Source organism: Lolium perenne, chromosome 1 (genome assembly GCF_019359855.2).
Source record: "Lolium perenne isolate Kyuss_39 chromosome 1, Kyuss_2.0, whole genome shotgun sequence".
Taxonomy (NCBI): Eukaryota; Viridiplantae; Streptophyta; class Magnoliopsida; order Poales; family Poaceae; genus Lolium; species Lolium perenne.
Window position 1 is genome coordinate 195256403 of NC_067244.2, and position 72089 is coordinate 195328491.

General features: G+C 43.6%; 2 protein-coding genes and 1 long non-coding RNA gene across 4 annotated transcripts in view; all 3 read left to right on the forward strand.

Moving 5' to 3' along the window:
• The first annotated feature begins 23011 nt into the window (after positions 1 to 23011).
• Positions 23012 to 24871, forward strand: LOC139833660 (uncharacterized). The gene is made up of 4 exons (XM_071823997.1): positions 23012 to 23521; positions 23600 to 23825; positions 23898 to 24178; positions 24305 to 24871. The coding sequence occupies exons 1-4, from the start codon at positions 23012 to 23014 to the stop codon at positions 24869 to 24871; spliced, it is 1584 nt and encodes a 527-aa protein (XP_071680098.1).
• A 781-nt stretch (positions 24872 to 25652) lies between these two features.
• On the forward strand, positions 25653 to 37128 carry LOC127317492 (phospholipase D zeta 1). 2 transcript variants are annotated; one of them, XM_051348051.2, is made up of 20 exons: positions 25653 to 26179; positions 27604 to 27705; positions 28984 to 29102; positions 29247 to 29388; positions 29516 to 29683; positions 29771 to 29944; positions 30538 to 30777; positions 30865 to 30981; positions 31727 to 31866; positions 31952 to 32101; positions 32204 to 32360; positions 32439 to 32972; positions 33103 to 33213; positions 33604 to 33750; positions 33816 to 34013; positions 34227 to 34328; positions 34565 to 34696; positions 36046 to 36111; positions 36312 to 36373; positions 36462 to 37128. In XM_051348051.2, the coding sequence occupies exons 1-20, from the start codon at positions 25898 to 25900 to the stop codon at positions 36709 to 36711; spliced, it is 3393 nt and encodes a 1130-aa protein (XP_051204011.1). In that variant the 5' UTR covers positions 25653 to 25897; the 3' UTR covers positions 36712 to 37128. The 2 variants fall into 2 exon arrangements, with proteins under 2 accessions (XP_051204011.1, XP_051204018.1); XM_051348058.1 differs by lacking the exons at positions 25653 to 26179; positions 27604 to 27705 and having other exon boundaries at positions 29218 to 29388.
• A 34516-nt stretch (positions 37129 to 71644) lies between these two features.
• The window catches only part of LOC139832013 (uncharacterized), a 1684-nt gene continuing 1239 nt past the window's right edge, over positions 71645 to 72089 (forward strand). Inside the window, exon 1 of the long non-coding RNA XR_011746468.1 lies at positions 71645 to 72089. This exon is cut by the window's right edge and continues 251 nt beyond it. This is a non-coding gene — a long non-coding RNA (uncharacterized lncRNA).

Consider the following 72089-nt stretch of genomic DNA (forward strand, 5'->3'; position numbering starts at 1 on the left):
TATTCAACGATGACTTTAGTGATCAAATGAACCATTCACATATATTACCAATTCCCTTTGTCTCGCGATATTTTACTTGTCCGAGGTTTGATCTTCGGTATCACTCTATACCTTGTTCAACCTCGTCTCCTGACAAGTACTCTTTACTAAATACCGTGGTATGTGGTCTCTTATGAACTCATTCATATGCTTGCAAGACATTTAGACGACATTCCACCGAGAGGGCCCAGAGTATATCTATCCGTCATCGGGATGGACAAATCCCACTGTTGATCCATATGCCTCAACTCATACTTTCCGGATACTTAATCCCACCTTTATAGCCACCCATTTACGCAGTGGTGTTTGGTGTAATCAAAGTACCTTTCCGGTATAAGTGATTTACATGATCTCATGGTCATAAGGACTAGGTAACTATGTATCAAAAGCTTATAGCAAATAACTTAATGACGAGATCTTATGCTACGCTTAATTGGGTGTGTCCATTACATCATTCACACAATGACATAACCTTGTTATTAATAACATCCAATGTTCATGATTATGAAACTAATCATCCATTAATCAACAAGCTAGTTTAAGAGGCATACTAGGGACTTCTTGTTTGTCTACATATCACACATGTACTAATGTTTCGGTTAATACAATTCTAGCATGATATATAAACATTTATCATAAACATTAAGATATAAATAATAACCACTTTATTATTGCCTCTAGGGCATATCTCCTTCAGTCTCCCACTTGCACTAGAGTCAATAATCTAGATTACATTGTAATATACCTAACACCCATGGCATACTGGTGTTGGTCATGCTTTGCCCTAGGGAGAGCTTTAGTCAACGGATCTGCTACATTCAGATCAGTGTGTACTTTGCAAATCTTTACTTCTCCATCTTCGATGTACTCGCGAATCGAGTGGTAACGCAGCTTGATATGCTTCAGCCTCTTGTGTGACCTTGGCTCTTGTGCATTGGCGATGGCACCCATGTTATCACAGTAAATGATTAATGGGTCCAATGCACTAGGAACCACACCGAGCTCTACAATGAACCTCTTCATCCATACCGCTTCGATGAAGCCTCTGAAGCCGCTATGTACTACGATTCTCGTTGAAGACTTCGCCACCGTGCAATCGCTTCGAGCTTGCCCAGCTTACTGCAGCACCATTCAATATAAACACGTACCCAGTTGTGACTTAGAGTCATCAGGATCAGTGTTCCAACTTGCATCGGTGTAACCGTTTACAACGAGCTCTTGGTCACCTCCATAACAAAGAAACATATCCTTAGTTGTTTTCAAGTACTTCAGGATATTCTTGACCGCTGTCCAGTGTTCCATTCCTGGATCACTTTGATATCTGCTAGTCAAACTAACAGCATGTGCTATATCCGGTCTAGTACATAGCATGGCATACATGATAGATCCTCCTGCGAGGCATAGGGGATGTTACTCATCCTTTCTCTTTCTTCTGCCGTAGCCGGTCCTTGAGTCTTACTCAATACCTTGCACAGTAACATAGGTAAGAACCCTTTCTTACTTTCGTCCATTCTAAACTTCTTTAGAATCTTGTCCAGATATGTACTCTGTGATAGCCCTATTAGGCGTCTTGATCTATCTCTATAAATCTTGATGCCTAATATATATGATGCTTCACCAAGGTCTTTCATTGAAAAACTATTATTCAAATAACCCTTAACACTGCTTAATAGTTCTATATCATTCCCGATCAATAATATGTCATCTACATATAATATCGGGAATGCTCTGAGCTCCCACTCACTTTCTTGTAAATACGAGGCCTCTCCATGACCTTGTATAAACCCGAAGTCTTTGATCACCTTATCAAAGCGTCGGTTCCAACTTCTTGATGCTTGCTTCAGTCCATAGATTGAACGCTGAAGTTTGCATACTTTGTCAGCATTTTTAGGATCGACAAAACCTTTGGGTTGTACCATATACAACTCTTCCTCAATGTCTCCATTAAGGAACGCCGTTTTGACATCCATCTCGCCAAATCTCATAATCGAAAAATGCAGCTATTGCTAACAAAATCCTCACAGATTTTAGCTTCGCTACAGTGAGAAAGTCTCATCGTAGTCAACTCCTTGAATTTGTCGAAAACCCTTTGCGACAAGTCGAGCTTTATAGACAGTAATATTACCATCGGCATCTGTTTTTCTCTTGAAGATCCATTTATTCTCGATGACCTTTCGGCTATCGGGTAAGTCTACCAAAGTCCATACTTTGTTATCATACATGGATCCCATTTCGGATTTCATGGCTTCTTGCCATTTGTTGGAATCTGGGCTCATCATCGCTTCTTCATACGTCGCAGGATCCTCATCATTGTTATCCACAATCATGACATTTAGACAAGGATCATACCAATCAGGAGTGGCACGTTCCCTTGTCGATCTGCGAGGTTCGATAGTTTCCTCGTTCGAAGTTTCATGATCATTATCATTAGCTTCCTCTGTTGCCGGTGTAGGCGGTACAGGTACAACTTCCGATCTGCGCTACTCGATCAACGAGTATAGATTCATCAATCTCATCGAGTTCTACTTTTCTTCAGTCACTTCTTTAGTGAGAAATTCTTTCTCAAGAAAGGTTCCGTTCTTAGCAACAAAGATTTTGCCTTCGGATCTGTGATAGAAAGTGTACCCTATAGTTTCCTTAGGGTATCCTATGAAGACGCATTTCTCCGCTTTGGGTTCTAGCTTGTCCGGTTGTAACTTCTTTACATAGGCTTCGCAACCCCAAACTTTCGAGAACGACAGCTTAGGTTTCTTATTAAACCATAATTCAGACGGTGTCGTTTCTACGGATTTTGATGGTGCTCTATTTAAAGTGAATGCGGCTGTCTCTAATGCATAACTCCAAAATGATAACGGCAAATCAGTAAGAGACATCATAGAACGAACCATATCTAAGAGAGTTCGATTACGACGTTCGGACACACCGTTACGTTGAGGTGTTCCCCGGTGTCAATTGTGAAAGTATTCCGAATTTCTTTAAATGCATGCCAAACTCATAACTCAGATATTCACCTCCACGATCAGATCGTAGAAATTTAATCTTCTTGTTACGTTGATTTTCTACTTCACTTTGAAATTCCTTAAACTTCTCAAAAGTTTCGGATTTATGTTTCATGAAATAGATATACCCATATCTACTCGGATCATCTGTGAAGGTTAGAACATAACGAGAACCACCGCGCGATGCTACGCTCATTGGTCCACATACATCGGTATGTATGATTTCCAATAAGTCAGCTCGCTCCATTTTACCAGAAAATGGAGTCTTTGTCATTTTCCCATTAGACATGCTTCGCATCTATCAAGTGACTCAAAGTCAAGTGATTCAAGTAATCCATCGGTATGGAGTTTCTTCATGCGTTTCACTCCAATATGACCAAGACGACGATTACCACATATAAGTAGAATTATCATTAAGTTTAATTCGCTTAGCATCAATGTTATGTATATGCGTATCACTACTATCGAGATCTAACAGAAATAAGCCATTCTTTTGTGGTGCTCGACCATAAAAGATATTATTCATAAAAATAGAACAACCATTATTCTCGAGACTTGAATGAATAACCGTCTTGCATTAAACAAGATCCAGATATAATGTTCATGCTCAACGCAGTACATAATAGCAATTATTTAGGCTTAAAACTAATCCCGAAGGTAGATGTAGAGGAAGTGTGCATTGCGATCACATTGACCTTGGATCCGTTTCCAACGCGCATCGTCACTTCATCTTTCAGCGGTTGTCGTTTATTCTTTAGTTCTGTTTCGAGTTACAAATATGAGCAACCGAACCGGTATCAAATACCCGGGTACTAGAACGAGAACCGTTGAAATGAACATCTATAACATGTATATCAGATATACCTTCTTTCTTCTTCTTGACAAGGCCGCTCTTCGGATCAGCCGAGATACTTGGAGCAATTACGCTTCCGGTGTCCCTTCTCCTTGCGGTAATAGCACTCGGCATCGGGCTTAGGGCCGTTCTTAGGTTTCATAGGAGGCGTGGCAGCTTTCTTGCCACCCTTCTTGAATTTTCCCTTAGACTTGCCTGTTTCTTGAAAGCGGTGGTCTTGTTGACCATCAACACTTGGTGCTCTTTCTTGATCTCAATCTCAAGAGCTTTTAGCATGCCAAAGAGTTCAGGTAACTCCTTGTTCATGTTACGCATATTGTAGTTCATCACAAAGTTCTTGTAACTTGGTGGCGGTGATTGAAGGACACGATTAATCCCGATCTGTTAGGAATCACTATTCCCAAGTCTTTGAGTTTCTTCGCATGCCGGTCATGGCGAGCATGTGCTCACTAACGGAGCTGCCTTCTTCCATCATGCAAGCGAAGAATTGTTTCGATGCTTCATAGCATTCCACGGCCGCATGAGTCTCAAAAATAGCTTTCAGCTCTTTCATCAACTCATGAGGATCGTGGTGCTCAAAACGTTTTTGAAGATCGGATTCAGTGCATAGGATGGCACACCGAACTTCAGAGTACCTAATTTTCCGAGTCTCGTAAACAGCTTTTACTTCATCGGTTTCGGTTTCTGCGGGAGGGTCACCTAGCGGTGCATCAAGCACATATTGCAGATTTCCGCCAGAGAGGAAGATCCTCACATGACGGAACCAGTCGGTGAAGTTGCTACCGTTGCTCTTAAGTTTCTCTTTCTCTAGGAACTGATTAAAATTGATTGGGGACGCCATCTCTACAACATATATTTGCAATAGTTTAGACTAAGTTTATGACAAATTGAGTTCAAATTTTAATTCAACATAATTAAAAACCTAAGTGAATTCCCACTCAAAACAATATCCCTCGCATTGTCTTAGTGATCACACGAACCAAATCCACCGCACCTAAACCCGATCATCACGAGAAAAGGTGTGATTTCAATGGCGAACACTCAAAATGTTCATCATATCAACCATATGATTCATGCTCTACCTTTCGGTATCTCGTGTTCCGAGACCATGTCTGTACATGCTAGGCTCGTCAAGGCCACCTTAGTATCCGCATGTGCAAAGCTGTCTTGCACCCGTCATATGTACTTATTGAATCTATCACACCCGATCATCACGAGGTGCTTCGAAACGACAAGACTTGGTAACGGTGCTACTAAGGTTGAACACTTTATTATCTTGAGATTTTAGTGAGGGATCATCTTATAATGCTACCGTCGCGATCTAAGCAAAATAAGATGCATAAAAAGGATTAACATCACATGCAGTTCATATGTGATATGATATGGCCCTTTTGTTCTTGCGCCTTTGATCTTCATCTCCAAAGCACGGACATGATCTCCATCATCTTCGGGCATGATCTCCATCATCGTCGGCGTAGCGTCAAGGTCAATGGCGCCGTCTTCATGATTGTCCTCCATGTAGCAACTATTACAACTACTTTGAAATACTACTCAACATGAAATTTAAAGACAACCATAAGGCTCCTGCCGGTTGCCACAATACAATAATGATCATCTCATACATATTCATCATCACATTATGGCCATATCACATCACCAAACCCTGCAAAAACAAGTTAGACGTCTCTAATTTGGTTTGCATATTTTACGTGGTTTAGGGTTTTCGAGAGAGATCTAATCTACCTACGAACATGAACCACAACGTTGATACTAATGTTTTCAATAGAAGAGTAAATTGAATCTTCACTATAGTAGGAGAGACAGACACCCGCAAAGCCTCTTATGCAATACATGTTGCATGTCGAACGAGGAACAAGTCTCATGAACGCGGTCATGTAAAGTTAGTCCGAGCCGCTTCATCCCACTATGCCACAAAGATGCAAAGTACTCAAACTAAAGATAACAAGAGCATCAACGCCCACAAACCATTGTGTACTACTCGTGCAACCATCTATGCATAGACACGGCTCTGATACCACTGTAGGATAACGTTGCATAGAAAACAAAAAATTTCCTACCGCGAACACGTAATCCAAGCCAAGATGCAATCTAGAAGATGGTAGCAACGAGGGGGTATCGAGTCTCACCCTTGAAGAGATTCCAAAGCCTACAAGATGAGGCTCTTGTTGCTGCGGTAGACGATCACTTGCCGCTTGCAAAAGCGCGTAGAAGATCTTGATCACGATCGGTTCCGAGGCGCCACGAGCAGGCAGCACCTCCGTACTCGGTCACACGTTCGGTTGTTGATGAAGACGACGTCCACCTCCCCGTTCCAGCGGGCAGCGGAAGTAGTAGCTCCTCTTGAATCCGACAGCACGACGGCGTGGTGTCGGTGGCGGTGAAGAAGTCCGGCGGAGCTTCGCTAAGCTACGCGGGCAATATGGAGGAGAGGGGGGCGGCTAGGGTTTGGGAGGGGTGGCCGGCCACTCTATGGGGGGCGGCCAGCTTGTGGTCTTGGGGTGGCCGGCCCCCTCCCTTGGCCCCTCATTATATAGGTGGATCCCAAGTGTTGGTGTCCAAGTCTTCGAATAAGACCCGAAACCAAAACCTTCCATAAGAGGGGGAAACCTAGCCCAACTAGGACTCCCACCCAAAGGTGGGATTTCCACCTCCCATGTGGGGGGGTGGCCGGCCCCCTATGGTGGAGTCCACTTGGGACTCCACCCCATCTAGGGCTGGCCGGCCATGGAGGTGGAGTCCCATGTGGACTCCACCTTCCTTGGTGGTTTCTTCCGGACTTTTCTAGAACCTTCTAGAACCTTCCATAGAACCTTCCGCGACATTTTATTTCACATAAAATGACATCCTATCTATGAATCTTATTCTCAGGCCCATTCGGAACTCCTCGTGATGTCCGGGATCTCATCCGGACTCAGAACAAATATTCGAACTCCATTCCATATTCAAGTACTACCATTTCAACATCCAACTTTAAGTGTGTCACCCTACGGTTCGTGAACTATGCGGACATGGTTGAGTACTCACTCAGACCAATAACCAATAGCGGGATGCGGAGATCCATAATGGCTCCCACATATTCAACGATGACTTTAGTGATCGAATGAACCATTCACATATATTACCAATTCCCTTTGTCTCGCGATATTTTACTTGTCCGAGGTTTGATCTTCGGTATCACTCTATACCTTGTTCAACCTCGTCTCCTGACAAGTACTCTTTACTCGTACCGTGGTATGTGGTCTCTTATGAACTCATTCATATGCTTGCAAGACATTTAGACGACATTCCACCGAGAGGGCCCAGAGTATATCTATCCGTCATCGGGATGGACAAATCCTTTGTTGATCCATATGCCTCAACTCATACTTTCCGGATACTTAATCCCACCTTTATAGCCACCCATTTACGCAGTGGTGTTTGGTGTAATCAAAGTACCTTTCCGGTATAAGTGATTTACATGATCTCATGGTCATAAGGACTAGGTAACTATGTATCAAAAGCTTATAGCAAATAACTTAATGACGAGATCTTATGCTACGCTTAATTGGGTGTGTCCATTACATCATTCACACAATGACATAACCTTGTTATTAATAACATCCAATGTTCATGATTATGAAACTAATCATCCATTAATCAACAAGCTAGTTTAAGAGGCATACTAGGGACTTCTTGTTTGTCTACATATCACACATGTACTAATGTTTCGGTTAATACAATTCTAGCATGATATATAAACATTTATCATAAACATTAAGATATAAATAATAACCACTTTATTATTGCCTCTAGGGCATATCTCCTTCAGTGCTACATAGTGGTTCATCTCCGAGTGCGGGGCCATGGTCATCGGTCCTCCCATGGGGTCATGTCTTGGGTAGTAGATGAAGCGAGTGTTCTTGATCTTGTTCTCATTTTGTCCACACAGACGGGAAATTGCTTCTTGCATTGCTCGGACTAGTCCTTCCTTCCAGGTGTTTCCCGTTACCGAAAACCATATGGTTTCCCATACCGGGGCTCCAAGCTTTCTTCGTAGATCTGCAGAGAATTCCCACCGAGGTGGTCCTCCGGAGTGATGGTTGAGGGGTGTTCCGAAGAACTCGGGATACGGGCGTCCTAGATATTCCACTAGTTGCTTCAAGTCTTTCTCGAACATCAGGTTTCCTCCGTGGCCAAGCTGATAAAATTCCCATTTGTACTCCATCTGTGAGCAATTAGGATGAGTAAGTTAAAGAAGTGGTCAAGTGTGTAAAGTTTTATGTAGTTCTCAAAGGAAAAAGTAGAGCATGAAATTCTTATTTTGAAAAAGATCTCAAGGATAAGAGTGAGAATAAGTTTTTCACAAATATTCACTTATTTGTTTTTGAAACTAAATTTTTCAGACGTCCATTCTAACTAGGGTCTCCTAAGGTCAAACAATGGCTCTGATACCAACTTGTCAACACCCGGATTTTGAAGTCCAGGTGCCTGTTATGCCATACATCGCAATCCCAGGAATATTGTTGTTGCGATACATAACAGTTGGATATCATAAGTCATCATTCATTACATACCATAGTCGTCTTACACATAGGGATCACATGATCCAATATTACACAAATAGTTGATCTATTGACCAACGGACACAAAGTTCATAGTTTCATAGCGGAAGCGTAAGTAGAAGGGACTCTCTAGTCCACAGGCCAACGTCTGACGTCAGAAGATTCCCTAGTTGTCGTAGACATCTTGGTTGCTATCATCTTGATAGTTCTGCTCCTCTTCATAGTCTGGCCATTTGAATAGCCAGGGACACAGCCGTGAGTACTTTAAAGTACTCGCAAACTAATACTAATGTAAGTACTAACAATTCTAGTAAGGGGGTGCTAAGCTCTAGTTTATTTTGCATAAAGCCAATTTTAGTTCACAAGTATTTGAGAAAATCTTAGTCAAGTGCTAACTAACTCAAGTGGGAACATTAGTGTCATTCCCACCATTCAAATGGTGATTTAAATTCAATTCACCACAAGTCATTTCACCATCTCAATTCAACATCATTTACAAAGATATGACATCGGAAACTGTATGGCCTTTCCAACCGTCCGTAACCGTGGACGCGGCTATTCGAATAGGTTTACACTCTGCAGAGGTTGCACACTTGTGCCACAACATTTGATTTCATCCGTCGGGATTACCCCGAATCATCGTAACACAGTACGCGGATCATCAACCATAACCTTTCACTTACAAATCCTAGTATGAGCACCTCTCCCCATGAGCTTGGCCTCCCAGTGAAGACCAACTGTCAACCTAGGAACTGCACAGGGCTTGGCCGTACAATTCACCTCAATTTCACATCATTTCTCAACAACGGAGGCAGCCTCAAGCGTAACCCCTATGACGTGTGTTCAGAGGGAACCCATACTAAGATGCATAAACTTCCAGTTAAGCCCTACCCATAATCAGGTATTGTGGGGGTACTTAATATTGGAAAGGTATCGCATTCAAACCAATATCATGTTTATCAAAAATCACTATCTTCTCTTGGTCATATTCCCCTTCAAAAATCATTCAATGGAATGCTTCATCATTCCAAGGTTTCAAATTCATTTCAATTCACATTGTTCCCATCTAGAGTAGTCAAATTTTATTCATTAGCACTAGCTCTAAATCATGAGGGGTGCTATCTTGCTTTGCTTGATTGAGCATAACTTCACTACTCTAGTAACCATCCTTTACTTTGACCAAAGTTAACTATAAAAGTAACTCTTGGAAAACAACAAGTAAAACTTGTAAAGTATAAACTTGGGATAGGCTTATGTAAGAAAAGATAAGAATTATGGTGCCTTGCCCCAAGGGCTTTGCACTTTGCAAGAATATTAGCTTGCATTGGTGTTAGCTTGCCTTGGTTGTTGAGGTGATCAAAGTGCTCTTCTTCTTCGGGGTAGAATCCTTCCTCTTCCTGGTATTCTCCGGTACTAGCGTCTATATACGAATACGAGGATACAATCACCAAACAATACTTAAGTACCCTTAGTTAGCCTTAATGGCTCACTCCTAATGATCTAGCATCATTACTTAACATTTCTACTTAAAATTAATCTAGGGTTTTGGTAGAGACTAACTTTTCTTCTTATATATGTAAATGATAGTTTTCATATAGTTTTTGAGAAATAATTTCCTCTCATTGAATCTTCTTAAGATTTAATTTCCTCAATCATACATGAAATCATGTTGACATAAGTCAACCATTCATCATCATCATTTGAGGAATTGACTTAAATGAGGTAGAATACTGATACGCGTACAGCACGCGTCCGTTGGGAACCCCAAGAGGAAGGTGTGATGCGTACAGCGGCAAGTTTTCCCTCAGTAAGAAACCAAGGTTTATCAAACCAGTAGGAGCCAAGAAGCACGTTGAAGGTTGATGGCGGCGAGATGTAGTGCGGCGCAACACCAGGGATTCCGGCGCCAACGTGGAACCTGCACAACACAACCAAAGTACTTTGCCCCAACGAAACAGTGAGGTTGTCAATCTCACCGGCTTGCTGTAACAAAGGATTAGATGTATAGTGTGGATGATGATTGTTTGCAGAGAACAGTAGAACAAGTATTGCAGTAGATTGTATTCGATGTACCGGGGTCCACAGTTCACTAGTGGTGTCTCTCCCATAAGATAAATAGCATGTTGGGTGAACAAATTACAGTTGGGCAATTGACAAATAGAGAGGGCATGACCATGCACATACATGATATGATGAGTATTGTGAGATTTAATTGGGCATTACGACAAAGTACATAGACCGCTATCCAGCATGCATCTATGCCTAAAAAGTCCACCTTCAGGTTATGATCCGAACCCCTTCCAGTATTAAGTTGCAAACAACAGACAATTGCATTAAGTATGGTGCGTAATGTAATCAATAACTACATCCTCGGACATAGCATCAATGTTTTATCCCTAGTGGCAACAACACATCCATAACCTTAGAGGTTTCTCTCACTCCCCCAGATTCACGGAGACATGAACCCACTAGCGAGCATAAATACTCCCTCTTGGAGTTACAAGCATCAACTTGGCCAAAGCATCTACTAGTAACGGAGAGCATGCAAGATCATAAACAACACATAGATTGATAATCAACATAACATAGTATTCTCTATCCATCGGATCCCAACAAACACAACATATAGCATTACAGATAGATGATCTTGATCATGTTAGGCAGCTCACAAGATCCGACAATGAAGCACATAAGGAGAAGACAACCATCTAGCTACTGCTATGGACCCATAGTCCAGGGGTGAACTACTCACTCATCACTCCGGAGGCGACCATGGCGATGTAGAGTCCTCCGGGAGATGAATCCCCTCTCCGGCAGGGTGCCGGAGGCGATCTCCTGAATCCCCCGAGATGGGATTGGCGGCGGCGGCGTCTCTGGAAGGTTTTCCGTATCGTGGCTCTCGGTACTGGGGGTTTCGCGACGAAGGCTATTTGTAGGCGGAAGGGCAGAGTCGGGAGAGTCACGAGGGGCCCACACGCTAGGGTGGCGCGGCCAGGGCTTGGGCCGCGCCGCCCTACTGTGGCGCCGCCTCGTGGCCCCACTTCGTCTTCTCTTCGGTCTTCTGGAAGCTTCGTGTGAAAATAGGCCCCTGGGCGTTGATTTCGTCCAATTCCGAGAATATTTCCTTACTAGGATTTCTGAAACCAAAAACAGCAGAAAACAGCAACTGGCTCTTCGGCATCTCGTTAATAGGTTAGTGCCGGAAAATGCATAAATATGACATAAAGTATGCATAAAACATGTAGATATCATCAATAATGTGGCATGGAACATAAGAAATTATCGATACGTCGGAGACGTATCAGCATCCCCAAGCTTAGTATCTGCTCGTCCCGAGCAGGTAAACGATAACAAAGATAATTTCTGCAGTGACATGCCATCATAACCTTGATCATACTATTGTAAGCATATGTAATGAATGGAGCAATCAAAACAATGTAAATGACATGAGTAAACAAATGAATCATATAGCAAAGACTTTTCATGAATAGTACTTCAAGACAAGCATCAATAAGTCTTGCATAAGAGTTAACTCATAAAGCAATAATTCATAGTAGAGGTATTGAAGCAACACAAAGGAAGATGAAGTTTCAGCGGTTGCTTTCAACTTATAACATGTATATCTCATGGATAGTTGTCAATGTAAAGTAATATAACAAGTGCAATATGCAAGTATGTAGGAATCAATGCACAGTTCACACAAGTGTTTGCTTCTTGAGGTGGAGAGAGATAGGTGAACTGACTCAACAATAAAAGTAAAAGAAAGGTCCTTCAAAGAGGAAAGCATCGATTTCTATATTTATGCTAGAGCTTTGATTTTGAAAACAAGAAACAATTTTGTCAACGGTAGTAATAAAGCATATGTGTTATGTAAATTATATCCTACAAGTTGCAAGCCTCATGCATAGTATACTAATAGTGCCCGCACCTTGTCCTAATTAGCTCGGATTACCTGGATTATCATCGCAATGCACATGTTTTAACCAAGTGTCACAAAGGGGTACCTCTATGCCGCCTGTACAAAGGTCTAAGGAGAAAGCTCGCATCGGATTTCTCGCTATTGATTATTCTCAACTTAGACAACCATACCGGGACAACATAGACAACAGATAATGGACTCCTCTTATATGCATAAGCATGTAGCAACAATTAATTTTCTCATATGAGATTGAGAATATTTGTCCAAAACTGAAACTTCCACCATGGATCATGGCTTTAGTTAGCGGCCCAATGTTCTTCTCTAACATTATGCAATGCTCTAACCACTCTAGCGGTAAATCTCCCTTACTTCAGACAAGACGAACATGCATAGCAACTCACATGATATTCAACAAAGAGTAGTTGATGGCGTCCCCAGGAACATTGTTATCGCACAACAAGCAACTTAATAAGAGATAAAGTGCATAAGTACATATTCAATACCACAATAGTTTTTAGGCTATTTGTCCCATGAGCTATATATTGTAAAGGTAGAGGATAGAAATTTTAAAGGTAGCACTCAAGCAATTTACTTTGGAATGGCGGAGAAATACCATGTAGTAGGTAGGTATGGTGGACACAAATGGCATAGTGGTTGGCTCAAGGATTTTGGATGCATGAGAAGTATTCCCTCTCGATACAAGGTTTAGGCTAGCAAGGTTATTTGAAACAAACACAAGGATGAAGCGGTGCAGCGAAACTCACATAAAATACATATTGTAAACATTATAAGACTCTACACCGTCTTCCTTATTGTTCAAACTCAATACTAGAAATTATCTAGACCTTAGAGAGACCAATTATGCAAACCAAATTTTAGCATGCTCTATGTATTTATTCATTAATGGGTGCAAAGTATATGATGCAAGAGCTTAAACATGAGCACAACAATTGCCAAGTATCACATTATCCAAGACATTATAGCAATTACTACATGTATCATTTTCCAATTCCAACCATATAACAATTTAACGAAGAAGAAACTTCGCCATGAATACTATGAGTAAAGCCTAAGGATATATTTGTCCATATGCAACAGCGGAGCGTGTCTCTATCCCACACAAAGAATGCTAGGATCCATTTTATTCAAACAAAACAAAAACAAAAACAAACCGACGCTCCAAGCAAAGTACATAAGATGTGATGGAATAAAAATATAGTTTCAGGGGAGGAACCTGATAATGTTGTCCATGAAGAAGGGGATGCCTTGGGCATCCCCAAGCTTAGACGCTTGAGTCTTCTTGATATATGCAGGGGTGAACCACCGGGGCATCCCCAAGCTTAGAGCTTTCACTCTCCTTGATCATGTTGTATCATCTCCCTCTCTTGATCCTTGAAAACTTCCTCCACACCAAACTCAAAACAACTCATTAGAGGGTTAGTGCACAATTAAAATTTACATGTTCAGAGGTTACATAATCATTCTTAACACTTCTGGATATTGCACAAAGCTACTGAAAGTCAATGGAATCGAAAAATCCATCAAGCATAGCAAAACAGGCAATGCGAAATAAAAGGCAGAATCTGTCAAAACAGAACAGTTCGTAAAGACGAATTTTATTGAGGCACCAGACTTGCTCAAATGAAAATGCTCAAATTTAATGAAAGTTGCGTACATATCTGAGGATCACTCACGTAAATTGGCATAATTTTCTGAGTTACCTACAGAGAATTAGGCCCAGATTCGTGACAAAAAAGAAATCTGTTTCTGCGCAGTAATCCAAATCTAGTATGAACCTTACTATCAACGACTTTACTTAGCACAACAATGCACAAAACTAAGATAAGGAGAGGTTTCTACAGTAGTAACAACTTCCAAGACTCAAATATAAAATAAAAGTACTGTAGTAAAAACATGGGTTGTCTCCCATAAGCGCTTTTCTTTAACGCCTTTCAGCTAGGCGCAGAATGTGTATCAAGTATTATCAAAAGATGATGCGTTGACATTCTTACCAGGGGCGTTGCTCTTACCCTTCTTACTCTTATCTCTACTCTTTGGTCTAGGGAATACATGACCGCATCCGGGTGTAGAAGTAAAATTTAGAGTGCCTTTCCCCACATCTATGATTGCTCCCAGGAGTTCCAGCAGGGATCTTCCAAGCGTGATTTGTCCTGTCCCTACACATTCAATAACGAGATAATCAGTGGATACCGTCCTTCCAAGAAAGGTTGTGAAAACACCTTCAGCTATACCCTTAGGAATTATAACAGAGTTATCAGTAAGAGTTATTTCTTCTCCCCCTTTAGTGAGTTCCCAAAGTGTCAAAGATTCATAAATACTTTTAGGCATAAGGCAAAACTCAGACATAATATCACAACGAGCAGGAAAAGTTTCACCACCAATAGTAACTTTAACGGTAGGCACCCACATTGAAGGTTCGAAGCTTAATGGAACATAATCATAGAATTCGCGAATTTGGTTGTACACTTCTTTCAAACAGGATATATTTGTTTCGAGAGTGTTTAATCTATTATGCATGCTAGCATGAGATGGATCAAAATTATTATCGGAGCTAAATGATGTAATCAATTTCCTTATGGCATTAAAAGCTTGATCCCCATCACAGTGAAGGAAATCTCCTCCCACTACAGCATCTAAGGCATATCTATAGCGAAGAATAAGCCCAAAATAAAAGTTACTAAGAAGCAAACTTAGGGTCATTTTAGGTTCAGTTTTACTATAAGAATCAAAAATTCTAGACCAAGCTTCTTTAAAATTCTCTTCACCACCTTGTTTAAAAGTGAAGATTGATTCCTCTGGTGATAGAGTGACAACTGCGGGACTAGTCATGATAATAAAAAATAAAGTAAATGCGAGTAACTAATTTTTTGTGTGTTTTTAATATGGAGTGCAAACAAGATAGCAAGTAAAGTAAAACTAGCAACTAATTTTTTTGTGTTTTGATTTAGTGCAGCAAACAAAGTAGTAAATAAAATAAAGCAAGACAAAAACAAAGTAAAGAGATTGGATTGTGGAGACTCCCCTTGTAGCGTGTCTTGATCTCCCCGGCAACGGCGCCAGAAAAAGAGCTTGATATGCGTACAGCATGCGTCCGTTGGGAACCCCAAGAGGAAGGTGTGATGCGTACAGCGGCAAGTTTTCCCTCAGTAAGAAACCAAGGTTTATCAAACCAGTAGGAGCCAAGAAGCACGTTGAAGGTTGATGGCGGCGAGATGTAGTGCGGCGCAATACCAGGGATTCCGGTGCCAACATGGAACCTTCACAACACAACCAAAGTACTTTGCCCCAATGAAACAGTGAGGTTGTCAATCTCACCGGCTTGCTGTAACAAAGGATTAGATGTATAGTGTGGATGATGATTGTTTGCAGAGAACAGTAGAACAAGTATTGCAGTAGATTGTATTCGATGTAAAGAATGGACCGGGGTCCACAGTTCACTAGTGGTGTCTCTCCCATAAGATAAATAGCATGTTGGGTGAACAAATTACAGTTGGGAAATTGACAAATAGAGAGGGCATGACCATGCACATACATGATATGATGAGTATTGTGAGATTTAATTGGGCATTACGACAAAGTACATAGACCGCTATCCAGCATGCATCTATGCCTAAAAAGTCCACCTTCAGGTTATCATCCGAACCCCTTCCAGTATTAAGTTGCAAACAACAGACAATTGCATTAAGTATGGTGCGTAATGTAATCAATAACTACATCCTCGGACATAGCATCAATGTTTTATCCCTAGTGGCAACATCACATCCATAACCTTAGAGGTTTCTCTCACTCCCCCAGATTCACGGAGACATGAACCCACTATCGAGCATAAATACTCCCTCTTGGAGTTACAAGCATCAACTTGGCCAAAGCATCTACTAGTAACGGAGAGCATGCAAGATCATAAACAACACATAGATTGATAATCAACATAACATAGTATTCTCTATCCATCGGATCCCGACAAACACAACATATAGCATTACAGATAGATGATCTTGATCATGTTAGGCAGCTCACAAGATCCGACAATGAAGCACATAAGGAGAAGACAACCATCTAGCTACTGCTATGGACCCATAGTCCAGGGGTGAACTACTCACTCATCACTCCGGAGGCGACCATGGCGATGTAGAGTCCTCCGGGAGATGAATCCCCTCTCCGGCAGGGTGCCGGAGGCGATCTCCTGAATCCCCCGAGATGGGATTGGCGGCGGCGGCGTCTCTGGAAGGTTTTCCGTATCGTGGCTCTCGGTACTGGGGGTTTCGCGACGAAGGCTATTTGTAGGCGGAAGGGCAGAGTCGGGAGAGTCACGAGGGGCCCACACGCTAGGGTGGCGCGGCCAGGGCTTGGGCCGCGCCGCCCTACTGTGGCGCCGCCTCGTGGCCCCACTTCGTCTTCTCTTCGGTCTTCTGGAAGCTTCGTGTGAAAATAGGCCCCTGGGCATTAATTTCGTCCAATTCCGAGAATATTTCCTTACTAGGATTTCTGAAACCAAAAACAGCAGAAAACAGCAACTGGCTCTTCGGCATCTCGTTAATAGGTTAGTGCCGGAAAATGCATAAATATGACATAAAGTATGCATAAAACATGTAGATATCATCAATAATGTGGCATGGAACATAAGAAATTATCGATACGTCGGAGACGTATCAAATACCTCATACCATTTAATAATGCTACACATGATTTAAATCTCATATAAGAGAGTTTGGCCAGAGGTCCAAACATCACATGAATTCATTTGAGACAAGATTTAAATGAAGTATAATACTTCATATGATTTACATAATAGTTTTGGACAATATCAATTCCATAAACTAGCCATATTGTCCATTAATTAAACTAAGGCATGATCATGCAAAGTGACCACACTATTTTCTTGCATAAACAATTAGTGTAAGTCAAATGTGAGCTATTGGAGTTGGAATTAACATAATGTCTATTTTGGTTGATTTTTAAGAATTATTTGAATGTGCAAAAGTCCCTGACTTGTTCTTTTTGTCAGATTAATTCTACAAATAGTTTTGAGATGGGACCAGTGGCATAATGTAGATCTTTTTCATAGCTTTCTATCAATATAAAATTTGTTAAATTTGGCCAAGCCAAACAGATTATATTGAATTTCAAAGTGGGGTTCAGTATTGCAAATTGTTTGAATTGAGTTTAAATCAAATTTGACTAAGCGGGCTGGCAGGAAAGAAACTGGGCCGAATCGGTTTGAAACGCGGCAAAGCAGAGTTGGGCCGGCCCAGCTAGCGCTGCGGGCCAGCTGACAGGGGGACCCACCCGTCAGTGAGCCATACTCACCGAATCGGTACGCTGCAAGGCGCACCGTTGGATCAGAAGAGGATCGAGTGGCTGGGGTTCGTCATCTCCGTCGAGGGAAGGGGCTTGCTGCCGCGGCGGAGGTAGGGGGTCGGCGGCGAGCAGGGACTCCGGCGAGCGGCGGCGTTGACACGAGGCGAGGTTGTCATCGACGACGAGTGCGCTGGTACCGGTGGCTACTCCGATGGTGGCCGAAATCGACGGCGCCTTCTGCAGCTCTGCCGCGGACTTGAGCGAGCAATTGAGGAGCTACCGGCGATGATGCGGCGAGCTAAGGGGTGGAGGAGGATCAGAGAGAGGATCGAGGTCGATTGGTGTGAGAAATGGAGGCGGGATCGTCCTCCTTTTATAGCGCGCAAGGTGGCCGTGAGGTGTGTGGCGAGGGCGACAGCATCGCGGTGGCTCCGGCGAGGGATAGGGCTAGGCGACGGCAGGGCGAGCTAGGCGGCGTCCAGGCGATGCTAGGAAGCTAGACGGCGAGGTGGGGGACGGTCTGGCGAGCGCGCGAGAGGGCGAGGTGCTGGCGGCAGGATCACGGGATTCCGGCGAGGTGGTCGTCGGCGACACGTCTCGCGCGAGCAGGGAGCGTGTCCTGCGGAATCCTGGCGTGGTGGCGGAGCTCAACGCGTAGCAGGGGGGTCCAGGGGAGGCTTGCTTCGGCGGCTATGCACGTGGCCAGAGCTCGCCGTGGCGTGCATGCTGTGCGACGCGAGCGGCATGCTCGACAGATTTGGGCGCGCGAAATCGGGCGAGTGTCGTCGTCCTCCTCGACAAGCAACGGTGCTAGGTGGTGTAGAGGGATGCTGTGGAGCCAGAAGACATGGTGGCCAGGGTGGTGAGTGAAGGGGAGAAGAAGGAGAGGGACATGGCCGGCATGGCCATGTCATGCTAGCTTGGCTAGCCCTCCTAGGGTTTCTGTGGGTTGGCTAGGGTGAGAATGGTCAAGGGAACAATGTGGAGAGATTTGGGGCAGGATAGGGTTAGATAGGACACTATTTCCAATAGTGTTGCATTGTTCCATAATTGAAATTTGAGGTAATTTACCAAATTTGGTTTGATTCAAAAGGTGGCAAGATTTGGAAATGTGGTATTTATTTAAGTTGTTTTTGACCAGAGAAAATGAGGTGTGGTGGTGGAAATTTCTAATTCACAATATTGCAAAAATTGCTAAGTGTGAGATTGTTGAATATGATAAAATGTTCCAACTTTGGAGGAGCATAGTATTTGATCTAAAAAGAATTTGGCATGGTGGTCTTTACAAAAAAGTGTTCACCTTGATATGCTCTTGGATGAGGTGCAAAGAATTGGCAAGGTTTAGTTTGAAAAATTTGAAATAGAGAGGCTCAAAGTAGTGATCAGACTATAATTGGCAGTTTTGACCATTATCACATGTGAGCACAATTTGAGTTTGAAAATCATTTAATTTGTGTTTCTTTGATTCCAAAAGTTGTAATAAGTGTTTAGTAACATTATTCAACTAATGTTGAAGACCAAAATGGTCTAGGGTCAAAATTTATAAAAATGGCATAAGCCATATGTGAGGGTTTTGTGAATTTCTAACTTTTATTCTTTTATTTTTCTTTGCTTCATTTTGACAAGAGTGAGGTTTATTTGGTGTTAGATTGAGTTAGGTGAAAGGTTCAAACCATTTTGAGGCAATGGAAGTGGCTAGGTCAAGATTTGATAATTTAGCTAAGTGCCACATATGCCTCTATGCATATGTTGGATTTTATTTTGTTTCTCACTTGAATTGGTTGATAGGTGCTTTGTTGAGTGTGTTGAGGTATTTCAATTCATCTACCCAAGGTAGACAAAGCAAAGCTCATCATTTTCCAAAAAGTAGTCATAGGCTTGCATATGCCTTTTTCTTAAATAAGATCTTTTCTTTTTATTTTATTTTTTTCAAAGATTGATGACAAGAGGGGTGAGGTTTAGGGTTTAGTAAGTTTTGCAATGGTTCACCACCATTTATCAAAGTAAGAAGAGGTAGGGTTCAAGATTTACATATTAAGGCTATAAGTCCACATATGTCTTTTCTTTTATTTTGGGTTTCTCAAAATAGATCTACATGATTTTTGAGAAGGTTAGGGTTTAGGGTTTTTCTTATTTGATTTCCTTTTTTTAATTTTATTTGGTTTGTGATCTTCATTTGATCACTTTAGGGTTTTAGGGTTTATCACATAAGCATAATAACACTCATCATAGCAAAAACACAAGTAATAGGTATAAGGACTAAGCATAGCCTCTATTTAAGAAAAGTTTTTGTTGGTTCTCATTTTTGAAAAAAAGAAATTCATTTTCTCTTTGTTTTAAAATTTGGGGTGTTACAACAGAAAACCGACATTTTGAGTATCATATGTAAAAAAGACAAATTTTGTTGTAAAAAAAGGTTGTGTACGAGACGTTTTGTTTGTCTTTTTTACACAAGTCACAACAAATGTCGGTTTTTCGCAAGACTTGATGTGCGCACGTAAAATGTTGATACGTAAGCGAGAAATTTTTTGTTCGAAATTTTTTAACATTTCAAAATGTTTTTCCGGTAGCAGGAGCATATGCTCCCATGTGCCGAATTGAATTTCTCACAAATCTATTGCTATCTTACAGTACAGAAGTAGGGTCGTTGGATATAGTGAGAAAATGATCAATAATACTCTATACCTAAGCTGAAATATTATCTAATTTTTTCTGATAACTACAATATGCATTTTCTCTCAAGGTAAACATGAATTCAGTCTATTGTTTAAGGGGAAGGTACACTATACCACAAAAGTTAACCATGCAAAAAAGCAAATCATTTTTCATTCTCTTGGATTCAGTTGGCATGTAGGTGCATGCTAACAATCTGAATTCTCCATCACTCATACCTCATAAATATACATACTTTCGAAATGCAACATGTGCATAATGACAACTCCCATGCTTAACAATCTCCATCTCTGCCATAATTTAAATGGCTCTTCCCCATGTAGAACATATGAAATCCTAGAACTGCAGAATGCAAGGCAAATAAACACCCCCAAAAAAATGTGTATATCTATTCCTCGACGTTGACATGATCTTGACATAAAGCAGAACTATACTCTGGGAAGAAATTTGTACAACAACGCAGAATTTGTAGAGTTTACTCTTCATTGAAGGGGATGCCAATAAATTCCTTATGGTTGAGCAGCTCATCTCAGGAAATTTCCAACCACAATTGAAACTGCAGGAACTTGCGACTTTCCTATCACCATTTTGCACTCTTTCACTCCGTCAAAAGAGCAGGTCATCTATCCATAAGTGATCATTGAAGGGGATGCCAATAAATTCCTTATGGTTGAGCACCTCATCTCAGGAAATTTCGAACCACAATTGAAACTGCAGGAACTTAAGTATCACCATTTTGCACTCTTTCACTCCGTCGAAAGAGCAAGTCATCTATCCATAAGTGAACTGATTTGGATTTGAAGCAAGTTGTAGATATCCCAGTAGAACCTGTAATAATTGAATAAATTATTGATAGGCTAGAACCGAAATGGAGAGATGGAAGAGAGCTGACAAATCCTAAGTCATGCAATTTGGACGGGCATTAAAACTGTCAAAGAAGGCAAGCTCAAGGAATTGGCTAGCTGTTTTTTATTCCACCAAAGAGTAGGCACACCATGGAACCGGAAGAACTGCTAGATTAATAACAGTATATGTCATGGGAGAAAGCTCTTAATTATTTGGCCTCATGGCAATGGAGAACCCCACTTCTCTACAAAAAAAATTAGAAGATACGTTCTGGCTTGTTGCCTGCAACAGTAAAAGGTGAGCATTAGCCAGAGATGTCAATCACTAAAATAAAGGAAAAAGAAGATTAGAGCAACCACTTTCGTTGCACCTTGGGGTAGATATCCGGTTGTTCGACCATGCGTGCAATGACGAACCAGCAAAGGATAAACCGATGGATTCTGCTGTGGTCTTGAGCACACCGTGCGGGTCCAAATAGAGACATCATGATAAAGCACACACCCGATCAGGGAAGAACGGAAAGCACAAGCAGCATCAGCTGCAACGAAGCACCTTGGTAGCATTGAGCCATGAGATGGGTGGCGTTTTGGGAGAATAGGAGCGGAGGGAACATTAAAATGTGAAGGGGAGTGGAGCAGTAAATAGGAAGAGGAAGATGAAGTGTAGCAGACCACACATGATTTCAAGCATCTCTCGGTAAAAAATAAATTGGTATAGCTCTAGAAAAGAAATTAACTGCCAATCTTTTTAAATAGAAAAGTGTGGCAAACATGATGACATGGAAGGACGGGATTGGTCAAAGATGCTTGTTGAAGTGGATGGCTTGCATGCTGAGATAAATTAAGGGTGTGTTTGTTAGCCTGAGCCAACTCAGAAAATCTGTCCTCATCCCACTTTTCTCACCACAGACCGTGTTTGTTAGGTTGGATGAACTCACAGGGCTAAGCCCACTTCATACGGAAAATGGCTCCGGGCCTGGCCAGGTTGAGAAGTAGAAAACGAGCTTCGCATGTGAGCCTGGCCGAGTTGACCCGAAAAATTGCGTCGCGCGCGTCCGCGAAAGACCTCCCGCTCGGCCCCGCGTTAGGGAAACTTCCACGCCCTGGTTCTTTTCCTCCCCTTTCCTCCCACCGAGCCGCCACTCCTCCTTGACGCCGCCTCTCTGCAATCCAACCGCCGGCAAGCATGGGGGCCAGGGCGTGGTCGTGAGCAGCAGCCGCCTCTCTGCTTCTCGTTCGACGCCCCGCCGGCCAGCAGCCCCGCCGCCCCGCCGCTCCTCGTTGACGCCGCCGACGGCCAGCAGCCCCGCCGCTCGTCGTTGACGCCGCCGACGGCCAGCCGCCCCACCGGACCAGGTCGACCACCGCCCGTCCCGCCGGCAGCAAGCCATCCCGCCGGCAGCAAGCCGTCCCGCCGGCAGCAAGCCATCCCGTTCTCTTCTACCGCCGGCACCACCCCGTCCCCTTCTCCAACCGAGGGATCTGAGGTAGTTCTCTCCCTCTGTTTCTTTGCAAAAAAAACTGTGGATTACATTGATATGTTCAGATTTTAATGTTGTGGAATACATGCTATGTGCTGTTTGTTTCATTCCAGTATGCAATTGTATGATGATGAATACATGCTATGTGCTGTTTGTTTCATTCCAGTATGTGAAAATACATGCTATGATGATGAATACATGCTATGAGCTGACCCTAGCCAGTAGGGGTAAGGTTGTATGCAATTGTATGATGATGAATACATGCTATGTGCTGTTTGTTTCATTCCAGTATGTGAAAATGAGTTGTTTTTGTTTCTTTAGATGGATGATTTGGCAAAAAAACGACGTCAACTAATCGTGCAAGCAGCCGGCCTTGCAGCTGCATTGGGAGCTTACATGATTTTTATCTCAAGGAGAGCTAGAAACCAAACTCCAATGTTATTAGGTCGTAGGATTGATATGGATATAGCTAGGGAATCAAACTTGAGATATATCTATCATTCTACCGACATAAATTGCTCAAATCAGCTTAGAATGAAAAGAGCTCCCTTTTTTCGCTTGTGCAATTTGTTTAGAGAGAGAGAATTATTGAAAGATAGTATTCATACTTCCATTGAGGAACAAGTAGCCATGTTTCTCATGGTAGTTGGCCACAACACAAGGTTTCGAGCTCTTCAACCGATTTTTAGAAGATCTATTGAAGTAATAAGTAGGTATTTTAAGGCTGTGTTGTATGCTGTTGGAGAGTTGCGAGGTGAGATGATCCGTCCCCCCTCCAGTAATATACACCCTAAAATTCAGGAAAACGCCCGCTTCAATCCTTACTTCAAGGTAATCTACTTTTATTTGGAAAACTCTATATATTCATCTCGTCCTCCCTCCACTCATACTTACATATTTATGAACTAGGATTGTATTGGAGCAATTGATGGAACACATGTCATGGCTAGAGTCCCAACAAATATCTCGGCCGCCTTTAGGGGTAGAAAAGATGGTACTACCCAAAATGTTATGGCTGCGGTAGACTTCGATTTAAGATTTACCTATATACTTGCTGGTTGGGAGGGGTCAGCCCATGATGCTCTCATACTTGCGGATGCTGTGGAGAGGGATGATGGGTTGTCATTACCTCCAGGTAACAATTTAAACCAAGCAGCCACACATTTTTAAATAGTTTTTAATGTACCTAATAGTTGGAATTTCGTAGGAAAATTCTATCTTGTTGACGCTGGGTATGCCGTGAGACCGGGTTTCCTTCCACCATACCGTAGGACAAGGTACCACTTGAAGGAGTATGGTGTAGGGAATCATCCTGAAAACTATAAAGAATTGTTCAACTTGAGACACTCTTCTCTAAGGATAACAGTTGAAAGAGCTTTTGCTGCGTATAAGAATCGGTGGAAATTTGTTTACAATAAGCCATACCATCCTTACAAGACCCAAGTTAAAGTAGTAATAGCTTGTGCCATTCTCCATAATTGGAAATTTGTTTAAAGACCAACATTACTTGGGACATACCCAGGTATGTCCAAAAAACCATTGTTTCATTGCCGAAATCTGTTGGTGCTATGTTTTTATAGTGCTGAAATGTATTTTTATTGATGATATATGTAGGATACTCCTAAAGATGCTGAATTTTTAAACACACCACTTGTGAACTATGAATACATGGAAGCTTGCTTTGCCAATAAGCTAGCCACAGGAAGGTTTGCAATGGGATCTAATGAGCCTTTGGGGAAACCCATTGACGTCGAGGGTCTAGAAAAAACTATTGATTTGGAGGGTGGAGAAACCAATGGTGAAGGTTCTGCGCAAGGAGAAATCCCCTCCGACTTTGGAGCTCAAGGCCTCGGAGCAACTACTCCTTCACCTTCTGCCTCAACAAATAGTAAAAAGAGGAAGCGGGTTTTACATGACGAAGATGCAATTCAGGTAACCAACATGTCTGATGCATTGCGTGATGTTGCTGGTGCTATCAATAACACTTGCCATAGTGAAACACACCCTGATTTGTGCAAAACGGTTATGGACCTTACCAATTTCGACTTGGATGAACGGTTGGCTGTTTTGGATTATTTGACGGAGCATAAGGGTAAAGGCCTTAATTTCATCAAAATGGAAGCTGCTGTTCGTGAAGCCTCGTTCAAGCGTATCATAGCGAAAAATCCGGATCTAGTTTGAGATGGTGTGAGTTGATGCAACATCAAAATCTATATCTTTTGTAATGCCTAGTATATTATATGATGCAGACTTGGTAATATTTGGATGTATTTTCTATGTTAGCTTTTGCTGTTGCAGACATGTTGAATTATGTACTGAAGTGAGCCTTGGTAATATATGGACGTATTTTCGTGTTGCATACTTGCTCCTGTTTTGAATTTATGAGTAATGGATGAAATTTGACAACGTTTGTGTGCTGATCTCACCAAGCCAGGGTAATCACATCTTACTCACATAAGTCAGGGTAATCACATGTTACTAATATGCATTCTACCAAACAAACTCTCAGTTCAACATGGGTAAACAGACTCAGCCCACCAAACAACATCTCAACTCATCTTATCTCAGCAGATACATGCTGCCAAACACAGCTGAAAATCTCAGCTCACCCTAGCTAGGGTCAGCTTGTATGGGATGGGATGGGAATTCTGGATTCACCCGGGCTAACAAACACACCCTAACTTAGTGGGTTGCTCCTATTTAGATATTATAGATTATAGATTTCCTACTTAGTTTGTCTATTTTAGTTCCTAGTTTGGGTCACATTGGAATGCAAATAAATTCATATTGTTTCGTCCATATCAGTACACGTCTATTGCCGACCTGCTGTGTCTTTTGCCAGCGTCGCGTCTCCAACGTTTGTGAACGTGATGCTCCTCCCGGAGTGTGTGAACGATCGACGCGTGCCGTGCGTGCATTCGCCCAATCCGGCCCCACACACGACGCCCCGTGATTCTCCGTCGCCCCCAATCCTCCATCTTCTTCCGGTCGCCTTCCTAGAATTTGTACTCTTCCTCCCGAATTCCAAGTCCAAACCGCAGAAAATTTTGACGTCCTTTTCCCCGTTCCCCCGCCGGCGATTCCCGCGGCCCGACGGAGAACCACCACCGGAATCGATCGATCGAGCGCGCGCGCGCGCGGGCGGCAGGACAGCCAATCCAGCCAGATCGGCCGTCCGAGCTGCTCCGCCCTCCCCGCGAAGCCTCCATGAACGTGGAGCGGCTGCCGGCGGAGCGCCACGGCCACCGGTACGCGCGGATGCAGCCGGACCACGACCCCGACCCCGAGGGCGACGCCGCGTCGTCCTCGTCGTCGGCGGCGGCGCGGCGGCCCGAGGTCCTGGCGGCCTCGGCGTCGTTCCGCCTCTCCGAGGCCACGCGGGTCTTCGAGGAGCTCCCGCGCGCCACCATCTTCTCCGTCTCACGACCCGACGCCGGGGACATCACCCCCATGCTCCTCTCCTACACCATCGAGATCAACTACAAGCAGGTCCGCCCGACCCTCCTGCCCCCCTTCTTCTGGATACGGTTCGGAACATTTCGTGGCGTCAGAACTCAGCTCCGATTCCCTGAAAGCCGTGCGAATTCGGTTGCCATGCGGTGCTGATCAGCCCGAAATTTGGCCTGCTTTTGGTGGGGAATTTTTTTTACCCATGGTCAAGTTAGACGTTCCGCTCTAATTGGACGGCGCTTGCTGTTAAATTTCACGTGTTCAGTTGGTTTTAGTGGCCAATAATCCAAGCATACCAAGTGGGTGGGACAAGCGCATTTTAATCGAGTTTTGACTTTCTCTGATTGGAGATAGGACTAGTTCGGGGTTGGGGTGCTCAACCTTCACGGTGCAGTGTTGGAAGACAATGCCCCCAAAGTATGAAATTCTGTCAGCTGATTTCCTCATTCAAATGCGGGGCTGACAAGTACTTACCCACAAACTACGTACTAAAATTTCCTGGTTTCCTTCATTAGACCATGCTGAAAGTACTGGGTTATAAAAAGCTAGGAATGCATTGGTTTTATGAACTGAGTTTCCACATAGGATTTCTTGAATATGACTTGTCATTTTATTTAGTATAAAGGATCCATGACGTAGAATGTGCCAAATTTGTATGGCTAACTTCTTTGTTTACCCAATAGCTTCTTGTGTTTCATGTCAGCGACCAGTATGTGGTCTCAAGTTCCTGGACAAAAATGATCAGTCTTGTCCTTTTGGTGTATTCTTAGATGATTATTTAGTGCCGGCACAGCTGTTTGACTAAGATCAGTAAATTTCAGACAGAGAACTTGATTTTCTAGAAGATAATAAATGGATAAACTGGAGGGCGTGCATAGCTAAATAACTGATATTTGCATCAGTTTGTATACAGCATGGATGAATCCTAAATTAGTTGTTGGATTACTACATTGCATATTAGCAATTTACTCTAAATCAGTTCAAAGTTAGTACTCCCTCTGTTTCAGTTTACTAGTCCTACACGTATCTCTAGGTCGTCAATTTGACCAACTTAACATAAGATATAAATTACAAAAAATATACCATTAGAAACTTTAGGTTTTATACTTTCTAATGGTATAATTTTTATGTTATATAATTTATATTATATAGATCAAATTGACGACCTAGGTACACGTGCATGCCTTGTAAACTGAGATAGAGGGAGTAGAACAGATGACACACTGTACGTATAACTGCATATGTTCATCCACACACAGACAAACACTAAGCTACCAAAAGAGATATAACTCATGGAACATGTGTGCTAAAATCTCTTGGTACTTCACATGTATAGTGTGTTACCTGTTAATAGATACTTTCTTGTCATACGTATTCCCTCCCAATACATTTTTTTATGTTATTATTCCATTAATTACATGTCTGTCACATGTCCACTGAATAATGTTCACTACTTCTATCAGTTTAGGTGGCGGCTTTTTAAGAAAGCTTCACAGGTTCTCTATCTACACTTTGCATTGAAGCGACGTGAATTTCTTGAAGAATTCCATGAGAAGCAGGAACAGGTTGGTCACACCATCATGATTAATGTCAATCTTTTAGAACTAGAGTGTAATATATACTGGATAGAGCATGAGTTTTGTAGGATCACAATAGACCTTGGGCAATAGACACTTGTAAGTGTACGAATGAAAGTATGAAACTCATGAAAAAAAGTAACAAACTGTATTAGTATGTTTAGAGCTAAATAGTCCACTGTCATTGCAACCTCACAAACACCTGCGAGAGAACCAACCTTCAAAAAGGCACTAGGTGTTAGACATGTGTTTTGCCACCGCCTAGCATCCAGTCCGCTTAAAGCGGCGCTTAAGCGCGCCTAAATGGCTGCCTTGGAATGCAGCAATAAGAGGTATTTGGTTGATCAAGACATGAAAATGGGAAAAATAGCTAGGAAGAAGGAAGAATAGGCGGGTATGGGCTGCCCCGTCCATTAAAACACCAGGAAAGACCCATGTATGCCTCCTATTGATCTAGGAATCTAAGGGGACACTGGTAGGGTTCCCCCTCCAGCCATCTTTTCCCCTCTGCTTCTCTCCTTCAGTGATGGCCATGGGCTGGCAGAGCTCGTTTCTCGCCAGAGAACCTCGATTCCTCGCTGGAGAAAACCACGCCGCCTCTCCACCTCCGCCTCTCCCTCCTTCAGTGACGGCTATGGATTGGCAAGGCGTTCCTTGCTATAGAAAATTGCCGGCCAACTTCACCTCCGCCTCGGCGTCTAGACCTCCACTCATTCAAGCCGTTTGAGTATTTAGTTCGAACAGGTTGCGATAGCATCCATATGAAATAAGAAACAACAAGTGAAAGAGGAATTATTATGTGCTTGAAAATAGGAGGGAGGATAGGACATCCATTATTTGTCCAGAGTAATGGATTAGTTTGTTCAGGTTATTGCTCGTTTCCCACATCAAGAGAATTGAGGGCTGACAGTGTTTGTAAACTATGGAAGAGAGGAACAATTTGAAACTTGTCATTGTTTTGCATGCTTAGCGGATCCAGATACACAAGTTTATCAGGTTGTTTTTACAGCTAAATTTATCAGTTAATCAGGTTTTGTTTCTCAAGTTCTATAATATGATTTTTTATTCTCTAGCATGATACTCCAGACAAGGAAAGTTATGGTTACTTACTCTCAATAACTTATTTGTGACTAACCCCTTGTTCCTTTCTTTAATTGAACTGTGTCATTTTGAATTGATTAACACTTGGATAAGTGTCAGTATGATTGGAAATAAGCTACTTCGGTCCTGGAGTACTGAGTTGATTTTTGTATACTATGACTGAAGGTCAAAGAATGGCTCCAAAATTTGGGAATTGGGGATAATATGCCGGTAGTACATGATGACGATGAAGCGGACGATGTAAATGTTCCCTCACAACTAGATGAAAGCTCGATCAGAAATAGGTAAACATCTCTATATATTGATGACGCGCGAGTGATTGATGTATAGATGCTTTGTCAAAACCTGAAATGTTGATTTAGAGCAGTTGAGTCTCCATATGTTATCCCATGCATGCAGTAAGCAAGACATTGAACCTGTTGTGGCAGAAATGTTCCTTCAATTGCTGTTCTGCCCGTCATTCGACCAGCTCTTGGACGCCAACACTCTATTTCGGATCGAGCAAAAGTTGCCATGCAAGAATATCTTAACCATTTTTTTGGAAACTTGGATATTGTCAACTCACGGGAGGTACAAATACTTTCCACGTTCAGTTCCAGCAAATTATAGAACATTAAGAAACCTGTCAGAACAACCAATCCCATGTTGTATCTTCTTAGTTTATGTCTGAGTCTAAAAATCGTTCAAAAAAATACAGGTTTGCAAATTTTTGGAAGTATCATGTTTGTCATTTTTGCCTGAATATGGGCCTAAGCTAAAAGAAGACTATGTTTCAGTTGGCCACTTGCCAAAAATTCAAAAGGGCCGTAAGGAGAAATGTTGTTCATGTGGATTATTTAACTGTTGCAAGAGCAGCTGGCAAAAGGTACTGAGTAGATATTTTTGCTGTTGAGGTTTGCTATTTTGTTATCATTATATCTGAGCTGTTAATTTGAACATTTTTTTTCAATAGGTCTGGGTTGTCCTGAAGCCAGGATTCTTGGCTTTACTCAAAGATCCTTTTGATCCAAAGCTTTTGGATGTCATTATTTTTGATGCATTGCCACATATGGATATAAACGGAGAAGGTCAAATCTCACTAGCAAAGGAAATCAAAGAACGCAACCCATTGCATTTTGGATTCCAGGTACTGTTTCCATTTTATAATCTGCTTTCACTTGGCAAGTTAGCATATTTGTTTGACATGTGCGCCTGCTACTGCTATAGAGTTTATAGAAATTTTGAATCAACACATTTGACATTTTACCAGAAGCAAGTTTACTAGGCTACAAATACCAGTACATGATGTATCAGTATCTCAGACCTACCAAGTTTATAATTCTGTTGTCTCAAGTATGTCTTGGCAAGTTGCTCCAAAAAAATTAAAAGCGGTTGCAGAAGTTAAAATATGGGAATGGCCAGTTGTGGCCAGTTTGTGGCTCTTGTGTTGTGTAGTCCTGCCTTGTGAAATCCATAAATATTTACTAAAATATACTTATAATTTGTTGTTATGGGATGAGTTGATAAGCATGTGATTGTGCCATTGTCGCATAAAGACTCTGCAGAAGCTTGTAGCTCTTTTACATAGTACTTTCAGAATTAAATTGCATTGGATATTAGCTCCTAAAAAGTACCACAAACTCCCAATCAACTTGATTGTGCATGGTTGATTCAGCATTAGCTTTTCTCTTTTTATATTCTGTCAAGTCTGAATCTGTTAGTGCTATTCACTGGAGAAAGGTGTCATCTGGTGGCCGGACAATTAAATTACGAACAAGAAGCTCTTCTAAGGTTAAGGATTGGGTTACTGCAATCAATGCTGCTAGACAACCTCCGGAAGGCTGGTGTTACCCTCACCGTTTTGGATCATTTGCACCACCAAGGGGGCTGTTGGAAGATGGGAGTATGGCACAGTGGTTTATAGATGGGCAAGCTGGATTTGAAGCAATTGCCTCCTCGATTGAGCATGCTAAATCTGAGGTTTGCTTTTTAGTATTTCTACAGTTATTTGCAGGAAATTATCTGTCATCTTATGTAAGTCTTAAAATGTTCAAAATATTCTTTCAGATATTTATTACTGGCTGGTGGCTATGCCCAGAATTGTATCTCCGACGCCCCTTCGAACATCATGGGTCATCTAGACTTGATGCTCTACTGGAAGCAAGAGCTAAGCAGGGTGTGCAGGTATTCATTTTCTAGCCAACAAATGCCAAGAATCTGTTAGATGGACTTGTGAAGTGTGTGATATTTGAACTATCATCCTCGCCACTTGTAGATGTCTATCATGCACTTCTGGCAAATATGCTGCTTCACAAGTTATCATAAGCATCTAAAGATGGCTCACTTTTCTTAAAAGTTCATTCTAACCTTATTAAAAGGTCAAACAAGAACACTAAAAACAGTATATAGGAAAGGCTCCTGCATTACATTCTATCTTGTTCGATTTCAGTTCATTCTCATTCTCACTTTGCACATGCTGTGTAATTGATGAGCTACCGATAACTTTGATGTTGAGAGCACAGAAGAGGTGTTGCAGTACATAGGGCAAAAGGATTTTTCGAGGCATGTTTAGATAGTTCTAAACTATATTTGACATTAATACCATTCATGTGCATGCCCTGTATGTCAGTCAACGGTGTTTTTTTTAATGCGTGCCTGTTAATTGAACATGAAACTAAAGTCAGGGTGCTTTTAAGTCATAATATGCTTTTAAGACTTGCTTTGGAGACTGAGATTTTAATAATACATGTATATTTAGAGATGGAGTCTGGAACGAGTATATCTTTTTACAAGAGGGTTACTTTTAAAGAAACAAAGGGTTTACTTTTTAAGAAGTCAACTACACACCTTTTTTAGCACGAAGTAATATCTGATTCTTGATATAAATCGATAACTAGTAATTGTTAATTTGATTGTGTATTTCTTGCAGATTTACATTTTAATGTACAAGGAAGTTGCTCTTGCCTTGAAAATTAACAGCTTGTACAGTAAAAACAGGCTACTTAACATTCATGAGAATGTCAAAGTTCTGCGCTATCCTGATCATTTCTCAAGTGGTGTATACTTGTGGTACGTCACTTTTTTTTTAAAAAAAATGCTATGTTTATCTGAACTTTATATAATTTTGACCATTATCTGTTTTATTGACTTTAAGGTCACATCATGAGAAAATTGTGATTGTCGACAATCAAGTATGCTATATCGGAGGTCTTGATCTTTGCTTTGGTCGCTATGATAGTCCTGACCACAAAGTTAACGATGCGCCCCCTGTGATATGGCCAGGGAAGGACTACTACAACCCTCGGTAACTACAATTCAATCATTTGTGTTTATCATAGATTTGGATGTTCCCAACTTCCCCATGCTTTGTTCGTAAATAAATTTACCTAAATTCATCTTTTACAAGGGAATCTGAGCCAAATTCTTGGGAGGACACAACAAAAGATGAACTGGACCGTACTAAATATCCCCGTATGCCTTGGCATGACGTCCATTGTGCTCTTTATGGACCACCTTGTCGGGATGTAGCAAGGCATTTTGTTCAGCGCTGGAATTATGCAAAGGTTAGTTTGCTCTATTGATCTGCTCAAGAGAAAAAGATTGGCTACTTCATCATTGTGAATTTACTGTTACTTTTTCAGAGGAATAAAGCTCCAAATGAGCAAGCAATTCCTTTGCTGATGCCTCATCACCACATGGTAATTCCACATTACAAGGGAAGAAGTAAAGAAACAAATGGTGAGGCTGAGGGTAAACAGAATGATGATGATAATGCTGAGGTTAAAAAGAAAGCCTCCCTGGCATCCTGTGCATCGTATCAGGACGTGCCATTACTTTTACCTCAAGAGCTTGAACCTCAGGCATTGCCTGATGGAGATTTAGCGGTAACTGGCTTTGAAATTGACCAGGCAGATAACGTAAACAAAACAGGCTTCAAGCAGCCTTTACTCAACCGGAAGGCAAAAGTCGATGCTTCCCGTCAGGATTTACCTATGAGAGGTTTTGTAGACAATCTCAGTTCTGTTGAGTCTGCATCTATTAGGCGTTTTGATTCAGCGAAAGAAGATAGGCATCACATGGATAAGAAATGGTGGGAGAGGCAGGAGCGAGGAGATCAAGTTGCTTCAGTACTTGACATTGGACAAGTTGGTCCGAGGGCAACTTGTCGTTGTCAGGTCAGTATTTTGGTACTATGCAGTAAATATCCAATTATTTCATTGACGCTGAGTAATAAAGATCTATGTCTATCAATTGCATTACATTTCTCTAAGACACTAATTATAATTAACCTACGTTTTAGCTCAGGTTATTAGAAGTGTTGGTCAGTGGTCAGCTGGAACCACTCAGATTGAAGGAAGTATCCACAATGCCTACTTTTCTCTGATTGAAAAGGCAGAACACTTTGTATACATTGAGGTCTGCATTCTTTGTCTTTACTTTTAACATCTAAAGCAATTCTAACTGTTAGTAGTTTTAACTAGACAATATTGTAGCATATACATGTGTTTTTGTTACTTTCTTATTTCACTGCATTTATGGTCTTTAGTGTGATTTTAATGATTCAATTTCTTTCACTAAACAAACATAACACCTTTTTTTCTGTATATTTTGAGCTGGAAATTAAATACTCCCTCTGATCCATAATAATTGTTGATAGTTTATTACAACTTTGTACTAAAGTTGTACTAAATCATTGACACTTATTATAGATCGGAGAGAGTAGTTTTTTTACAAAGAAGCTTGTAATTACTTATAATGCGACTTACCAGCAAATTATTTAAATATCCTTTGGTTGGCGTTTTGCAGAATCAGTTTTTCATATCAGGCCTTTCAGGAGATGACACAATTAAAAACCGTGTGTTGGAAGCATTGTACAGGCGTATAATTCGAGCAGAGAGAGAGAAAAAGCGCTTTAAGGCCATCATCGTCATACCCCTTTTACCGGGTTTTCAGGTATTTGTTTGCTACAGTAATGAGGATTGCTTTGTTATTGTTTTACTAAAATAATCTGATGGTAGGGAGGCATTGATGATGGTGGAGCTGCATCAGTACGGGCAATTATGCATTGGCAGTACCGGACTATCTGTAGAGGCCCTAACTCAATACTTCAAAATCTCTATGATGTGATTGGTCTCAAGGCGCATGATTATATCTCCTTTCATGGTCTTAGAGCACATGGTAGGCTATCTGATGGAGGTCCCTTGGTTACTAGCCAGGTAATGTGAATCTTTTGAGTTTAGGAGCATGTTTAGTTTCCCTCCAGGGTGGTGACTTATGTCCATTTGACTTTCATAGATTTATTTATGATATCACAGACCTATGTCAATGTACCGCTAGTTGCCATGATGCTTTATTAGTGTTTGTCGCAGAAGTTTCTTTTAATAAATAATTAAGGACGCCCCTCCCATCTAATGTGGTTTGCCTTGCAGATTTATGTGCACAGCAAGTTGATGATCATTGATGACCGCATTGTAGTGATTGGCTCAGCTAACATAAATGATAGAAGCTTGCTTGGATCAAGGGATTCAGAGGTATGCGTTTCTGGGATATCTTTTCTCTGAATGTAGTGTAACTTCTATCCTCATTATTACATTTGTTTTCATGGCAAGTATTTTCTTACTGTAGCGAGTCAACAGCAAATAACTTATAACTAAGTAATGTATAAACCACTTATAAATAAGTAATGTGTAAATCCCTTAATTAAGTAATGTTTTGGTGATAGAAGTGGGCAAAATGACACTTTTTCTTCTTCTCTTGCTACTTGTAGATTGCTGTGGTCATTGAAGATAAGGAAGTTGTTAATTCTAAAATGGATGGAAGACATTGGGAAGCTGGTAAATTCTCCCTTAGCCTACGTCTTTCCCTCTGGGCGGAGCACCTTGGCCTTCACCGAGGAGAGGTTTGGACTATGCTCCCTTAATCAGTTACTGCTAAATAAATGCTTGGGCCATTGACATGGTCTCAAACATGCTCCTTTGAGCATTTATTTTCCAGATATGTTGTTGAGAAACTTAGTAACGATTATCATAATACAGAAGTACTTTTGATTAGAAGTATACTTAATACAGAAGTACCTTTGATTAGAAATATACTTAATACAGAGGTACTTTTGATTAGTAAGTATGTGCATTTTTCATGTTGTTTGCCATCTTTGTGTCCGTGCCGCCTGGTATATCTTGTGTACTCTCATAATCTTCTAGGCTCTACCCGATAGTTTAAGTTGCGAGCTTTGTTTCTCTAACGCTTACAACTACAAGGACATGCCCGTCTGATGGTGTTTGTGTACAAATGTTTTTATAGAAATAAGTATAGGAAGCCTATACAATACATGTATGATGTATGCATAGAATATAAGAGCAAAACTATCCTGTGCCTGATGCCCGTCATGTGGCCTGAAATGCACCTACCATCTTGTCAAAGACCTGGTCAAAGAAAATCCACTATCTCATGTTGGTAAACAACCGTTGTTGACTCCACTCTATTCCCATGTGTCTCCCCACATACTTTTGCGCCAGGACAGACAGTAAATCTGGTGAAATGATGCAGTGAATTGACACTTTTGTAGGCAACACATCTGCTCGCCCCTCTATGTTCAGGCATAGCAGCAGTAAATCCGTGACAAAGAAACAAATGGTCTGGACGTGCCGTTTGTGGCATGCATGATTTGAACATGCTGTGGACATCTTCCAAAGCCCAAACTTAAGGGCATTTGGTTTCATATCCTTGAATCTGTGCCAATACAGACTCAACCCCTGACCCATCTAGGAGACTTGGCTTATGCGGTGCAAGCTTATCTTGCATATTTAGCACTCTAGCCTCTGGGTAATGGAACTAACTGTAAAGTTTTAAACCATTTGATCTTTTCTTTGAAAGAAAGATCTAATAACCGCAAGTAAGAGTCTTGGCATGAAAACTTTCCCATGTCCTGAAGACATGAAACCTTTGCTCAAAACTTACCCATCCAAGGCTCTTCAGAGTGGTTTACCAAAATTCATGTTTACAAGAAGAATGGGGTGATGGGAAATATATTTGAGATTCTCAGAATTACCCCGTCATTGACAAAGTTTTGTAAACTTAAATGTGAATTTCTGTAGGGGGATTATGGAAGCATTTTTTATGTTTGACATGAGATAGGGAATTTGGTATATCACAAGTATGCTCGATGAGGATGTCTTCTCTTTATTGTAGCAGACAAGAGAATAACATGCATTATTTAAGTTGTTCACAAAATATCTTTTTTACTTCCAGGTTAGCCACATTATGGATCCTATGGATGATTCGACGTTCAAAAATATCTGGATGGCCACTGCCAAGGTGAGAGTAACATAAATGTTAGCCTTGGCAATTTACCAGTAACACTGCTGAAATTTGTCCTAGGACCATTTAAAAATGACTAATCTGATAGTACCACATTTTATGTGAAGATGTTTCGTTTTCAATCGTCAATCATTAATAAATTATATTTTCTATATATGGTATATACTACAATTGAATTAATTGAGCATGTTTGGCAGACAAATACCATGATTTACCAGGATGTATTCTCTTGTGTTCCGAATGATCTCATCCATTCAAGGTATTTAGTAGCTTGTATTCCATTTCAGCATTATTTCTGATGAGGTGCTACCTATTCTTGTATTTTCTGAAACACAATGACAATGCAGGACCCAGTTTCGGCAAAGCATTGCTTACTGGAAGGAGAAAATTGGCCACACGACAATTGATCTAGGTGTTGCCCAAGAGAAGCTAGAAACCTACCAGGATGGCGATCTCAAAGGTACAGACCCTATGGACAGATTGCAGTTGGTCAGGGGCCATCTTGTATCTTTCCCTTTGGATTTCATGTGCCAAGAGGACTTGAGACCATATTTCAGTGAAAGCGAGTATTACACATCTCCGCAAGTTTTCCATTAGGTTACTTTTCACGGAAAAAGTTGCTCTCCCACGCCTTAGTTGTACATAATACATGCGCCAGCTTGTAGATGCTTTACAGGAAATGAAGATAATATATGGCCACACCAGAAAGTTCACAAAGATAGCTTATTCACCGGACAGCTCTTTCTTTTTGGGCAATTACCCCTGCTCAAATTCTTTCTTCTCCAAAGCAAAGAATATAGGAATGTAATTAGGTCATTGGACTCGCCTTTGTTTTTCTAGGTGAGAAATACCCCTGTTCAGATCATACATTTTCAATACAGAGACCAGGCTCTTTCCTCAAAGCTATCTCTGCAAGTGTAAATTATAAGCTGTTTTTTGACTGAATAAGCGCATTCAGACAGATTATCTACCATGGTAACTAGTTTGGCCTTGCAATGTATTTACTGTTAGTTATTCCTTGTGTGATTTATGAAACCTTTAATTCCTTGTGTTTGTATATTCCCATGAACATTGCGGGAACTTAAATGCAACCATGGTAACTAGCTGGCCTTGCAATTTATTTACTGTTAGTCATTCCTTGTGTGATTTGTGAAACCTTTAATTCCTTGTGTTTGTATATTACGATGAACATTCAGGGAACTTAAATGCAACCATGCTAACTAGTTGGCCTTGCAATGTATTTACTGTTAGTCATTCCTTTTGTGATTTGTGAAACCTGTGATTCCTTGTGTTTGTATATTCCGATGAACATTCCGGGAACTTAAATGTAAAGTATTGAAATTCATGAAGACAGAAATGTTAAATAATTAAATGCCAATACTGACTAAACATCATTACATGTGTTTAAGCTGAAACTGGTTCCAAATCTTAGCTACATCCATATGCGCAACCCATATACCAATAAAGTTTTATTATATCCATATGTCGCCCATTGTTTTGCCAAGAGTTCCCGACCATCTCTAGAAATAACCACTTCAGCACGGAGTATTTTGGGCTAGTAAGCTAGATGCCCTCCAACAGACAGTACAAATAACTTTGTTGCTTCCTGCAAGCAAAACCACAAAGTCTCCAATCAATCAACTGCCCGTAGCTACTTAGGACTTAACTGGCATGTCGACGATCATTCCGTGAACAACATCACGAGCATATGTAAAGCGAGGTCCAACACAAAAGATAAGTGGTTAGAAAGTAACCGTACGTTTTAAATAGCCTTCCACCTTTATTAGTATTAAATTTGAAGCTCTGCTAAAGATGTGTCCTAGCAGACGGTATCTACTTCTTTAGGAAAAAAAGAGCCATAATATATACGACCGCACCATCGGATGGACAGACACAGAAAGTTTAATCTGCTTGGTTTGACAATTGTATTTTCTGTTCACCAGTTGATCAATAGGGCATCGACAAGATTCATCAGTCTGTGACACTCGTGTTATATAGTCGTACTTCGGAACGGAGGTAATACTTCTCAACTCTTGGTTAAGAGTCCTTGAGTGTTTGCGGAAACGGGAATAGACAGAAATGGCATGGCTATGAAAGACGAATGTAGCCCTCTGAAGTTAAAGGAGGAACAGTAGAAGCTTGCTAAGCACAACTTCTGCGAAGAATGATGGTGTAGTGTACATATGGTGCAATCACGCTTTATTAGAGTTCTGAAGTTTGAAATGTTATGTCATTATTTGCAACTTCTGCGAAGAATGATTTAAGCTTTGTTTTGAGAAATGTGTTGGAGCGGTGTTTTATCTCTTGGGTGCATATGCTCTCTTTAATAAAATACAATTTTAACATATTTTGAAATGTTTTTTTAAAGGTGACGCATACATCTGGACATCAAAGGCGCGCACAAACTTGTTTCACGAAAAACTGTCATTTCGTGTGTTCGATGTAAAAAAGATAAAATTTAATCCTATAATAATGCTTTTCACGAGACATTTTTTTTTGTCTTTTTACACATGCCAGAAAAACTTCACGGCCGCACATAGAATGTGGAGATGCACACGCAGAATTTTTTGTTCGGAACGATTTGGCATTTTGAAATATGTTTAAAGGGAGCATATGCAACCGAGAGTCAAATTAAATTTCCGGTAAATAACATTCAGATATGTTAAATTTTGGGTACCACACCATAACTAGTGAATCTTAGTGGTAGAGCATTTGTTTGTTCTTCAAGAACATATGTGTGTTTGCACTCTAAAATCCCAGGTTTTTTCTCTGGATCCATAAATCCATGTCCACTCTCCCTCAAAAATAAATCAATTGTCACTCGATTGTAGAACTAGAAATTTCCAGAACGTATCGCCTCGTTGCTTTACCTGTTTTCAGCCAAGCAGCCACTAATCTAGAAGCTCCCGGGTTCCAGGCAAGGCTAAATTTCTCCAGGTACTCATCATGTAGGCAGCAGGATCGAACCAAACAAGCTGAATATGTAGACGAGATCTCATCCTCTATCATGGCTAGGCATAGAGGACTGCTGGACGATCGAGATTTAGTGCTATCATATCGCCACTCATTGCCTCATCGGCTTCTTCTGCCGTGTCCTTTCTTGCCGTCATTCTCACGGTACAGTGGGCTCACGCGTGTTGACGTGGATCCATGCCATCTTGTTGGCTTTTCCTTCGTAGGATCGAGATTCTACTTTCTAATAATTTGGTAGTATATACTATGTACACGATGTAGCCATTTAGCATGTAATGATACACTTAGGTTGGTCTCGGTGTGATACAGGTTTTTTTTTTCGAAATGGGGGAAATATCGCCCCAGCTTCTGCATCCAAAGGATGCACACGACTTTTTATTAGATTATTCACGAACCTTACAAGAAACAATGCAAAAGATCAAACTCGAAGCAACCTTACTATACCTACTGTGGGATGAAGAGGGTGACAATACACCAACTCACATCATCCAAAACTAAATGCCTTCCCAAACCGCCCAATAGCAGGTGAGAAACCCATCCAGTCAAGCAGACTCTCAGCGCACGTCAACACACACGCCACAGGATTTGCTCCCGCCGTCTTCCTCGACTCCATCTTCAAGAGAGATCATTGCATTAACCTTGCAAGACCTGCCGTCGATGCCACCATGACGCCTGACGGCTCCACCCTCCTGCACGTATACATCATCCCGCATCTGTCGTCGATACCCTGCAGCACCATGCCACTGAGACTCAACGCCAACAAAGTGATAGATGAACACCACTCCACCGAAAACCGCCAACATCCAGCAGCTGCTCCAAAAACGATGCCCCAAGCGGTAGAACGACGCAGGACGCGCCGCCATCGTTCGATCCGGGAGACCCGGACCTAGGGTTTCCCCCGGAGCAGCACGAGTGAGAAACCGCAGACTGCGTCGATGATGCCTTCAAGAAGGTAGCGGCGCGACACGTCGCCATCGTCCGCCAACCGATGTCGGAACACGGTTTTCACCGGCAGTCGCGCATCCCCAACTCACCGAGTGTAGTGCCAAGACGGGCAAAGATGACGCCTTCGACAAGGTAATGACGTCGACCGACGTCGCCATCATCCGCCAAGACCGAGGTCAAGGCTCAGTTTTCACCGGCCGCCATGACACCCCGGACTAGATCACCATCGCCGGAGACCTGTGCGAGATCCCATGATCACCCACACAGGACTACCAGCCTGGCCGACCACCTCCGACGAAGAAGAAGGCCGCCTCCACCGTCGAACCCGAGGCTGCTACCCCGGGTGTCCTCGTACCGCGGGAGAATCCCAAGGTCACCCCCTCGCACCGGCGAGAAGCGGAGGGGATGGCGCCATCCCACCACCAGCCGCCACCGGTGTGCCGCCGCCGGGAGGCAGGGGAGGCCGCAGCACAGAGGCCACCGTCGCCCCTCCATCCTCCGACCGCCGCCGCCCCGCCATCACACGGGAGGCCAGAAGTCCACCGCCACCGCCCCCCCCATCGGGAGGCAGGAAGCCGCCGCCGCTGCATCGAGGGAAGGACCCAGCCGCCGTCCCCGCCGCGCCATGAGGGAAGCCCACCGCCGCCGCCACGCCCGCGACCTTTGCCGGCGAGCGCCGGCTGGCGGCGGCGGGAGGAGCTAGGGTTTCTGGGGTGCGGGACGGGAAGACCGAGTAGAGGCTTGGAATATGAGCTCACCAGGTGGATGGACATATGATACATTTGTCATATCAAACTGTTACGATATTCTTCTGCACGTTCTTTAGCTCTCCAAGCAGTTAATTAATGGAAAATCTAGTGGAACGCGCACGATCTCAAGTTTTAAAATGCAAACACTTGCATCCAAGCAGGTGCGTTTGAAAACTCAGAAGGGCGTGGCATCTAACAATGGAGTGCGTCTGCAACTTCTTGCCAACGGCAGTTTTCGATCCAAGCACGACAAGGGGAGGAAGAAACAGAGGTACGGAGGAGAATGGAAGACGAGGAGCACGGAGAGGAGAACGTGAGTTAATTTGACGTACGTCAAGCGCTTAGACAAATATGAATAAGATGGCGTGGAAGGATTGGGCCCCTCCAAAGACCATATTCTCCGCTTGGTTGGCCACCCGCGGTAGCATATGGACGGCGGATCGTTTTGAGAGAAGGGGTTTGAACAATTGTGGCCTTTGCCCGCTTTTGCAAACAAAGTTAAGAGACGATGTCTCATCTCTTCTCCCAATGCTGCTCCTACAAGAAGCTTTGGGATATGGTTAAGAGGTGGCTTGGTATTCCCTCCATCCGCACTCACGAATGTGTGTGTGTGTGTGTGGGGGGGGGGGGGGGGGAGGGGCGTGATACCTTCCTTAGGGAGTGGTGGAAGATGATGTAATGCAATGCAATGGAGAATCGAAAAAGCGATGTCTTCCATAACCATGATTGTCACTTGACCAATACTACCTCCGTTTCAAGGAATAAGGCGTCCTCGTTTTACGAGCTTTTTGTTTGACCAAGGATTACTTCAAATAGATAAAGATTGTTTGTATGAAATTACTATCATTAAAAAGTGCTTTTCAATACGAATCCAACGATACTAATTACATATAATATAATCAAGATTTTTTTATTCAATTTTTATGGTCAAAGTTCGTCTTAAAATGCGCGTGCGCCTTATTCCTTGAAACGGAGGTAGTATGGTGCAAGAGTTTTCAACAATAAGTCGGTGCCCCCAATCATCTTACTTCAAATCATCAAGAATGAGGCTAATCTTTTTTTTTTTGAGGAACGGGCAGTCGAACTGCCATCCGATTAGATAGAAAAGAGTTTTAATTACAAAAGATCCGCATGCGGACCGAAGAACAACGGACCAAAAAGGAAACCAAAAGCACTAGGCCGAATTCCCATCCCCGGGATCCTGGGTGTGCGCATACGCCCTCTGGGCAATGTCCTCCTTGATGAGAGCCGCCACGGCCGTCGGTTGCAATGCGGTGTTTTGAAACACCCGCCTATTCCTCTCCTTCCACACTCCCCACATGGAATAGATGATCGCACCGCTCGCCTCTCGCTTCTTTTCCTTTGGGAGGTGGGAGATCATCTCATCCCACCAGTCGTTAAGCGACCTCCCGCCTGGAGGCGGTGGGACGCCGAAGGTCCCATTCCAAGCGAAGATTTGTTCCCTCACGGTGGTCGAGAAATGACAGTCAAGGGTGAGGTGCTACACTGTCTCTTGGTGGATATGACACAACTTGCAGATCGGGTCATGTGGCCAACCTCGAAGCGCCAGATTATCGGCCGTGAGCACCTTGCCATGTAGAGCTAGCCACGCGAAGAATCTGCACTTGGCCTCGGCATGGCCCTTCCAGAACTTGGCCGAGCGGAAAGGAGCGCAAGATCCCGTGAACTGGTAGCGGTAAGCAGAAGCCGTCGTGTAAACGCCTGATTCCGTCCATCTCCAGCGAATCAAGTCCGGGTGTGGCTGCAGTACCACCCCCTGCATGATTGTCCAAAGCGCAATGAACTGCTGCAACTGCGCCATGGTCGCAATGCGCGCAAGAGACCTGATCCAATTTTGCTGGTGGATCTCCTTTTGCACCGTTCTCCTCTTTCTAGTAGAGATGGCAAAGAGATCAGGGAACTGGTGGCGCAGTGCACCGCCCGGGCTCCACTGGTCGTGCCAAAAAAGGCACCTAGCCCCGTCCCCAAGCGTGACCATCGTCGAGGCGCGAAAAAGAGCCATGTCTACATCGTCGCAAGGGTGGTCCGTCCCAACCCAAGGTCTGGCAGGGTCAGTCCAGGCGTACCACAACCATCGGAGCCGCATCGCCCTCCCAAACCTCTCGAGATCCAGAACGCCCAGACCGCCAAGTTCCTTTGGCCTACAAACCGTGCGCCAATTGACGAGCGAATGAGGCCGCGCCCCCGGAGTCGCCCCCGGCTTCATCCACGGGAATGATCTCATGATCTTCTCAATCCTCTTCAGCACCCAGGCAGGCAGTTTGAAAACAGCGAGGTGGTAGAGCACCATGGAGGAGAGGACCGATCTGCAAAGAATCACCTTTCCGGCCCTTGTGAAATGCTTTCCCCACCACCCAGCAAGCCTCTTGCCGATTTTGTCGATGAGCGGCTGGAAGTAGACGGCCTTGAGGCGCGAGTGGTGGAGAGGTAGGCCAAGGTACGTGCATGGAAAGCTCCCTCTTCTGGCAGGGAAGACTGCCAGGGCCGCCACAATCTGCTCCTCTGAGCAGGCAATCGGGAATGCCTCCGACTTGGCAAGGTTGGTGCGGAGCCCCGTGGCATCACCAAAGGCGTCCAGAATCGCGCAAACCACCTGCATGTCTGCCACCTCCGGGCCGACAAAGATTCCCGCATCATCAGCGTATAGGGAAACTGCAAAGCGCACCGGAGCCGCACGAAAAGGCTGCAAAATGCCGCCCTCAGAAGCCACCCTGAACAAGTGGTGAAGGGGATCAATCGCCAGAATGAATAGCATCGGAGAAAGCGGGTCTCCCTGTCGCAGCCCCCGACGGTGCGCAATCCTCGGCCCCGACTTCCCATTGAGTAGCACCCTGGATGTGGCCGTCGAAAGCAAGAGGCATATCCATCTGCGCCACCTCTCGCCAAATCCCAACACCTCCAAGAGTTCGAGAAGGAACGGCCAGCTGACTGAGTCGAACGCCTTTGTGATGTCCAGTTTGAGGAAGAAGCCTGGCGTCTTCTCGCGGTGCATTTCTTTTATCATTCCCCGCACGTGTAGGAAATTGTCATGTATGCACCTCTTTTTTATGAATGCTGATTGGCTAGGAGAGACAAGCTCTGGAAGCAGCGGTGCCAGACGCATCGAAAGCATCTTCGAGAAAATCTTGGAGACGCTGTGAATCAAGCTAATAGGCCTGCAGTCTGCTATTGTCCCTGCATCCAGCTTCTTTGGCAAAAGGACAATGGAGGCTGAGTTGAGTAGCCCCGCCGTGCTGCCACCGATCTCCGCCATGTATGTGACTGCGTCGTACAAATCCTCCTCCAAAATCTCCCAACAAGAACGGAAGAAAAGCCCGATGAAGCCGTCCGGCCCCGGCGCCTTCTCCGCCGGGAGGGCAAACACGGCCGCCCGTAGTTCGTCCGAGGAGAATGGAGCCTCCAGGTGGCCCAAGTCATGCGGCGTGTATCCAAGCTCGTCCCATCTTAGGCTCCGCGTCCGCTGATCGACCTTTCCGAGGAATCGCTGGAAGTGTGCTGTGATAACATCTTGCTTCTCATCGTGGGTGACCGCAAAACCATCAGCTGTAGTGAGGGTCTGAATGAAGTTTTTGCGCCTTCTCCCATTTTCCCTGAGATGAAACAAGCGAGTATTTGCGTCGCCCAACCGGATCGTGGACAAACGAGCTCGCTGCCTCATTCGGATTTTGTTGATCGATGAGATTCCGAGAATCTTCAAACGTAGACTGATTCGAAGAGCCCTCTCGGCCGCAGAGAGCTCTCTTGTCTCTTGTGCCACATCGAGTCTCCCAATCACCTCCCTTGCAATGGCGAGCTGCATCTTTAAATCCCCAAACTTTGCTTTGTGCCATCTCTTGAGGGCCTTCGCCGTCCTCTCGAGCTTGATGTGCAAGCGGCGCATAGGGTCGTTGGTGATTGTCGGAACCTCCCAAGCCGCCTGCACCACCTCGTAAAACCCCTCCATGCGCGGCCAGAACGCCTCGAACCGGAAGGTGCTACAGCGCGGAAAATCCGCCGCCCCGAGGAGCAGAAGAGGGCAATGGTCCGAGATGGACGATGGTAGCGGTTGCAGGATCGCCGAAGGAAACGTGGCATCCCATCCCTCTGAGCAGACGAACCGGTCAATCCGCGACATTGTCGGGTTTTGCTGTTCGTTGGACCAAGTGAATTTGCGCCCCTGGAGATCCAACTCGCGAAGTCGCATGGCATCAAGTGCACCCTTGAATTTTCTCATAAGCCGCTGGTTCAGACGATCGTTGCTCTTATCCGCCGCCCGGTAGATGAGGTTGAAGTCTCCAAGGATCAGCCACTTTGGCGAGCTAGCCGCCGCCACCGCGCGTAGCTCATCGATGAAGGCGCTCTTCTGCACATCTCCCTGCGGTCCGTAGACGCCGGTGGCCATCCAAGAAGCTCCCACCTCCCGGTCTGTGATAGTGGCTGAGACCGTGTTGGGCGTCGTCGTTGGAGTGGACAGTGCAAAAAATCTGTTAGACGCTGCCAAGATGATCCCACCCCGTGTTCCATCAGCCGGCAGGAAAGCGAAGTCGTCCGCGAATTCAACACCCAAGGTCTGCAGGATGATGGTTCTATCAACATGCTGCAATTTTGTCTCCTGCAAGCACACCAACGAAGCTTTGGAATCCCTCACCAAATCGTGAACTGCGTCACGCCTGGCTGGGTTATTCAGGCCGCGCGCGTTGCAGTTCAGCAGACGCAGGTTTGAGGCTTCCATCAAACAGACACAGGCAATAGCACGAAGACCAAGCCCACAGGCAACATACTAGCTTTCCCTTCCCAGTTGGAATCGGAGCAAACCCAGGCAACAAACTGCCACACTCCAGACCTCCGAAACCCATATCCATGGCGTTTAGGCAACAAACTGCCACGCCTCACGCGCTCAAAGAGCTCAACCCTATCCACTATCCGGCCGGCCTTTGCCAACCGCACCAAGCAAACCGACGCGACGAACATAGTGCCCCCCAGCAACATTGGCTGGATGTTGGCCCTCGACCCGAAACTCAGCAACATCCTACACCGCAGCGGGCGCCCTGCCGGTGCGCCCACCTCCAACTGACATCACGGGCAGCGCCCTCTTCGTCTTCTTGAATGTGCGAACTAGGTCCTCAATGGCCAACACAACCTGGTCAGAGAGCGGCCCGTTGAACAGCGCAAGGTAGGCCTGCAACAAACGGTCCGAGAAGCTCGCGGTCGGCGGGAGCGAACCAAGCCGTTTTGCGACGGCCTCCTTGGCCAGCGTCTCGATGCTGACTCCTGCCTTGTGTACCTTGGCGATCCTGGCAATGCGCATGACCGACCGCACCGCCAACAGCTCACTCCCCGCGTGGGCATCTGCCGGCGCGTCCAACACCGCGTTCTGAATGCCTTTGGTGATCTTGGCTATGAAAGCCGCCAGCGGGCATGCATCAGCATGAAGAGCAGCATCTTCGCTCCTGGCTTCAATCCCCATTTCCTCCTGGTTCTGGACCGGCAGCTGCACCTGAGGCGCCGGCTGTTGATTCTCGTCTGGTTCTGCCTCTGGAATGGGGTGCACCTCCAACTGCTGAACCACATCCCCTTCCTGGGCCGTCCCAGACTCCTCCCCTTGATGCAGCTTCCTTCCTGTGTGCTCACTGGGTAAACCATCCAGTTCCACAGCCTGAAGAACGTGCAGCAACTCCTCTGTGGCTGATGCGCTGAGGAGAGCCTTCTCTGTGCCCTCTTCCTCTGCCTCCGCAACATGGTCACCATCCTCGGCCCTAGAGGAGACCGCCTGCTCGCCGTTGCCCAGCATCAGCACCACCGGTCCCGTCCCTTGGCCTCCAGCATCGGGGGACGGCGGAGAGGCTGGCCTCATGCTCGCAGGCGCACAGGTTGTCCTGGCCTTGGAGACGCGCGCCGGCGTGCGCCTCGCGCGTGCAACGCTGCCGTGGTGCCGGATTGGACCATCGGAGCGGCGACGGCTATTTGAGTTTTGTAATAACAGGAGTGTAATTTCTTAGGAGCTTCTCTTTTCATTTTTGTTTTGTCTTGTCAAGACTCTCCTACTTATTTAATGAACGGTGGCAAATCGTTTGCCCTCTTTCAATTTTTTTTATTCATGTCTGATTTTCCCCCATAGCGTAGCACAGGGTGGCATGCTAGTCTTCACTGGTACTTGTACCGTACACATTCCTACACATTTGTTGGACCTGGACCACTCGTGACGAGCGATATTGGTGGCCCATCTGTACGTGCCCTCCCTAGACGATACAGCCCGCCACGAGATGCACGCACTATTCGCCTCTCTCAGGCATCCCTCATGGACTTCCACGGTTCAGGTACTCAGTTTCTTGACCCGCACGCATGTATGAATCAGGAAGCACTCACACAATACATAGCTGCACATTGTCCATAATTATTTCTTTTCTTGTGATGACAGAGACTACTCCCTGTTCGATATTAGTTATCACGGATTTAGATATAACCGTAACACATAACCATATGCGTCTGATCCAAAAGAACACTACGAACATGAAACAAGCAAGTTTATTCGAAGACGGCCGCACGCATATGTATTCTTGGATATTTCCACCCTACTTGGTCCAGGTAAGGACATCTTTAACGATGACCTGAATTTTGGACACCGAAACTATTTGTTTAAGTCTGTTTATCGTGGCCTGTGGATCAGATGCCCTTCTCCGTTTGCGGGTGGCAGTGCACCCAACGGCCGCCGCATTTGTGTGGCCAGCGGTCGGCCATACAACTCTAAACTATGGATTAATGGCGGTAGGCGTTGCTAACTAGAGGTTAATGATGATGCCACCATTTCCAACCCGTCGTTGCGTCTTCCTGATACGTTCTCGTGCATGGTCCCCCCTTTTTCCGCTCATGCCACCAATGCTATAAACTGACATGTCGGGATCTCGACCACAACCATAACCATGACCTGCCTTCATCCCACCACTTGGGCCGAGATAAGGCAGGCCATTGCCCAGCGGTATCCTCCCATCCTGACTACAAGTGCCGAAGAGGGCATGGAGGATTGGGACGAGGAGGTGACGAGGATGCCTTTCGGACCCTGACGAGCGCGAAGCAAGCCGTCCTCCTCGAGTCCTTCCAGACCGGGCGCCAGCGTTCTAGATGCCTCCAACGCGGTCATCGATGAGAGCATCGTCCAACGGTCGTGCCAAACGGTGGCCTTGAAAGAACACGGTCAATAGTTAATGGCGAAAGAGCGGCGTGACTGGGAAGATTTGCAGGCTCGCTGGACAGCATAAGCGGCCGCTCACCAGGAGGGCTTCCCTCGAGTCCGCCTAGGAAGAAGATATCGCGGCCACCCCCTAAGCGTGCTTCCTTTGTTGTAGTGCATGCGGCTAGGGAGGCCGAGCGGCTGCAGGAGGACTCAGAGGCATTGGTGGCACGGCAGGCGACTAGGGCCGCTGAAATCGAAACATCTGCCAAAGCGGATGCGACGTCCACGAGGAGGGCGCCAGAATGGGAGGCCATGACCCCCCCTCCCGCATCAGGAGGCGGAAGCTGTCCGCCGCCGAGAGCATGCTACGTGCCAATGAAGCCATTGCTCCGTGACAAGCAAGGGGTGATGGCAACGAGGGCCAGGGAAGCTCTGGCGGTCATCATGCCAGAAAGGACCAAAGCAGCACTGACTGCACGGTGGGTAGACAGCCGCAAGGTAGCGAGGGTCAAACTAGCTACGTCGACACGGGTAACAAGAGCCCGATGTAGTTTTAGATTAATTATGCTTAACATGTAATACATATATAAATAAAATGTATGATATTTACTACCACCATTCGTTCATGGACTGTCCACCGGACCGCAAAACCATCTCAAATTTAGACGGGCATAATGCGCCAAAACATATCTATCCGTGAGTGTGGGTCATGGTCCATTTGAACATCACCATTAGACCTCGCATTCGTTCCCCGTAGAAATATAGCAACGGACGACATAGATATAGCAACAAACGTTTCTAGCTTTTGTTGGAGATGACCTAAGCACAGGTGACAACCGAGAGTACGTAAATATGAGCCCTGTGCTGACGGCTTTTTATCGGACCCATCGGCACAGATCCAAACAGAGCAGGCCGCGAAGAAGGCCGTCGGCACAGCAAAGCCATCGGCACAGGAAAGTTTATACCGACGACCACCATCATCATAGGGCTCCGCCATGACTGCGAGCCAACGATGTTTGGGGTAGGCCCTATGCCGACAGCAAAGCCGTCGGCACAAACATTTTTTTCTGCACACCCCCCAATCGATATCGACTTTTCAGTTTTGGAAAAAATATAAGAAAATGATAGAAAATTAAAAAAAAAAAAATCCTTCAAAATGTCCATGTGTTATGCTACCTAGTTTTAAGTAAAATTAACAAAAGTGAATTTCGAATTTTTTTGCAAAGTTGCGTCACGTATCGGTAAAACGGGTTTTCTGCTCGAATGAAATTTATTCTTTTACGAAAATGTATTTACGCGAAGTTTCCTATCCGACTTAAACCACCTTTGGTCGTTTAGAGAATTTTTTGGATTCGGAAAATTCAAAATGGAAACAAGAGTTTTTTCAGCTTTTAGTTTTCGGGCTAAAAAGTAATTAAAAATTAAATTTATTTTATTGTTTCAAGATTTTTTTATTACTTATCTTATTCTTTGTTGTTTACTCAAGTAATTGTTTTGATTAAAAAAATAAAGAAGTGTGATGTCATGAAACAAGGGTTAATAAGATTGATACAGTTACTGTCAACAAAGAAGCTCACCCAAAAGGAACGGAGAAGTTAAGCGTGCTATGGTTGGAGTAGTATGAGGATGGGTGAATAACCATGAATTTTGACTATGAGTTAAAAAGATCCATGCGAGAGAAATAAAAATTTGAAATCTTTTTTGAAAAAAATTGAACTAGAATTGTCAAACGGCCGATAGTTTTATGCCGTCGATACAGCAGCCTGTGCCTACGGCTTCTAGGTCTGTTCGACAGGGTATTGTGCCGACAGCCACCGTCAGCTTAGTTGTATGCCGATGGCTTTTCTAGCTGTGCCGACAGCGTTCTCGCCGTTGTTACCTTGTGCGTTCCATGTAGTGTATGGGAGTGACATACTTATTATGTCATACGCCGACCTTGCTTAACTATATGCTGCAGGCGGTTAGTGAATTCCAGGACTCGGGTAACCCGTGTGCTCCACTCAATTAGCTTCCCGGTGGCGTTGTGCCGCCGTTGGTTTGCATTTCACATATGAAGGTCTTGGTCTTGGTGCGCCACCCCCATTGGCTGCGAGCAAAAGTGGCCGTGGCTAGACGCATAGATACGGAAGATTCTAGAGTGACAAGTTGCTGAATTCTAATTCCTACAGGGCGTCCAAGAAGTTAGCGTTAGTACACTAAAGAACATAGTAGACGCAAAAACCACTTTGCTTCGGGAGTTGTTTGCTGTGAGCGACAGTGCTTGTGAAGTTACAATACGTTAGCACGCATGTAATTAGATGGAAACAAGCCTAGAGGAACACTTGACATGCGGAAGGGCCAATCGGGCTCATCCATGATTGGTGGCCTGGATAACGCCAAGGACAGATGCAACGTCAGAAAGGCAAGAATGTCTTGCGCCGCCTGGGGGAGAAAGTGGAGCACCTGCATCATCAGCATGGATGCATGGTGGGGCTGGTCTGGTTGGTAGAACCACAGTTGCTTGCTTGACTCGTTTCTTCGCTAGTGGACTCATCCACCAATCTAGATCGATCTTCCCCCAAGTTGCTTGATAAGACTTGTCTTTTGGGATACCAGCTGGTAAATGTAGTGGAGCTAGATCTCATGCTTGCACACCTCCGAGCACCGACAGTGTTTTACCGAGAGCCGTTGTACACAGTACACACAGACCTGTTGCTGAATTTTCAGGCTATTGGGTCTTACAAAATGATTAACCAACATACATTCCTGATACCGCCCCAAACCGATCAACCTCTGCACTCCCAGGGCCAGGGGCATCAATTTTGTTTACTCTTTAGCTAGGAAGGAGCTTTCAGTTCAATCATTCGAGCAGATGAAGACGAGGTGCAGCTGGATCTGGATCGTCATGGCAGGGTCACGCATCACGGCATCAGTACAGCAACAGCAGAGCGGAGATGACAGAAAGATGCATAAATAGGTATGGATAGGATGAGACTGATTATTGACTGATTACTATTTACTAGGAACAACAGCTTAGCTTTGATGTCCTGTTCGATACGTCCATCGGCAATAATGCAGCCAAGCATCCACTTCTTGGTGATCCAGTGGATGATGTACTGATGGTTCAGGTGAAGATCGATAGACACCCCTGCCAGGATATCTGGTCGACATATGCGTCGGCGGTGCGAGTCTTTATGACTCACACCAGTGTCATTTGCCACACAAAGTCACCCACCTAATGGTCACATGTTCTTGGCATCTCTGTCGTAAGTGTCGTGGGTGAGCCTCGAACAAGGCTCGTGGCTGTTGTGCTGTAAGCCAGATGCAAATTGCAGCTTGCAGGTACCCGGACGGCGGTCCATTAGGAGCAATGCACCTTTCCTGTCCAAGAGTTGCAAACAACGAATAGACCAAAAGCCCTAATCTATGAACCATCTAACACTCAATTTTTTTTTAGATAAAGGAGCATAGCCCCAGCCTCTGCATCCAAGGGATGCACACACCTCTCTGCTTTATTAAATTATTCGCAATGCTTTATAAGGGAAATACAAAGATCAATTTGAAACCTCCTTCCTAACGACAACTCGCTATATCTACGATGAAGGGGGTGACCAAGAACAAGACCATACTCCCTGACGGTACACCAACGCACATCATCCAAAAAGCAAAACTCTGAGGTGTGTCATTGCACACGTCGCAGAGTTCGCAACCGCCATCTATCTCGAACCCATCTCCAAGTGAGATCAACGCATTGACCGCGCCAGGCCTGCCGTCGATGTCACCATGACGCCAGACAACTCCACCATCCTGCACGCGTCCAGCAGTCCTCGCCCGTCTTCGATACCTTGCAGCTCCACCCCGCTGAGAATCATCGACGACAACGTGGTAGATGAACAACACTCCACCAAGATCCACCTCCATCCAATCGCTGCTCCAAAAACGATGCCCCAAGAGGTAGAGCGACGCAGGGAACACCGTCATCGTCCGATCCAGGCTGGATCTAGGGTTTCCCCCGGAGCAGCACGAGTGAGTAGCCGCAGACTGCGACGACGATGCCTTCAAGAAGGAAGCGACGCTTAACACCGCCATCGCTCGCCAATCGTGGCACGGTTTTCACCGACAGCCGCGACTCCCCAACTCGGCGAGAGAAAGCGGAGAGGCCAGCAAAGATGATGTCTTTGCAAAGGAACGACGCCAATAGCCGCCACCATCATCCGCCAAGATCGAAGTCAAGGCGCGGTTTTCACCGGTGGCCCCTTCACCGCTAGCTCGTCGTCGACTAGATCTTCATCGCTGGAGTAGACAGATCATGTGATCCGCCACCTCAGCACCCAGCCGACCTCCTCCGGCGAAGAAAGAAGCCACCACCACCACACCCGGATCAGTCCAAGCATCCTCGGAGAAGCAGAGGTGGTCTGAGGAAGATTTCCCATTGAGGGAGAGCGTAGATCAGGCATGAGCCCGTCGCACGTCTAGGCTCACGGCCTAGATCGAGATCAACGAGCGCCGCCCAACTACCGCCAGCCAAAGCACCCCACTTCGGTTGCTGATAACCCACAAGTATAGGGGATCACAACAGTCTTCGAGGGAAGTAAAACCCAAATTTATTGATTCGACACAAGGGGAGGTAAAGAATACTTATAAGCCTTAACAACTGAGTTGTCAATTCAGCTGCACCTGGAAAAGCACTAGTAACAGGGGTGATGTGAAAGCGTGATAATATGAGAGCAATAGTAACAAGAATACGGCAAAAGAATAAGAATACGAAGCAATGGCACCAGAAAATAGTTGATACTACTTCCAATGTCATATAGGAACGAGTATATGATGATGAGAGATGGACCGGGGTTCCCAGCTATATATACTAGTGATAACTCTCCAATAACAATGACAAGTGTTGGGTGAACAAATTACAGTTCGAAAATTGATATGATTGAAATAGCATTAAGACAGAACATCAAGATTATTAATCATGAAGGCATGCTTTCCATATATAGTCATACGTGCTCGCAATGAGAAACTTGCATAACATCTTTTGTCATACCAGCCGGTGGCAGCTGGGCCTCAAGGGAATCTACTGGCAATTAAGGTACTCCTTTTAATAGAGCACCGGAGCAAAACATTAACACTTGGTGAAAACATGTGATCCTCATACCTACGCCTTCCCCTCTAGTCATCCCAGTTGCTGTCACTCTGGGGCCTCGGGTTCCGGACATAGACATGTTCAAACAACTTGTAGATACAATCTAAGCAATAAGTATAGAGCTTAAATCTAAGGTCATGCCACTCGTGCACTAGTGACAAGCATTAAACACAACAAGATTGCAGCAACAATAACTTCACAAACTTATATAGATAGACTGATCATAATGTAACAATTCATCGGATCCCAACAAACACAACACCGATTACATCAGATGAATCTCAATCATGTAAGGCAGCTCATGAGATCATTGTATTGAAGTACATGGGAGAGAGAGTACCAACTAGCTACAGCTAGAACCCGTAGTCCATGGGGGAACTACTCACGGAGCATGATGGAGGCGGTGGCGTCGATGGAGATGGCTTCCGGGGGCACTTCCCCGTCCCGGCGGCGTGCCGGAACAGAGATTCTGTCCCCCGAATTGGAGTTTCGCGATGGCGGCGGCGCCCCTGGAGTCTTTCTGGAGTTTCGTCAATTGGTATAGGGTTTTTACGTCGCGAGGGGTTATATAGGCGAAGAGGCGGCGCAAGGAGGTGCCTGGGGGGCCCACACCATAGGCTGGCGCGCCCCCCTTCCAGGCCGCGCCGCCCTGTGGTCTGGGAGCCCTAGGCCTCCCCTCCGATTCTCCTTCGGTGTTCTGGTCCGTCTCGGTGAAATATGATGTTTAGTCTTTGTTTCGTCGAATTCCGAGAATATTGCCCGAACAGCTTTTCTGGAACCAAAAACAGCAGAAAACAGGAACTGACACTGTGGCATCTTGTTAATAGGTTAGTTCTGGAAAATGCATGAAATCATTATAAAGTGTGAGCAAAACATGTAGGTATTGTCATAAAACTAGCATGGAACATCAGAAATTATAGATACGTTGAAGACGTATCAAGCATCCCCAAGCTTAGTTCCTACTCGCCCTCGAGTAGGTAAACGATAAAAAGAATAATTTCTATAGTGACATGCTACTTACATAATCTTGATCATACTATTGTAAAGCATATGAGATGAATGCAGTGACTCAAGGCAACGACCTATAGTTTGCTAACAAATAGATAACATATAGCAAAACTTTTCATGAATAGTACTTTCAAGACAAACATCAAAAAGTCTTGCATAAGAGTTAACTCATAAAGCAATAAATTCAAAGTAAAGGCATTGAAGCAACACAGAGGAAGATTTAAGTTTCAGCAGTTGCTTTCAACTTTCAATATGCATATCTCATGGATAATTGTCAACACAAAGTAATATGATGAGTGCAAATAAGCAAGTATGTAAGAATCAATGCACAGTTGACACAAGTGTTTGCTTCTAAGATGGAAGGAAGTAGGTAAACTGACTCAACATAAAGTAAAAGAAAGGCCCTTCGCAGAGGGAAGCAGGGATTAAATCATGTGCTAGAGCTTTTTAAGTTTTGAAATCATATAGAGAGCATAAAAGTAAAGTTTTGAGAGGTGTTTGTTGTTATCAACGAATGGTAATGGGCACTCTAACCCCCTCATCAAACAGACTTTCAAAGAGCGGCTCCCATGAAGGACGTTATCTCTACCAGCAAGGTAGATCATCCATCTTCTCTTTTGTTTACACATGTACTTTAGTTTTATTTATGGATGACACTTCTCCCAACCTTTTGCTTACACAAGCCATGGCTAACCGAATCCTCGGGTGCCTTCGAACATTCACATACCATGAAGGAGTTTCTATTTGCAAAATTAAGTTGCTTACTGATGAATCAGGGCAAAACATGTGAAGAGAATTATTAATGAAAGTTAATTAATTGGGGCTGGGAACCCCGCTGCCAGCTCTTTTTGCCAAATTATTGGATAAGCGGATGAAGCCACTAATCCATTGGTGAAAGCTGCCCAACAAGATCGAAAGATAAAACACCACATACTTCCTCATGAGCTATAAAACATTGACACAAATAAGAGATACTAACTTTTGAATTGTTTAAAGGTAGCACATGAAGTATTTATTTGGAATGGCAGAAAAATACCACATAGTAGGTAGGTATGGTGGACACACATGGCATAAGTTTTGGCTCAAGGTTTTGGATGCACGAGAAGCATTCCCTCTCAGTACAAGGCTTTGGCTAGCAAGGTTGTTTGAAGCAAACACAAGTATGAACCGGTACAACAAAACTTACATAAGAACATATTGCAGGCATTATAAGAATCTACGCTGTCTTCCTTATTGCTCAAACACTTTTACCAGAAAATATCTAGACCTTAGAGAGACCAATCATGCAAACCAATTTCAACAAGCTCAACGGTAGTTCTCCACTAATAAGTTCAAACTACATGGTGCAAGAGCCTAATCATGCTCTACTTGAGAGCTCAAAACAATTGCCAAGTATCAAATTATCCAAGACAATATGAGGCATTTTCTGTTTCCAACCAAATAACAATAAGTGCAATAGCTTCCAACTTTTGTCATGAACCTTAAAACTAAAACGAAGAACACCAGTGTTCATATGAAAAAGCGGAGCGTGTCTCTCTCCCACACAAGGATTGCTAGGATCCGATCTTATTCAAACACAAACAAAAAATAAAAACACACAGACGCTCCAAGTAAAGCACATAAGATGTGACCGAATAAAAATATAGTTTCACTAGAGGTGACCTGATAAGTTGTTGATGAAGAAGGGGATGCCTTGGGCATCCCCAAGCTTAGACGCTTGAGTCTTCTTGAAATATGCAGGGATGAACCACGGGGGCATCCCCAAGCTTAGACTTTTCACTCTTCTTAATCATATATCATCCCCCTCTCTTGACCCTTGAAAACTTCTTTCACACCAAACTTCTCATAAACTTCATTAGAGGAGTTAGTACTCAAAAAACTTTAATCCAATTTAGTCATGTAGTGACACATTGCAAGAACTCAATAAAACATTAGCTACAGCTCTCCACGTCTAGAATGCCTCAGTTAAAGTCCACAAGAGACAATGCAAAAAACAGAGACATAATCTGTCAAAACAGAACAGCCAGTAAAGACAAATTTTTTAGAGGTACTTCCGTTGCTCAAATCAGAAAACTCAAAACAAATGAAAGTTGCATACATATCTGAGGAACACGCATGAAAATTGGCAGATTTTTCTGAGTTTCCTACAGAGAGACCTACTCAAATTCGTGACAGCTAAAAATCTGTTTCTGCGCAGAAATCCAAATCTAGTATCAACCTTCTATTAGAGACTTTACTTGGCACAACATTGCAATAAAATAAAGATAAGGAGAGGTTTCTATAGTAGTAACAACTTCCAAGACACAACAAAACAGTAGCAAAATAAAAACATGGGTTATCTCCCAAGAAGTGCTTTCTTTATAGCTATTAAGATGGGCTCAGCAGTTTTAATGATGCACTCGCAAGAAATAAGAGTTGAAGCAAAGGAGAGCATCAAAAAGCAAGTTCAAAACACATTTAAGTCTAACCCACTTCCTATGCATAGGAATCTTGTACACAAATAAATTCATGAAGAACAAAGTGACAAGCATAGGAAGATAAAACAAGAGTAACTTCAAAAGTTTCAGCATATAGAGAGGTGTTTTAGTACCATGAAAATTTCTACAACCATATTTTCCTCTCTCATAATAATTTTCAGTAGCTTCATGAATAAACTCAACAATATAACTATCACATAAAGCATGTTTTTCATGATTTACAAACACATAATTTTTATCAAGCTCAAAAAAGTGGGATTAAAACTTTCAGACCCACTTTTATCAATAATATAACAAGATGATTGATCAATCTCAGAAGATATGGGACTCCTAGATAAAGTCAAGACCTCTCAAATCCCATTTTCATTAGTAGTACAATTAATATTATCAAATAACATAGGACCATCATCTAGAGATTTATCATAAACATTTGCTAAACAAAACTCTTTAGTACCATGCATTTCGATATTAGGCACAAACAAAGTATTATCATAAGATTTATCAAAACAGCATGGATTATCATAGATAAGAGTAGCATAATTATTCTCACAAGTTTTACTCATAGGGAATATTTCAAGAGAATCCACAGGAACATACCATTCATCCTCCTTTGGTAAGCATGGAGGACAATCAAATAGTGTAAGAGATAAAGAGTTACTCTCATTAGAAGGTTGGCATGGGTAGCTAATCCATTCTTCCTCCTTTTGTTCATCACTCTCCTCTTCTTTTTCATCCAATGAGCTTTCAGGTTCATCAATTTCCTCCTCTTTTTCATCCAATGAGCTTTCAGGTTCATCAATTTCTTCTTCCACTGGTTCCTGCAAATTGTGAGTGCATTCTTGTGCATTAATGAGTCTCTCTTTATAATCAATAATATAAGGATTAACGCTGTAACTTTCTATGCAAAAATTAAGGATAGAAGAGACATAATCTTTAAGGTCCTTACAAACAGCACAAGTTTCATAATTTTTAGACATCAAGGATTCTATCTCAGAGGCTCCCATAAACAAAACAAATTGTTCTACCTCTTCGAACCCAAAATGAATATAGCTATTCCAATTATAGTTCTTAATTAAAACTTCCTCACTAAAGCCACATTGAAATTTAAGATGTTTAGTATCCTGTTTAAAGCAACAGTTTATATCATGGCGTTTAAGCAAAATTTTAGCAATTGTATTCAATTTTCTATCACAACACTCATGATTTTACCCGTTCTTGATTCTCTATAATTATTATAATTCTATAAGCTCCAAATAGGTTGTGGGTTCTCCCATAACAACAATTTTTAATTTTTCGGTTTTTCAAATTTTTATGGATTTTCTGGTATATAAGGAAATAAAACAAGACAAAACAAACTAGACAAAAGTAAACTAAGCAAAATAATACTAGACATAAATAAACTAACCACAAATAAACTAAACAAAAGTAAACTAAGCAAAACAAAATAAAATAGAACAAAAACAGAGAGAGAGGTAGAGTGTACTCCCCAAGTGAACTTATGAGTAGAGCTATACCTCCCCGGCAACGGCGCCAGAAAATAGTCTTGATAACCCACAAGTATAGGGGATCGCAACAGTCTTCGAGGGAAGTAAAACCCAAATTTATTGATTCGGCACAAGGGGAGGTAAAGAATACTTATAAGCCTTAACAACCGAGTTGTCAATTCAGCTGCACCTGGAAAAGCACTAGTAACAGGGGTGATGTGAAAGCAGCAGTAATATGAGAGCAATAGTAACAGTAACACAGCAGCAGTAATAGTAACACAGAAGCAATGGCTCCAGAAAATAGTTGATACTACTTCCAATGTCATATAGGAACGAGTATATGATGATGAGAGATGGACCGGGGTTCCCAGCTATCTACACTACTGGTAACTCTCCAATAACAATGACAAGTGTTGGGTGAACAAATTACAGTTGGGCAATTGATAGGATTGAAATAGCATTAAGACAGAACATCAAGATTATTAATCATGTAAGCATGCTTTCCATATATAGTCATACGTGCTCACAATGAGAAACTTGCATAACATCTTTTGTCCTACCAGCCGGTGGCAGCCGGGCCTCAAGGAAATCTACTGGCAATTAAGGTACTCCTTTTAATAGAGCACCGGAGCAAAGCATTAACACTTGGTGAAAACATGTGATCCTCATACCTACGCCTTCCCTCTAGTTATCCCAGTTGCTGTCACTCTGGGGCCTCGGGTTCCGGACATAGACATGTGCAAACAACTTGTAGATACAATCTAAGCAATAAGTATAGAGCTTAAATCTAAGATCATGCCACTCGTGCACTAGTGATAAGCATTAAACACAACAAGATTGCAGCAACAATAACTTCACAAACTTATATAGATAGACTGATCATAATGTAACAATTCATCGGATCCCAACAAACACAACACCGATTATATCAGACGAATCTCAATCATGTAAGGCAGCTCATGAGATCATTGTATTGAAGTACATGGGAGAGAGAGTACCAACTAGCTACAGCTAGAACCCGTAGTCCATGGGGGAACTACTCACGGAGCATGATCGAGGCGGTGGCGTCGATGGAGATGGCTTCCGGGGGCACTTCCCTCCCGGCGGCGTGCCGGAACAGAGATTCTGTCCCCCGTATTGGAGTTTCGCGATGGCGGCGGCGCTTCTGGAGTCTTTCTGGAGTTTCGTCAATTGGTATAGGGTTTTTACGTCGCGAGGGGTTATATAGGCGAAGAGGCGGCGCAAGGAGGTGCCTGGGGGGCCCACACCATAGGCTGGCGCGCCCCCCTTCCAGGCCGCGCCGCCCTGTGGTCTGGGAGCCGTAGGCCTCCCCTCCGACTCTCCTTCGGTGTTCTGGTCCGTCTCGGTGAAATATGATGTTTGGTCTTTGTTTCGTCGAATTCTGAGAATATTGCCCGAACAGCCTTTCTGGAACCAAAAACAGCAGAAAACAGGAACTGGCACTGTGGCATCTTGGTAATAGGTTAGTTCCGGAAAATTCATGAAATCATTATAAAGTGTGAGCAAAACATGTAGGTATTGTCATAAAACTAGGATGGAACATCAGAAATTATAGATAGGTTGGAGACGTATCAGTTGCCGCCACCCTCCTCCACCGCCACTAGAAACGGGGGGACGAGTCGCCGCCGCGCCCCCGATCTCCTAGCCGAGGAAAATCGCCGCCGCCTCCGCGCCGCACGGGCTTTGCCCGGTGACGCCGAGGGCGATGGCAGCGGGAGGGTTGGAGATGCTGAGGAGGCCGAGGGAAGGAAGGAGTGGGCGCCCCGGCGCGGCGGTCACCGCGCGGAGGCGGTAGGGTTAGGATTGTGACAAGTGGCCGCTGCACATACGTTAGATGGGAGTCCTTTGGCATGTGATCGGCGCTCTCCGCTAGTTCTTGTAATTGGACCTTCTTTCTATCTTAATGATGAAGACACGTAATTCTCATGTGTGTTCTTGAAAAAATCTTTGTTTTCGATAAAGGTTGCTTTATTACTCGAAGTATCAAACATTACACTCAGCCTCTGCATACCTAAGATGCACACAACCGTTTATGAAATGAATTTTTTTTTTGTAACAACGAGAAAAGACAATAGATCGATGGCGCCTAATCTGAGTTCAAGGTGATGATGGCATGTCGCGTGATCGAGTCGGACGCCATTATGGTGGAGGATAGAAGGCATGGATGAAATGTCGGAGTTCCACATATCTTTGGATGTTAATATAGGAGACAAGTAGATCTGGGCCAACCAAATGTTTACTTCCGTAGACGGTTTGAGTGAAACCTTTCTGCTTGCAGTCATAAGCTTCGATGATTATAAATAAGAACCATCCATGCATGAAGTTATATCAGACAGTTCTTAGTTTCTTACCCAGGTTTCCGTCTGTGAGTCTATCATGAGTCATTAAACATTGACGGCACTTGGAGAGAACTGTCTACTCGTCTCTGACGATTCTAAACAGAAGTACTCCTGATGTAATTGTAAAAAGAGTGTTGATGAAGTGACTGTTATAACTGTCGATCGTGGGGTTGGAGAGGGAAACGATACCCCGGTTCACGCGTTCGGGTACGTGTTAAGGACAGGAAAAAACCTGTTATACAGGAAAGAGTCCGTATATGTTGATATACTATACCATACCTATACGGATACGAATTGCATCTAACAATAACAACTCTCGGCGAAGGTCTTTAGAGTAAGTACAATAAGGCCTAGTCAGTTCGCTACAAAGATTACAATAACATATTTGCGCCTAATTGGAAGAGAGAGAAGATAAGAGAGAATGTAAGTGGGTTCTTATGCAAGAGCTAGCTCTAGCAATGTGCTCCTAGGTAAGGTGTGTGAATGAAAAGTGGGTCATCTATTAAAAAAGTAGTACATTCTTATAGCCAACTATTGTACTTGTTGGCTACATGTTAACTATAGATGACATGACATCTTGCTTATAGTCAATAACTAGCTATACTATTGGAATTGCTCTTATAGTAGTGCACGTTTTCTCAGGGCTCTATAGTAGAAGTGTCCTTGCAATATCTTAGGATTTGGTACATTGATTCGTCCAATCGATTGCAAGTTGCTATCAGACCCAGCTTTAATCATTACATGGAACAAGATTTGTGATCCAGAGCACATTCGCGCCTAGGTTACCCCCAAAACCTTTCGCAGAAGAGGAAAAAGATTACTCCAAAACCTACGTGATAAGACAGTGACAGAATTAATTAGTAAAGCCTGTTCTAAGTGCTGTGAGCCGCTCGAGCACTGCCAGCCACAAATTAGATCACGCGGTTAGATTTGGTGGTTAACGCGCAAGATTTTTGTATCATTAGATGTGAGTTCAGGCTTTTTTCAAGAATTTGGTGGATGAACCTTTTCTTTTTCCTAAAGAAAGTGTTACGCACTACGTAAGAACATGAATTCGAGTTCACGAAAAGTTCAACTCCAGATGTTGAGACCGTACATTCCACTTCTCAACCACGCTCGATACATTTTGATCGAGGTAATAATGGGACAAATGGATGCATCCAGGGATCCAAGTACGTTGCATGCATGTCTCTATTTACTTCAATTAGGTGAACCATTCATATTGGTGTGGACATTTTGGAGTAGTTAAGGTCGTTGTCATTGACGTAATTTCTTAATCTTGGAAGGAAAAATGTGTATGCCAAGTCTAAGCTAAGCTAGTTCTGTGGACAGGATTGAATGGGCTTCCTCTCACCATCTTACGTAGTACACACAATCTATTATTAAATCTGTATTCATCTAGAGTGAGTGTCGTTGAAGTGTCATGGGTAACTGTGGCATAATTCTAGTTAAGCTACCTACTAACCGGTATCACGTATAAGACTGATGCAAACAGGTTCTATTGATACTCTTTTTTATTTCCACGCTTTCCGGGTATTTTCTATTGGATACAATCTACCCCTTTTTATAAAACCATGCAGAAAGGTTTTACTAAGAGGGCTATGCTAGGCCTCGGATGGCAGATACTGGACCTAGCTGTGTCTGATCGCCTTACTAAGAGCATGTCTAACAGGCCCCTTATAACCCGCCCACCCGTAAAATTCCGGCGAGATACGGGGCAGGCGCGGTTTGGGCCGTCTAGCAGGCCCCGTATTCGGGCCGCCCCGTTTCGGCGGAATACGGGGCCCAGGAAATCGGCCCCTCCGCCCCCTACTTATACCGGGCGCAGGTGCGAGTGAGGGGTTAACCCCTCACTCGCAACCCTAGCTCCGCCGTGCGCCGCCGCCGCCTCCACCCTGCTCCGGCGAGCAATTCCTCCCTCCCCCGCGCCGCATTCCACCCGCCGCCACCTGCATGGACTCCCGCCGCCGTAGTAGGGCCTCGCCGGCGAGCGGATCGAAGCGACCCCGCTCGCCGGACACCGTGGAGGAAGCCTGGAGGCTCAAGTGCAAGCGCTCCGCCGCGGGGAGCCGCCGTGCGGCGTGCCAGTACGCCGGCGCGCTCTACGTGCCGGATCCGCTCCGGGAGTACGCCGCGGGTGGGCGGTGGTACCGGCAAGATCCGCCGCTCAAGCCGATGAGCGGCGAAGCCTTCGAGAAGTGGCTCGCCGAGTGGCAGCGCGACCGCGCGGCGAAGGCGGCATGGAGGGCGACCATCGGCAGCACCATCGGCGGAGGAAGCGGAGGCGGCGCGGAGGAAGAGGAGGCGGCGCGGAGGAAGAGGAGGCGGCGGAGGAGGAGGCGGCCATCCGGCGTGCGGTGGCCGAATCCGAGGCGGATGCCGCCGAGAAAGCTCGGGCGGAGGCAGAGGAGGAGGCGGCGGCCATCGCCGCCGTGGCGGAATTCCAGGCGAAGGAGGCTGCCGCCAGGGCGGAGGAGGAGGCTGCCGCCAGGGGGCCTTTCGTGCCATTCATCATCCTCGAGTAGCTAGGATCGCAGTAGATCGCTATGTATATGTATGATCCAGTGTATGATCAATGAAGATGAACTATGGTTTAATTTTCCCGGGGTTTTAATTTTTAAAAATACAGGGCGGAATACGGGGTCTGCTAGACGAAATGGTTCAGCAAGACGCACTTTTAGGATACGGGGCGAGAAACTCGCGTTATACGGGGCAGAGAAATAAGGGGCCTGTTAGACCTGCTCTAAGGTAGATCTAGGTTGTCCATCGTATACAACAATGACAAAAAAAGGCCCCCATAGCAAAGAAATGTAGAATTGCGATAAATCGTTACATTGTTTTTCAGGAAGACGTTAAACTTATGGATTTGGTGCAATATTTTTTCCGAATGCAATATTCTATTGCAACAAAAAAATTCATAGTTTTTGCAGGACGATCTGAACTCGTGGATTACGTGAAACATTTTTTACAATCAATATATTTTTGCAACAATTTTCGTGGATATGTATACCTTGTGAAAAAGTTTGCAACATGTCAAACATGCCCTTCAAGAAAAAATGTAAGCAACAAATCCTCGTTTTGCAACATTCGTATTATTTCATCAACCTCATCAAGAAGAAGAGGATGGTCAAATGGATCCAAAAAATGGACATATATTCTATATAAATTAAATTTTATGTTTGATAAAGAATTAAATGCTTAGAGTTAATGAATGGGGAAGGAGAGTTGGGCTGCAAATTTATGTTCAGTAGTTTTAAGTCCCCTTTACAAAATGTGCTACCTTTCATGGGCAGACGCAAGGTGTTTTGGCTCTAGAGTTTAAGCAGTACTTCAAATTTGTCGAAAATAGTATTTTAAAATTTCAAAAAAATCTAAATGTTTTTACATGGATACATACATATGTTCTCTACATATCTGCAGAGTTTTGCTTGATAATATGCTTTATTGTAGGCATGCAACACAAAAGTTGCAGAATCTTGGCTCTAAAAGAACTATTTTTTTCCTTCTAAAATCGGTCTTCCTTTTGTTGCAGATATATTTGTGCAAATTTGGTTGAACATACTAGACATAATATATGTACTTGTTTGTTCTTTCAGAATTTTTTAAGTCTTAAAATGAAATTTTTATTTGTTTTTTGTAAAGACATTCCGAACTTAGGAGCTACAAGTGATGTTCACTATGTACTCCCTCTGTTCTCTTTTATTATATATTCTACACTATTTGTTTTTCGTAGTCAACAAAAAGAGAGCCAAAATGAAGCAGCCCGGCTCTCTCTATTAGATGTCATTACTTTTAATATAAGTTTGGATTGGTAGCTCATATATCTAAGTAGTAGTAATAAATGCATTATTTGGTCTGATCCTAAATACTCCCTCTATATCGGTTTATTGGGCTTCTTATGTTGAGCGTTGTGATCAAGGTTACTAGCGATTGGCTCAAATAATTACTGTTAACGATAGTAGTTTTTGTCTCGGGTAATTATCATGGAAAGGCGAGAGATCAGGGGAAGGCCCACGTCATTGGTTTGCATGAATATTCACACGGAAGGAGGAAGAGTTCACACAACATGGTAAGACTTTTCACATAGGACGCAAGCAAAAACCGTTTTGCATGGCTAATGATATTAAGAGGGAGAGGTGGGCGCTGCTTGTTTTCAAGAACTGATAGCAATTAATTCAGTATTAACTAGCAAATCAAGCCTAATTTTTGTGAAGTTCTCTAATTCTAAAGTGAGTCCAGTAAACCGGTATGGAGGGAGTACCTGTTGTTGTTTAATGAATCTAGACATGTTTTAACCTAATTTTCACTTAAATCTACGACAAATATTTAGGTCCGAGTACTAGTTTGTCTTCAATTAGTAGGATTAGATAAAAATGCAATGGGGCGAGTATGTACAAGTACTCCCTCCATTTTTGATTACTTCGCGTTCTAGGATTTTCTAGAGTCAAACTTTCTCAACTTTGACAAGTAATATAGAAAAATATCAACATTCATTATTCCAAATGCATAGATTATGAAAATATAACTTATAATAATTTTGATACTTTAGGTTTTGCGTTGTAGATACTTTATTTTTTCCAAAATTTGGTTAAACTTTAAAATCTTTGACTTTGACTAAATGTAGAAACCGAGAGGGAGAGAGGTTTTGGGGGAAGCCTCGCGCGGTTTAGTCCACGGGGTTCCTGTTGTATATATAGGCTCGTAGGCCGGTTAGGGTTAGGGTTACAAAGTACGGAATACGTACAAAATACATACACGACACCTATACAGATATATACAAGCTAACACCCCCCCCCACACAGTCACATCGGGAGGTTCTCGGACGCAGAGACTGGACCGAAAGTCGAAGAACAGCTGACTCGGCAATCCCTTCGTCATCACATCAGCAAACTGAAGAGTGGAGGGCACATGCAGTACACGAACCTCTCCAAGAGTAACCTTCTCACGCACAAAGTGTATGTCGATCTCGATGTGCTTTGTACGGCGATGCGGAACAGGATTCGAAGACATGTATATGGCAGACACATTGTCACAATAGACAAGTGTGGCAGAATGAAGAGGATGATGGAGCTCCTGAAGTAACTGGCGTATCCAACAGCATTCAGCGACAGCATGAGCAACAGCTCGGTACTCAGCTTCAGCACTGGAGCGAGAAACAATAGTCTGACGCTTAGAGGACCAGGAAATGAGACTGTCGCCATAGTAAACACAGTAGCTAGATGTAGAGCGCCGAGAGTCAGGGCAACTAGCCCAATCAGAATCAGAGTAAGCTGTGAGAGCAGTCGAGGAAGAAGCATGCAGGTATAGACCAAAATCCAGGGTACCCCGTATGTACCGAAGAACTCGCTTGACAAGAGCAAGATGAGGCATCCTGGGAGCATGCATATGAAGACAGAGTTGCTGAACAACATAGGAGATATCTGGACGCGTCAGAGTAAGATACTGAAGAGCACCAGCCAAGCTTCTATACTCAGTAGCATCAGGAACAAGATCACCCTCTGTGGCTGAGAGTTTAGACTGAGTATCAACTGGTGTAGAAGCCGGATGACAGTCTGACATCCCAGAGCGCTGAAGAAGATCCGAAGCATACTGTCGTTGAGAAAGAAAAAGTCCATCCGAGGAGCGGTTGACCGCAATACCGAGAAAGAAGTGAAGATCGCCAAGATCAGTCATGGCAAACTCGCTATGCAGTCTGTCCAGAAGATGCTGAAGAAATGTAGTCGATGAAGCCGTAATGATGATGTCATCGACGTATAGAAAGAGATATGCCATATCAGCACCACTCTTCAGAATGAAGAGAGAAGTATCTGTCACAGGAGCAGCAAAGCCCAGAGAGGATATGTAAGTCGCAAACCGCTGGTACCAGGCACGAGGAGCTTGCTTCAAACCGTAGAGGGACTTATGCAGGCGACAGACATGATCTGGATGATGCTCATCAACAAATCCGGGGGGCTGCTGATAGTAGACCTCCTCATCAAGAGTTCCATTGAGAAAGGCATTCTTGACGTGGAGCTGACGTATCGGCCAGGAGTGAGAACAATCCGTATAGTGGCGGGCTTGACTGAATGTCTCATCATAATCAACTCCCAGCCACGAACAACCCAGCGAGCCTTGTGACAAGCAAGACGACCATCAGAGTGGAACTTATGACGGTAAATCCACTTCCCAGTAACGACGTTGGCATGAGGCGGACGGGGAACAAGGGACCAAGTCTTGTTGTCAACGAGAGCTTGGTGCTCATCAGCCATGGCCGCACGCCACAAGGGATCCTGCATCGCTTGCCGAAATGTAGTAGGAGCAGGAGGCACGGTGGAGACCACGGCCGAGAGGTTCAGCCGAGGTGGGGGGCGAATGACACGCCCTATCCTGGTCGTGCGCGGCGGAGGCGCCGTGGCCGTGGTCGGTGGAGGGGAACGGTCGACCGGCGTGCGCATGGAGACAACAGGCCATGGCGGTGCTGCAGCTGGCGGAGGCAGGGGACTGCTCAGGTTGCCTGCCGCGGCAGGCGTGCTGGTGATACATCTCAAACGTATCTATAATTTCTTATGTTCCATGCTACTTTTATGATGATACTCACATGTTTTATACACACTTTATGTCATTATTATGCATTTTCCGGCACTAACCTATTGACGAGATGCCGAAGAGCCAGTTGCTGTTTTCTGCTATTTTTGGTTTCAGAAATCCTACAAAGGAAATATTCTCGGAATTGGACGAAATCAACGCCCAGGGTCTTATTTTTCCACGAAGATTCCAGAAGACCGAAAGGGAAAAGAAGTGGGGCGACGAGGCCCCGTACCCATAGGCCGGCGCGGTCAGGGAGGGGCCCGCGCCGCCCTATGGGGTGGGCCCCTCGTCAGCCCTCCGACTCCGCCCTTCCGCCTACTTAAAGCCTTCGTCGCGAAAACCCCAGTACCGAGAGCCACGATACGGATAACCTTCCAGAGACGCCGCCGCCGCCAATCCCATCTCGGGGGATTAAGGAGATCGCCTCCGGCACCCTGCCGGAGAGGAGAATCATCTCCCGGAGGTCTCTTCATCACCATGATCGCCTCCGGATTGATGTGTGAGTAGTTCACCCCTGGACTATGGGTCCATAGCAGTAGCTAGATGGTTGTCTTCTCCTCATTGTGCTATCATGTTAGATCTTGTAAGCTGCCTATCATGATCAAGATCATCTATTTGTAATACTACATGTTGTGTTTATTGGGATCCGATGAATATGGAATACTATGTCAAGTTGATTATCAATCTATCATATATGTGTTGTTTATGTTCTTGCATGCTCTCCGTTGCTAGTAGAGGCTCTGGCCAAGTTGATACTTGTGACTCCAAGAGGGAGTATTTATGCTCGATAGTGGGTTCATGCCTCTATTGAATCTGGGACAGTGACAGAAAGTTCTAAGGTTGTGGATGTGCTGTTGCCACTAGGGATAAAACATCAATGCTTTGTCTAAGGATATTTGTGTTGATTACATTACGCACCATACTTAATGCAATTGTCTGTTGTTTGAAACTTAATACTGGAAGGGGTTTGGATGATAACCTGAAAGTGGACTTTTTAGGCATAGATGCATGCTGGATAGCGGTCTATGTACTTTGTCGTAATACCCTGATTAAATCTCATAGTACTCATCGTGATATATGTATGTGCATTGTTATGCCTTCTTTATTTGTCAATTGCGCAACTGTAATTTGTTCACCCAACATGCTATTTATCTTATGGGAGAGACACCACTAGTGAACTGTGGACCCCGGTCCATTCTTTACATCTGAAATACAATCTACTGCAAACTCTGTTCTTTACTGTTCTTCGCAAACAAACATCATCTTCCACACTATACATTTAATCCTTTGTTTACAGCAAGCCGGTGAGATTGACAATCTCACTGTTACGTTGGGGCAAAGTACTTTGATTGTGTTGTGCAGGTTCCACGTTGGCGCCGGAATCCCGGGTGTTGCGCCGCACTACACTCCGCCACCAATAACCTTCACGTGTTCCTTGACTCCTACTGGTTCGATAATCTTGGTTTCTTACTGAGGGAAAACTTACTGCTGTGCGCATCACACCTTCCTCTTGGGGTTCCCAACGGACGTGTCGACTACACGCCAGCAAGACTTTTTCTGACGCCATTGCCGGAGAGATCAAGACACGATGCAAGGGGAGTCTCCCACATCCAATCTCTTTACTTTGTTTTTGTCTTGCTTTACTTTATTTTATTTACTGCTTTGTTTGCTCTTTATATCAAAAATACAAAAAAAATTAGTTGCTAGCTTTACTTTATTTACTGTCTTGATCTCTATATTAAAAACACAAAAAAATTAGTTACTTGCATTTACTTTATTTAGTTTGCTTTATTTACTACTGCTAAAAATGAGTAATCCTGAAGTTGAAGTTCGTTCGTTTAAGCAACAAGGGGGAGAAAGTTTTAAAGATGCTTGGTATAGAATTAGTGATGCTCATCATAGGTGCATTAAGAAACACTCCACTATTATACTACTTAGGAACTTTTATGTTGGTATCTCTAGTTGGAATATGTATGTTGTTGATACTCTTGCGGGAGGTAATTTCCTAGGCACTCCTGCTTTAGAAGCTAGTTGCATCATTGAGAGTCTAGTTGGAATACCACCTATTAATGAAGCTAAAATTGAAATCTCTCTTGAAGATGTCATGAAAAAGTTGGAAGCCATAGAAAAAAATCTTCCAAGTGTTGAGACTAAATTGGGAATATTACTTAATAACACTGATAAACTTGATAAAACTCTAAGTGGAATTAATGAGAGAATTGCCATTTTAGAAACTTGTGCTACTCATGATAATCGAACCCATAGGATTAGTGAACTTGAAGAAGCTATGGGAACCTTGGGTTCAACTTTTTCTTCTCTTAAGTTTAAGGAGAAAGCTTATGTGGGTAAGGAGCAAAAGTTCATGTATGTCTCTAAAGTGCCTAAGCCAAAAAATTATTATAGGCCTAAAATTGAAAAAGCCCTTAGTACCACTATGGATAATGGAGCATCCAAGATACCTATTGATGTTGATGCTTCATCTCTTGATAATACTTGATTCACACTTTCTGCGCCAAGCTGAAAGGCGTTAAAGAAAAGCGCTTATGTGAGACAACCCATTATTTTACTTCTGGACTTTTGTTTTATATTTGAGTCTTGGAAGTTGTTACTACTGTAGAAACCTCTCCTTATCTTTATTTTATTGCATTGTTGTGGCAAGTAAAGTCTTTGATAGTAAAGATGATACTAGATTTCGATTACTGCGCAGAAACAGATTTCTTACTGTCACGAAATTGAGCAGCTCCTTCTGTAGGAAATTTACAAACATCTGCCAATTTACGTGCGTGATCCTCGGATACGTACGCAACTTTCATTCAATCTGAGCATTTTCATCTGAGCAAGTTAAGTGCCCCAGAAAAATTCGGCTTTACGGACTGTTCTGTTTTGACAGATTCTGCCTTTTATTTCGCATTGCCTGTTTTGCTATGTTTGATGGATTTCTTTGTTCCATTAACTTTCAGTAGCTTTGTGCAATGTCCAGAAGTGTTAAGAATGATTATGTCACCTCTGAATATATGAATTTTCGATTATGCACTAACCCTCTAATGAGTTTGTTTTGAGTTTGGTGTGGAGGAAGTTTTCAAGGGTCAAGAGAGGAGGATGATACAATATGATCAAGAAGAGTGAAAAGTCTAAGCTTGGGGATGCCCCCGTGGTTCATCCCTGCATATTTTAAGAAGACTCAAGCATCTAAGCTTGGGGATGCCCAAGGCATCCCTTCTTCATCGACAACTTATCAGGTCACCTCTAGTGAAACTATATTTTTATTTCGTCACATCTTATGTGCTTTACTTGGAGCGTCTGTTTGTTTTTATTTTTGTTTTTGTTTGAATAAAATCGGATCCTAGCATTCCTTGTTTGGGAGAGAGACACGCTCTGCTGTTTCGTATGAACACATGTGTTCTTAGCTTTATTCTTAATGTTCATGGCGAAGGTTGGTATAATGTCTTGAATAATTTGATACTTGGCAATTGTTGTGCTCATATAGATCATGTTTAAGCTCTTGCATCATGTATCTTGTACCTATTAATGAAGAACTACATAGAGCTTGTTAAAATTTGGTTTGCATGATTAGTTTCTCTAGAGTCTAGATATTTTCTGGTTAAGGTGTTTGAACAACAAGGAGACATCGTAGAGTCTTATAATGCTTGCAATATGTTCTTATGTAAGTTTTGCTGTACCATTTTATACTTGAGTTTGCTTCAAACAACCTTGCTAGCCTAGCCTTGTATTGAGAGGAATTCTTCTCGTGCATCCAAATCCTTGAGCCAAAAACTATGCCATTCGTGTCCACCATACCTACCTACTACATGGTATTTCTCTGCCATTCCAAAGTAAATTACTTGAGTGCTACCTTTAAAATTCTATTCTTTGTCTTTGCAATATATAGCTCATGGGAAAATAGCCTTAAAAACTATTGTGGTGAAGAATATGTACTTATGTATCTTATTTCTTTATAAGTTGCTTGTTGAGCGGTAACCATATTTCTGGGGACGCCACCAACTATTACACCTTTGTTGAATATCATGTGAGTTTCTATGCATGTTCGTCTTGTCTGAAGTAAGGGTGATTTAACATGATCAAATGGTTTGAGTATGCATATTGTTAGACAAGAACATTGGGCCGCTAACTAAAACCATGAATCATGGTGGAAGTTTCAGTTTGGACAATCAATCCTCAATCTCTTATGAGAATATTATCTGTTGTTGAATGCTTATGCATTAAAGAGGAGTCCATTATCTGTTGTCTATGTTGTCCCGGTATGGATGTCTAAGTTGAGAATAATCAAAAACGAGAAATCAAATGCGATCTTTCTCCTTAGACCTTTGTACAGGCGGCATAGAGGTACCCCTTTGTGACACTTGGTTGAAACATATGTTATGCAATGATAATCCATGTAAATCCAAGCTAATTAGGACAAGGTGCGAGCACTATTGGTAATCTATGCATGAGGCTTGCAACTTATAAGATATCTTATACATAACACATATGATTTATTACTACCGTTGACAAAATTGTTTCTATGTTTTCAAATGAAAACCTCTAGCACAAAAATTGTGATAACCCGAATTTTTAGCCTATTAATTAAGCAAGGTGAAAAAAAAAATTACTAACTTCTAATTGTGATTTTTGCTATCATGATTTTCCTAAAATTGGACTTTTTAATGGATTGCAACAAATTTAGAGAAGTTAATTACAATGGAAAGCTAACTCTCTTTTACCTGATCACTAACCAGTAGTACTAGTGCACGTCGATGGAGCAAATTAAAAGTAGGTAACTAGTACTACGTGAGAGAGGAATAGAAGTGCAGCTTTGGCTTGATTTCATGTCGGCAGGGTTCATGCATGGTACTCAATTATGAAAGGCAAAACGTGGCTGGGTGTTATAGCTTTGCTGGCAGCATAGGAGTGGCTTGGAAGCCCAAATCTTCTGCGTGGACTTCAGAATGGAAGCCATCACGTTATTGACTGACACGTACGTGCACTGGAAGTGATCCTGTCTCGCTTGGAGGGGCAGCAGCAAGCGACGATTTCTACACTGCTTCAAAGGGTCACCCGAAGGGTCAAGACGGCAAGCGGCAAGGGCCAGCGCGGCTTAGATATTTAGCTGGAGTTCCCA

Bases quoted from the DNA above. Each gene is read 5' to 3' on its own strand.
- LOC139833660 (XM_071823997.1), top strand. From the start codon at position 23,012: ATGGATGATTTGGCAAAAAAACGACGTCAACTAATCGTGCAAGCAGCC. The intron at 23,826-23,897 runs GTAACAATTTAA...GGAATTTCGTAG, and splicing joins TGGGTTGTCATTACCTCCAG to GAAAATTCTATCTTGTTGAC. The intron at 24,179-24,304 runs GTTTAAAGACCA...TGATATATGTAG, and splicing joins TTCTCCATAATTGGAAATTT to GATACTCCTAAAGATGCTGA.
- LOC127317492 (XM_051348051.2), top strand. From the start codon at position 25,898: ATGAACGTGGAGCGGCTGCCGGCGGAGCGCCACGGCCACCGGTACGCG. The intron at 29,103-29,246 runs GTAAACATCTCT...CTGTTGTGGCAG, and splicing joins GAAAGCTCGATCAGAAATAG to AAATGTTCCTTCAATTGCTG. The intron at 33,751-33,815 runs GTATTTGTTTGC...ATCTGATGGTAG, and splicing joins CCCTTTTACCGGGTTTTCAG to GGAGGCATTGATGATGGTGG.